Below are 71,634 nucleotides of genomic sequence, written 5' to 3' on the forward strand. Positions count from 1 at the left end.
TATCAGGATAGGTCTCCCTAGACCGACCCAATGGCTGTGAACATTCTAAACTAACACGAGTCTCATTAAGTGTCCAGTTTAAGGGTATTACACAGAAACACACCACAGGAACATGAATCAAATATGTACTTTATTCATTTACAATAAACTCATAATGTACATCATTCTGATTGAAGCTAAGGGCATACAAAAACTGTCTAACAAAGGTGGCTTGTCTCAGCCACCAGGGTGAGACTCAAGGCACATAAAGTGTAGGATTAATTGCCCTAGACCTTGGAGATTGATGGGCAAAACTAGAAAGTTAAACCTAACCCCTAGACTCAATTATGATACTACACTAGGTGTCGAACTGAGCTGTCTTTGATATGCCAATCAGTGAGATCCTTAGCGGGGGTCAAAACCTAGGTATGATGGGATAGTCTGAGAATTCATCTAAGTGGGTGATCATAGTGACAGGATCAGCCCCATTGTCGGGCAAAGGTAATGATCGAGGATGCACTCTCTCTAATGGAAACCAAGACTACTGGCAGCCAATTTCAATCGTTGATATTTGTTTTGCAAATTATATTTTATATGAGATATAAAAGTATATATATTATGGTTTCCAAATGTTTGCAAAAGGTTTTAATTCCTGGGATCCACGTGAGTAGAGAGTGCAGTACTATTCCTTGCAGCCGAGGGAGAGGTCCTCTCTTGTCGGGCAGTGTTTGATCATTATGGGCTAAGATGTTAAGTGTAAGACCTAATGGGATAATCTTGCATCTATCCACAGTCCCTGGATGTTACAAGGTGGCTTGGCCCAGGGACCACTTAGGGTAAGTGTTGGGCCTATAGAGCCCATGTGATGGGTTTCAGGGGGTGCACTGTCCATAAGAGTGTATTTGGCCATGCCTTGTAACAAAGACTGGGTTGAACCCATGTGGATGATGTGTAGATCAATGTTTGGGTCCCATGCCATACAAGGAAGCCCAACCGGGCAGCAGTTTGGAAGGCTAAGTGAGCACATAACCTTATTGGGCCTAAAGCCCATTTCGAATTGGACTGATTTGATCAGTTATATAAGGGGCAAATTCTGAGACTAGATTAGCAGATAGGATTGGGTCTTAACCCTATCCACTCAGAGAGTCCAGATCTGAATTCAGATCTGGAAACCTCCTAATAGGATTAGGAGGGGGCTGATCTAATCAGCAGATAAGATAAGGGTTTACCCTTATCACTTAAAGGGAATTCTGATCCAAATATGATTTGGATCAGCAACTCCTAATGGGATTAGGAGCTGATCCCTTTAAGCTTATAAAAGGAGGATGGGTCAGCAGCCTTTAGAAGAAATTGATATTCACATCCTCTTCAGATCTGAAAACACAGAAGAGAGAATTCAACATCACTGCGCTAAATCTCTCTTGTCGCCTCCTTCCTGTCGTCGCCATATCTGCCAGTTTGATCTCCTCTTGTTAGTAGGAGTGATCAAGATTGGATCTTGATATCAGTCCTTTGTGAAAGGGATGATTAGAAGAAGTGCTCACGTTCCATCCAGCTGATACTTGCGAAGGATCTGGTTTTTTTGAAGAACGCTGCTGATTCTACTCCATCCTGCACTGCGCCATCTTCAGTGGGAGCAGTTTTTGGTTCCTTCCTTGGGCGTGAACACCTCCATTGGGAGATACTATTTCTCTGTATCAGGTATATCCCTCTCTTACTGCTTTTGTTTAGATCTGGTTCGATTCTTGGTTCAAGATTGATCCTTGAAAAATATGATTTTTTTAAAATAGGGAATATGATTCCCAATAGGATGGAGAGAAATTTTTGAGATTCGCCCATTCTGTTCCACAAGATTCGGGCGTCCATACGATGGATATCTCATCCCTTCAGTGGTATCAGAGCCAGGTTCAAATCTTGAACCGAATTGGATCAAATCTGAACCTGCGCAAATGGGCAGAAGGCGTTCTACCCGATTTACACAGATATAAGGTTTTTCTGGAAAATTTGTTTCTAGTTGATGGGTGATTAATCTGAAATTAAATTTTATAAATCTGATTATTATTTAGAATTGTTCTTTATAATTTTCTTGATTTTGGGTTGTTCGTACACATGGGGATCGAAATCTTGATTGGCGCAGGGAACCTGCGTTTTTGCAGTTTCTTGATTATTTTATTACATTTGGTCTGTAAAATATTTTTTTCTTATTTTTAGAATAGAAATTAGGCTTTCTATTTATTTTATTTTGGATCAAAGATGGTGGAACAAGGAAGGAGATTTCGTAGATGGGAAAATCGCTATCTGCGATTTGCAGTTTATGAAACTGCAAACTGTGATCTAACCTCTGTTTTGCAAGATGGATTGTGCGAACAGCCTTATCTGACTGATTATTGATTTTCTTTTATCAGTATTTAATTTCAGATTAATTTCTTGAATTAAATCTTTAATTAAAGATCAAACCCTAGACCCATTCAAACCAGATTGGTCCAAACTGGTTGGACCGAATCTAGGGTTCGATCAAGGCTGAATGCCAGCCCTATTTCTCTCACTAATGGGCCTAAGGATTGATAATTAATTGAATGTTTAATTCGGCCCAACCTGTAAAGGCTCAGTTTTAGATTGTTAAAACTGCTAAACGCCCACTTCGCAGATAAAGCTATATGGACCAAATTGATTAACCCTAATTTCGACCCATATACCTAGATAATATTAATGGTTAATATTATGGGCTTTAAATGGGCTTTATAGACATTAATTGATTGGATCAATTCTTCCCTGCATGTGATGTATGGATATGTGATGTGCTACGTTCATGGGCCATAAGTGTTTGGCCCATGCTGATTCGATAGTGGCTCTTGCGCACACCATGGTTGAATGCACATCATTGCCACGGTGTCCCTGCTGGTCATTGGATGACCTCCCTCAGTGGTGGGCCCCACACCTCTTGAAGAGGATACATGCGAAACCCTAGCCGATTTGGGCCCACCGAAATCTGGCTCTATGAAAGTTAGTGGGAGCCACTTTGGTTTGACCTAAATCAAACTAGGGCATATTTTTTTTCGTTCCCTCCAGCAAATATGAGTGCATGTGATAGGGAGATTCATGTGATGAACTCTCTAAAGGCCTTCCATCATTAGCTTGAGGATGGGTCCTTCAGTAATGAGGAAACGCACCAAAAAATGGGCTATCCATTTGCTGTTGGGCTTGTCTAAGTGTTTTATAAGATGATAGGGGCGTCATAGACCGATGTGGGAGGAGCTTCACCAGAAAATGGGAACTCTCTCACAGTACCTTGGCGTTCATGAATATGATGGATGAGCACTCACTAGACATAAAGGTTTACCTGAAAATGGCTCTAAACCTTGTCTGACAGAGGCCAAAGGGAAAACTCATATGATGATTGGATATGATCCTTCACAGAAAGGTGGTGGGATTTTGTAGCTGAAATAGTTGTCTCCATGCACCCTATGTCATTTCCCACATTTCCAGAGACAAGTCGTTTTCTCCATCACTGAGATGGGTGGGAAATCTCAGAGATGAACAAATGGAAATGGAACATAGATTAAAAGCCATATCTGTGTAATAAACATGAATCAAATTAGGTTGTGGACTAATATTTGTTGCTTTACTATAAAATGGAAAACGGACAATTTGCAAAGCTTCTTGATGACAACAAGCTTAAGGGCCTGAACTATGCCGATTGGTACCGTAACCTCATGCTAGTCTTAACATCTAAAAAATTGGATAAGGTAGTCAAAAATCCTGCCCTGGAGCGTTTGAGTGACTGGGCTTCTGAGGCTAGAAGGAGGGAATTCCAAGATTGGGAGGATAAGAACTCCCTAGCCCGCTGCTATGTCATTGCCTCCCTAAACAATCCGATATAGAGGTAGTTCGATCAGATCCAACTACCCAAGGACATATTGGATAGTTTAAAGACAATGTACGACGAGCTTAATCGTTCTACTTGGCAGAAGGTCTTGAAACAGTTCATGACCGCTCAAATGTCCAAGGGGCAACAGGTTCACGACCGTTGTCTTTGGATGATGGGTTATATCAATGAACTTGAAGCCCTCGGATCCGGTCTAGATCTTGGCACGCAAGTGGATGCCATCTTTAACTCTTTGCCTCCTTCCTTTAATCCGTTCATAATGAATTACAATATGAACAAGCTGAATGTCAGCATCCAGGAACTCAGCAACATGTTGCAGAGGGCCGAGGATTTAATTAAGAAGGATGAGCCTATGGCTATGCTTGCTAAAGATAGAAAATCGGGCAAGAAAAAGAGGAAGGCAAAGAAGCATTAGAAGAAAGCAGACAAACCCAAGAAGCAGTAAAAAGACAAGGCATCGGATGCATGTCACTTCTGCAAACAGACCGGCCACAAGAAGAGGAATTGTCCTCAATACCTGGAATCCAAGAAAGTTAATTTCGAATCTTGTGTCATAGAAACCAATTTATTGGTGGCTTCTGCATCCTGGTGTATTGACTCTAGGGCTTCAACTCATGCGTGTAACTCACTGCATGGGTTCAAGGTAAGCAGAAGGCTAAATGAAGGTGAAGTGACGCTCTACTTGGGGACTTCTGCAAGTGTTGCAGCTACGGCGATAGGAACCGTAGAGTTATTTTTTAGAGAATGATCCATTGTACTTAAAGATTGTCTTTTTGTGCAAAGTTTAAGAAGAATTCTGATTTATGTCTCTAAACTGTGTGCGGATGGATATTCTGTCTTTTTTAATAATACGATAACTATTAAAAGAAATAATAAATTCATCGCATACGGGGAACTGGAGAACGGTCTCTATATTCTACATCCTTCTCTAGAAACTAACATAGCCAAAACTATGTTGGCTGATATCCCCAAGAAAAGAGTAGGTGATATAGTTAATCCCACGTGCATGTGGCAGTACCGACTTGGCCATATTAGTATTGACCAAATCACAAGACTGGTAAAGGATGGTCCTTTGGATTTTCTAACTGTAGAAGATCTTCCCACTTGTGAGCCTTGCCTTCAAGGTAAGATGACAAATAGGCCATTTAACGGTAAGCCTGAAAGATGTACAGGCACGCTTGACCTTATACATACTGATGTATGTGCTTCCCTGAGTGTTAGGACCCATAACCAGCACGTGTAATAACATTTACTGATGATTATTCTCGATATGGTTACGTGTACCTAATGAGACATCAGTCCAAATCCTTTGAAAAGTTCAAGGAGTTCAGGCAAGAGGTCGAGAAACAGTGAGGGAGAAAAATTAAGACCCTTCGATCGGATCGAGGTGGCGAGTATCTCTCTGACGAATTCAGGGACTACTAGAAGGTCAACGGGATGGTATCACAGTTGGCTCCTCCTGCTACACCACAACTTAATAGTGTTTCAAAGAGGAGGAATAGGACCTTATTGGATATGGTTCGGTCACTTCTCGTCCATTCAGAGTTACCCACATCCTTTTGGGGTTACGCATTGGAGACTGTGATATACGTGCTGAAACGGGTTCCAACCAAATCAGTTCCGAAGACTCCCTATGAGATTTGGACAGGAAAGAAACCAAGTGTATGACACATGAAGATTTGGGGTTGTCCGGCACATGTTAAAAGAACGAGTCTAGACAAATTGGAATCCAAGACCAGCCATTGCTTATTTGTAGGCTACCCAAAAGGCTCTGTTGGTTACCTATTCTATGACCCAAGTGAGCAGAAGGTGTTCTCCAGTTGAAATGCACAATTCTTGAAAAATGATTACATCCAGAACAATCATCATCAGGAAATTGTTCTTGATGAGGAGAGCTCGGATGTAGTGGGAGGTGTCCCACAAGTTCCAGGTAGTGACCAACCTAGAAGATCTACCCGGGTATCCAGGCCACCAGTCCATTTTGGTTATGACCAGGATAGTTACCTGGTGGAAGCCTTGACTAGTGAGGAGGATCCCGTGACTTATGCGGAAGCTATGTTGGACATAAACTCCCTTAAGTGGGTAGATGCCATGAGAGCTGAGATGGACTCAATGGAGACAAATGGAGTCTGGACTCTAGTAAATCTGCCCCCAGGGTAAAAGCAATTGGTTGCAAATGGATCTATAAGAGGAAGATGGGCCCCGATGGCAGGGTTGAGACCTACAAAGCTCGTATGGTGGCAAAAGGGTACACTCAGAAAGAGGGCATCGATTATGAGGAAACCTTTTCGCATGTGGCCATGCTTAAATCCATTAGGATCCTACTAGCTATAGCAGCATACCATGACTACGAGATTTGGCAAATGGATGTCAAAATTGTGTTCCTGAATGGAGATCTTACTGAAGATATCTATATGCAGCAGCCGCAAGGCTTCATAGTTGCGGGTCATGAACACATGGTATGTAAAGTAAATAGGTCCATATATGGACTTAAGCAAGCTTCTAGGAGTTGGAACATCCGATTTGACTCTACTATCAAAACGTTTGACTTTGAGCAGAATCTGTATGAGCCCTGTGTTTACAGGAAGACCAGTGGGGACAAAGTTACGTTCTTGGTTCTGTATGTAGACGACATTCTACTCATTGGGAATGATGTAGGAATGTTGACTACGGTGAAAGTATGCCTTTTACAGCAATTCTTCATGAAAGATCTTGGAGAAGCCTCCTATATACTAGGTCTTCAACTCTATAGAGATAGATCAAAGCAGATAATAGGATTACCCCAATCTGCTTACATTGACAAAATTGTCAAGAGATGCAGCATGGAGAACTCCAAGAAGGGAAATGTTCCTTTCAGGCATGGAGTCACTCTCTCCAAGAAGATGTCTCCCAAGACCTCAGAGGAGATTGAGGGCATGAAGGACGTTCCCTATGCCTCAGCCATAGGGAGCATCATGTATGCCATGCTGTGCACTCATCCTGACATTGCTCAGGCAGTGTGTGGTAAGCAGATTTTAGGCCAACACAGGGCAGAAGCATTGGACTGCTGCGAAAAATATACTTAAGTACCTTCGAAGGACAAAAGAGTTTTGTCTGGTATTCGATGGTAGTTCACTACAGATCCAGGGGTATACTGATGCCGATTTCTAGTCGGATCCAGATGATAGAAAGTCTACATCTGGGTTTGTTTTCATGATAGGATCGTGTGTTGTTTCTTGAATGTCAACAAACAGGGGTCCTAAGTAGCAAATTAACAGTCCACAACCCAAGCCGAACACATTGCCGTAAGTGAGGCTGCCTTATGAATGAAGGTGTTCATTCCTGAATTTGGAATTTAGCACATCTTAGACAGTTTTGTAGGATCTTGATATCAGCCTGTGGAGAAAGGCTGATATGAAGTTGTGCTCAGCCTTCAGCGAATTCTTGTGAAGGGTTTGGTTCGTAGGATGAACATTGATTCTACTCCATCCTACACTGCGCCATTGTGGGAGCAGCTTTTGGTTCATTCCTTGGGCGTGAACACCTCCATTGGGAGATATTGTTTTTTCGTATCAGGTATATCCCTCTCCTGCTTCTGATTACAAATCTGGTTTGGTTTATAGTTCAAGATTGATCATTGAAAATGCAGATTTTCTAAAACGGGGAATGTGATTCCCAGATGAGGGGAGAGGAAATTTTTGAAATTTCGCCTAACCTACCTGCAGGGTTCGGCCATCCATATGATGGATCTCTCATTCCTTCACTAAGGGCATACACTGTCTAACAATGTCACCATCCATTTCTACAACAAAGAAGGAACACATTAAAAAAAGGACAAAGTAAACAAAGAAGACGACGTAACTAGCCAACAACAGGAGTGCCCGTACCTAGGGAGGCAAGGTTGAGACCAACCCACACCAAGGCTTCCTTCGCTACAAAGGTCTCGGTGTGAATCATCCCCGTCAGTCGTATCCAAGTCATGATGGCCAACTCCTCCTCATTATTGTATGGCCTAATCCTCTTGGCTAGTGAATCCAGCGTCCCCCAGTCAGACCAGAAGGGCCATCCCTCCGGACAAGAGACAAAAAAGTACTTCTTCTTTGATTTGTGGACGGACAACAGGTTGTCCACTATCCTACCTCGTCGGCGTAAGAAGTACCACAAACCATCCCCGGCGAGACGCCTCCTTAAGGCGAACAGACCCTGGAAGATATTCAAGGTCACAAACACACCTCGGAAGGGAGCCATCACCAACACAACAACTATGGTCCAAACCGCATTTAGAGCAAGTTGACTAAGGGAGATATTATAGTAATTGAGGATTTTTGGGATGAGAAGAGGTAAATGGAAATGGAGGCCAAAGTGTAGGTAGTGCTCATGCACACACACCTCCCCTTCGGTTGGCTGCCACAGCTGGTCACCAACACTAGGGACTCTTGCCCTATAGCTCCTCGAGTATATGGTACATCTTGGAAAGAGCCCTCACTTGCTCCTTGCTGAGCTCATTGTCTAGATCGGAGCATAGGAAACACATCAGCATCATGCCTCAGCCTTCAGCCTCGGCAAGCTCCTTAGGACTAAGATCTCTAGCTTCTTTCGGTTCCACCACTTTAGGATGCATTTGGGCATTCCGGTGGCATCAGCCCTCAGCCTCGTGGAGCTAGTACTTTCATAAGGAGAATCCTTGCCCTGTTGGTTGCACTCGTCTCCTCTAGGGGTGGTCCTCTCCCTCAGTACCTAAACAACAAGCACCTAAGGGGAGATTTTGGATTCACTGTTGGTACTTCCACTGTTGGATGAGGTGGAAGAAGGACTACTAATGTCACTCAAGTCGGGGAGTTTGTAACACTCAGGTCTAGAGTCTGAGTACGACATGGTTCGAAGACAAATGTCCTTTACCTAGTGTTTGAGTAAGAGAAGAAAAGCTTAAGGAATCGGATAGTTGGTGGCCAAGGTTTCTGGAATCACAAGTGGGGTCAAGCGAATGGTGAGAACTTTCTCAACCAATGACCCTATTTAAAGGAAAATGTATGACTCAGATTGTTTTGATCCAATGGCCATGGAATCGTCGACCTTATAGCCCAAACTGACGTGTTACACGTGGCATCGACCTCAGGGAGATGAAACGACGTTGAGTGAATAAGTCGGTCTGCCCATTAACCCCATGTCAGGAGAGACCCAAACTAGGCGACCCTCCACGCCGTCTCGTGCACGGTTACAACCAGTCAACGCCGATACTCGTCCTGGATACAGATCCATGCCATATGACGACGACACCCATATGGGACACGGCTGACGAACGTAGACACTTCACATCGTGTTGGCCCCCTTTCCTGTGCTCTCGACCCATCAAGATCCTCCAAAGAGGCGAGAAGCAAACAATGAAGCAATTGCCACATAGTCGCCAAGAAGAGTCCTCAATAACCGAGGCCGACACCTCCACACAATTGCATGGTACTCTCTTCGACCGGAACCGAGGCCTCTGCCCAACGCGCCATCCGATGCCTCCACATAGCTATGAAGTACTCTCTTCGGCCGAGGCCGAGTTCTCCGCTCAGCTCATCGCCCGTCCTCGGCCACTACATCTTCAAGACTAGGGGTAAGAGATGTAGGTGAACATGATAGGCCCCGGATTGCGCCATGTGGCATCAACCAGATGGAATCCTTGTCGTCCATCTCTAACTGCCTCCAACCTCTCCATGGCAAGGTTAGCTATAAAAGGGGGTGCCCATCTCAAGGTAAATCCATCTTTTTCACATTTTCTCTCTTGCATTTAGAATCTCGAGAGACCTCTTTTGAGCTTTTAAGGACTAAGCTCTGAGCCCTCGTCTCAAGCCTGGTCTGACCCCTCTTTAGCACCTGACTAACCTGACCGCCAGAGTCTACGCCCCTGGGCTAACACCCAAGGCCTCTGACATGTTCTCTTCTCCTGCTCACAGGTTGGACCCATCAGCCTTGGATATCAGTAAAATTACTTTATTGCCCTCGACTTCATCTTTGGCAGCAACAAATACTAAAATAATTAAATTGCTACGGAAAAATACCGACATGCCCAATGCAGATTTCTGAATTCCACCACAGATTTATAACCATTCAAAATGTCAAAAAGCCCCACTCTATACACCAATGGCCACCTATGAATTGGCATCAATTCCGAGCTGGCATCCACCCGAATTGTACTTTGGGCCTAAAGATTTTGACCCTGGGTTGAACCATCATTTTCCCTAATTGCTAAATCTAGAGCCAAGTGACATATGATATAACCGAGATTGGGAGCCCCTATAAATTGCTACCTCTTCCATGTTCGAGTTTCTTGACCCATCATCAGATGGGACTTAAGTGGACTATCATGATTTTTGAATGATCATTGACCTGGACAATTTACCATTTGGCCTAGGAATTGTCCAGACAACTGGTTTCATTTTATCTCAAATCTGATTCCTAGCCAAAAATCATTGAATTAGTCAATAATCCGTTGATTTAGGCAGTCGAATTATTGACCCATTCAACCTGTTCAATAGTTTAGCCATATTTTATTTTTTATTTTCTTTTTTCAAAATGAGTTATTCATCTGAACCGGACGGTCAAACCATCGACCTGAAAACCGGTGGCAACAAGGGATCCGGTTCTGGGTTGTTTTTTAAAACATAGGTTAAAATTCTTTTGATTAAATTAATTTATGTTTTGCTTAAGACTAGACCATTGGTTGTTGATTCATCAACCATGTGCCAGGTGGCAAGTTTTAAGTTTTAACATGCATGTCTTCACATGTAGCATAGAGTTAAGAACCAAAAAGAATCCTTGAATTGAGCCGCAGACCGAGACTCATATTAGTTTGTTCTTTTGGGGTGTGTTCAGCAGTTCAGGTGGCAGCTTTAACTGAACTTGATGGCTGTGCTGGGGCCGGGGGGGACTGTCTAACCAATGATAACGCCCCACGTGAGAGATTTCATGGGGTGGGGCATATACACTTTTATGGCTGACGTGGAGTGTTATTATTGGTTATATAACTCCTGACACGGTCATAACGTCAGCTAATGGGGACTGAGATAATTGATCTTTTAATTTCTGTGAAGTATAAACTACTATTTTTTTTCTCTCATTGAATTATTTTGGCAGTTGTATCCAGGACCAAGTTGCAAAGTGAAAACGTCATGAATCATGATAAAGTATTCTATAAGCAAAAGTTGAACCCACACCCAATATTATATTCCAATTCCATCTATCCAAAACCCAATATAATATTGCAACAAGTAATAAAGCATCCAGTTGATTTTTGTATCGTTATTGGTGGGTGGCAACAACGCAAATCTATGCATACAATAAATAATAAAAAAGGGGGTGAATAGTAGCAAGTTTTGCAGAAGAAACCAGGAGCTAAATTCCAGACTCCAGAGACGGAATTATGGTACGACGTCCAGTTGCAATATTTTACTTTGGATGGCACGTGAAATCCTCTAATCAACAACAGAGGAATGAGTTATGAGAGTGGGAGATAGGGCCTGCGGGGTCCACTTATTACCCTTTTAATCAAATCAATTAATTAGTGATTTTACTCCATTACTCCAATCCAACAGTGTTCTTATTTATATGGTTAAACAGAGTCGGATGGATCAAGACCGTTCATCTTTTGAGCCCTAACTGATCAACACTACCACCTCACCTCAGTAGTTGGGCCCACGTCCACCTATAGTCAGTGGGATATGAATCACCAAGGCCTAAGCTCTGTAAGTCTGTAATCTGCCCGGGGGGCATTAGATAAAAAAGTAAAAAGGGATTATTTCTAGACGCAGGAAATTGAAGTGGGACTCAACCAAAAATCCGACATACACAACCACTTCACGTTCCTGTGTAATTAAAATAATTAATTAATAGGCACTAGATTGTAGATAGATATGGCGACCTATACCCCACTGGCCAGCCACCCACCATTGATAGAACACGTTGTACTGAATTCTGAGGTGAAAGGGTGAAACAGAACAGAAGGCCTCTCTCTCTTTCTCTCTGTTCATGACTTCATGTTCATGCACCAAAAGAATTTTTTTTTTTTTTAAGAGAAGCATTTTTTTATTCTTTGTTTCCCAGCCAAAGTGTCTGACGACGGTAGTGGAAAAAAGCGGTCTCCGTTGTTTGTCGACATCTTTGTCAGATTCCCGGTTAATCGGAGATCTGACGCAAGGAAGAGCACAGGCTAAGCTCCATGTCTACATGTGAAGCCCACAACGCTTCAGCTGTTATAAATTGGCTTATGGTAATGGAATGGGCGACCTTGTTGCTGTTGATATGCAGCACTGTAGCAGTAATAAGAGTCGGGCTGCCCACCTTGAGTCTCAGCATCTCCAGCTCCACCACTACGCTACAGACAACCCTGAGCATGCCCAGTGGGTCCCCTTAAATCCATCTTGATAAGAACGGATTGACCAACGGAATCCATAACCCAGAATCAACGAGTTCAGAAGCTCATTTACGCCTATAAACACGTTCTACAACCCTTCAAATCTTTTCAAAAATTTTATCGACACACTCGACCAAACCTCTCTCAGATGGGTTGCTCGGAAAGGATAGACGCGGTTGGTAACCGTTCTCGTCCGCTTCAATCAATGCATCGGTGATTGTTGCTTACGGTTTTGCTGAGGTATGACAGAAAAAACCAAGAAATTTCTTTGGTTTTCTAACAGTTTTCCGGTGGTCCCTTCTCCCTGCTCCCTGCTCATATCTCAGGGATACCAGAGTTGCACTCTTTGCTTGGATCGAGATTTCGCTTTTTATGAGCTTGGTATTGTTACTTAAGATGGGTTTTCTCTTTTGAAGCTGTTGAAGCTGTTTCTTTATCAGGCGGAGACGATTTTTAGCTGTGACCTGTGGGTTTCTCTGTCTGCAAGTCGAAGGTTAGAATCCTTGTTTGTTGCTATTTTTGATTGAAGAGAGTAGTGTTTCTTAGATTCTTCCTCAAGTAAATGACTTAGACAGGCTTATGGCTTGTTTTCTACTTTTTGTTGTCTTTGGTAGAGAATAATTTTGTTTCTCTTTTTCTGTGTTTTTTTTCTCTGTTTCCCTTTAAGCCTTAAGTTTCTCTATGTAAGAGTAGTTCGATTATTCTAGTTTGGCTCTATCATCTTTTTCTCTTCCGGTTTGCTTCTTCGTTATCTAAGACTATGTTTGGTTTGAAGGAAAAAGGTAGGGAAACCTTTACAAACCTTGTATAGGTTCCCTGCCTTTCCCTTCCTATCTCTACCTTTTCCTTCAAACCAAACATAACCTAAGTGTTTTTTATATTCTAAAGATTAAATTTAATAAGCGGTTTGGACCAGAGGAACTAAGGGCTCTTTATTTAGTTATTTATTTATTCATTTAGTTTATAGATACATCTTTTTAAGTTCTTGTATCAGCAGCTGCTACTGTTTTTTTGTGAGAATTTCTTCTTAAAAGTTCCTAGCGTAGATGCTGGGATAAGGTTTCTTCTCCTTTTCTGTCTAAAGATAAAAGATGCATCTCGTCCTTACAGTGGGCATATAGATTATTTGACTTTGCTTTACCATTTTCTATAAGAATTTCTTTTAGGAATTGGGATTTTAAAGTTTTTCAGTATCAGAGACTAACCATGCCTTATCTATATAGTTGGTGCAGTATTAAATTATTCGCAAGAGGCTCGAGGTCGATTATTGGTACACCGTACACGAATTAACAGAGGAAGATAAAATACAAGACAAAAGGTTCTCAGCATGATAGTGCATTCCCTAGAGGCTACAAAGGTTTTCAGTTCTTAATACAAATTATGACATCTCAGAGAATGTTAAGTTCATGTAAAGAGGGGTTGCTGCTGTTTTGATACAGAAGGCATCTTCTTCTTCTTGAACTAGAGGACCTTGGGTTTCATTTTGTTTTCATTTTCTTCTTTTCCTAGTTTGGGTGAGAATGTCTTCTTCAAGACCCAATCACTCTGCCAATAACTCTAGTAGATCAAAGCACAGTGCTAGGATTATTGCACAGACTACTGTAGATGCAAAACTTCATGCTGACTTTGAGGAATCAGGAGATTCATTTGACTATTCAACCTCAGTACGCATAACCAACTCAGGATCTGGCAATCAACAACCTAGGTCCGATAGAGTAACCACAGCATACCTCCATCACATACAGAAAGGCAAGCTGATCCAGCCATTTGGATGCTTGTTAGCATTAGATGAAAAGACTTTTAAGGTCATTGCCTACAGCGAGAATGCCCCAGAGATGCTAACCATGGTTAGTCATGCAGTTCCCAGCATGGGGGACCACCCAGTTCTTGGCATTGGCACTGATGTAAGGTCTATCTTTACTACCCCCAGTGCATCTGCATTGCAGAAGGCTCTAGGATTTGGAGACGTTTCTCTATTGAATCCCATCTTAGTCCACTGCAAAACATCAGGGAAGCCCTTCTATGCAATTGCCCATAGGGTAACTGGTAGTTTGATCATTGATTTTGAACCTGTGAAGCCTTATGAAGTACCTATGACTGCTGCCGGAGCCCTCCAATCGTACAAGCTCGCTGCCAAGGCAATTGCAAGGCTGCAGGCATTGCCCAGTGGTTGTATGGATCGGCTGTGTGATACAGTTGTCCAAGAGGTTTTTGAGCTCACAGGCTATGATAGGGTGATGGCCTATAAATTTCATGAGGATGACCATGGGGAGGTTGTTTCTGAGATCACAAAACCAGGACTTGAGCCCTACTTGGGCCTGCATTATCCAGCCACAGACATCCCCCAGGCAGCAAGGTTCTTATTCATGAAGAACAAGGTCCGTATGATTTGTGATTGCCGTGCAAAGCATGTGAAAGTTCTTCAAGATGAAAAGCTTCCATTTGATCTGACCTTATGTGGGTCAACCTTGAGAGCCCCACATAGCTGCCACTTGCAATATATGGAGAATATGGATTCAATTGCTTCTCTGGTTATGGCAGTGGTTGTCAATGAAGGGGATGAAGAAGGTGAGGCCTCTGGTTCCTCACAGCAACAAAAGCGAAAGAGGCTTTGGGGTCTTGTGGTCTGCCATAACACAACTCCAAGGTTTGTACCTTTTCCTCTACGGTATGCCTGTGAGTTTCTAATCCAAGTCTTTGCCATCCATGTTAATAAGGAGATTGAATTAGAAAACCAGATTCTTGAGAAGAACATTCTACGTACTCAAACACTTCTGTGTGATATGCTGATGCGAGATGCACCTCTAGGTATTATATCACAAAGCCCTAATGTAATGGATCTTGTAAAATGTGATGGAGCTGCCCTTTTGTACAAAAATAAGATCTGGCAGCTAGGAACAACTCCGACTGAATTCCAAATACATGATATAGCATCATGGCTCTCTGAGTATCACATGGATTCAACAGGTTTGAGTACAGACAGCCTCTATGACGCAGGATTTCCTGGGGCTCTTTCTCTTGGTGATGCAGTATGTGGGATGGCAGCTGTGAGGATAACATCAAAGGACATGCTTTTCTGGTTCCGTTCTCATACTGCTGCTGAGGTTCGTTGGGGAGGAGCAAAGCATGACCCTGATGAGAAGGATGATGGAAGGAGGATGCACCCACGATCATCATTCAAGGCATTCCTTGAAGTTGTCAAGACTAGGAGTTTGCCTTGGAAGGATTATGAGATGGATGCTATCCACTCTTTACAGCTTATCCTCAGGAATGCTTTCAAAGACTATGAAACTGCAGATCAGACCACCTCTGCAATCCACTCAAGACTCAATGACCTCAAGATAGAAGGTATGGAGGAACTTGAAGCAGTGACAAATGAGATGGTCCGTTTGATTGAGACAGCTACCGTGCCAATATTGGCAGTTGATGTTGATGGACTCGTGAACGGATGGAATACAAAAATTGCTGAGCTAACTGGTCTGCCTGTTGATCTGGCAATTGGGAAGCATTTGCTCACACTTGTGGAAGATTCTTCAGCTAATACTGTAAAACGGATGTTGCACTTAGCACTTCAGGGTAAATCCTCTAGTGACTTGTTGTTTCAAGTTGAATACACTTTCTCCAGTCCTTTATGGAACAATCCTTTCTTAATTATCTGATTTAGTCTCCATTGCACTTGTCCAACATATTGATGAGGAATGGTAGAAATTGTTCTTTCTTATTCAACTGTGGTAGGATTAGAGGAATTGTATTCTGCTATTTCTATATTTTTATTTTATGCTAATTTTCTTTTCTATACCCTGTTCTTATCTCAGGAAAAGAGGAGCAAAACATTCAATTTGAGATGAAAACTCATGGTTCTCAAAGAGATAGTGGACCAGTCAGTTTGGTTGTGAATGCATGTTCAAGCAGGGATCTCCGAGAAAATGTTGTTGGTGTGTGCTTTGTGGCTCAAGATATCACTAGCCATAAGATGGTCATGGACAAATTCACTCGGATTGAGGGAGACTATAAAGCAATTGTGCAGAACCCAAACCCACTAATCCCCCCAATATTTGGTACAGATGAATTTGGTTGGTGCTCTGAGTGGAATCCGGCGATGGCAAAGTTGTCTGGCTGGGAGCGGGAAGATGTTATTGATAAGATGTTATTAGGTGAGGTTTTTGGGACCCACAAGGCTTGCTGTCGTCTCAAGAATCAAGAGGCTTTTATAAATCTTGGGGTTCTTCTTAATAATGCAATGACAAATCAAGAAACTGAGAAGGTTTCATTTGGTTTCTTTGGGCGGAATGGAGTTTATGTGGATTGCCTGCTCTCTGTGAGCAAGAAGCTGGACGGAGAGGGTACAGTCACTGGAGTTTTTTGTTTCTTGCAGATTGCCAGTCAAGAGCTGCAGCAAGCACTTCATGTGCAGCGTCTGTCAGAGAAAACTGCATTGAATAGATTGAAGTCATTGGCATACATGAAACGACAGATCAAGAATCCTCTTTCAGGGATTATATTTTCTCGGAAGATGATGGAAGGAACTGACTTGGATGAAGAACAGAAACAGCTTCTGCATACCAGTGCACAGTGTCAACGCCAGCTGAACAAGATTCTTGATGACACAGATCTGGAGAGCATCATGGATGGGTATGAAATAATCTGAAAACTGAAACCTTTATTGCATTTGCATTTTATCAGTATGTCGAAATATAATCTAGGTGATCCAATTAATTCCATGACATTGAGACTTTGAGAGTAAATAAATAAAATAGTAAAAACTCAATTATAGTCCAGTAGATGTTCATGTGGTTGACTTTTACCTAGTTTGAAAAAGAAGTTTCTGATTCTTTGCATCTTTAGAGATACCATGGTGAAGGATGAGGTACATTCATTTTTTGGTTCAACAAGCCAGTCCACTCCAGGCAAGGTTTATGATGCAAACATTTCATATCTTTCAGCCCGAATGATTGAGAATAACAAAAGCTTTTCTATATGTATTGTTCCTTTGACCATTTTCGCTTGGGTGGAAACTAGGCTCCAAATCAACTGAAACATTAAGAGAATTTGACTTTTCCTCTGAAAAGTTTTTGACCAAGATATCCCATTTCTATTCTGTTTATAACCAAGAGAAACATAATTTAAAACCTTGCCTGTATATTGTAAGATTCCAAATCCATGTTGGTTGACTTGTTTATGCTCATCAGAGAATATTTTTTCTGAAAATCTTGTATGGTTTAGTACCTGTCGTATTTGGTTGATAGATGGATCCTCTTAGATGGATCTTGTCTCCTGGCTAGAGCAGCAACCATTTGACTGAAGTTTTGATTTTGGATTTTAGAGCTATGAATCCACAAAAAGTAAATTGGATAATTCAATTGATGTCACTTTGGGGCCCATCTGAGAGGGCAACCAATGGAGGGACTGACCCAGTAACTATGTTTTCTTCTCTTAAGCTTTCTCTGAGTTCTTCTATTCAACTTGTATACCTCTTACTACCCAATTTTGTGAACTTTTATCCCTCTCTCTCTCTTTTGATCTTTTGGAGAACTTAATCAATTTTTGGGTTTCTGTCTGGTTCAACTTAGGGTCCATTTGGTTTGCAGTCAGAATCAGAATCGGAATGGTCTATTTCTTCTGCCTAGTTAGACAAGAATTGGAATCGGCTGGAATGGATTCTCATTCTATTGGGAATGGGAATAGGATTCCGATTCCACCCAACCAAATGGTTGGACCGTACCAATTCCAGATCCTTATTCCTTCAAACCAAACGGACCCTTAATCCAGAGCAACAGTCCCCAACCTGATGGTTGTATTGGCATAAATTCCAGCCTTGATAACATGGAATGAGCTCAATACTGAATAGCTTTTGGATCTACCTGAGGTTTTATGTTGAAGAATATCAGCATATAGTTAAATTATATGTGGCAAAATATTTCAACATATGAACTTGATACTCATTTTCTGTTTTACTTGTAATATTTGGGTTTATGCAACATCCTTCCTGATACTTGTAGTATATTGCTAGGACTACTAGAGGAAAAAATAAACATGAAATTCACGGAAACTTAAAAATTAACCAGTTAACTCAACAGAAGTTACTGGGGTAAAGAGATAAAGTTGTAGGAGAAAAGAATGGTCTCCCTCCCTCTCTTCATCTGCAGTTCTGTTTCTAGTGTCCTGTTCCATAATCTCATACCATTTATTTCAATATTGGCAACTTTTTGGATCTGGAAATGATTTTGTTTCATAATCTCATACCATTTTATTTCAATGTTAACAGATGTTTGGATCTTGAAATGATTGAGTTTACTGTACGAGATGTTTTGGTTGCTTCCATTAGTCAAGTCATGATTAAGAGCAATGCAAAGAATATTCAAATTATTAATGATTCATTGGAGGATATCTTGATTGAACGACTTTATGGAGACAGTCTAAGGCTTCAACAGATACTGGCTGATTTCTTTTCGATTTCTGTTAATTTTACACCGACTGGAGGCCAGCTAATACTTGCTACCAGTTTGACTAAGGATCGATTGGGAGAATGTGTTCATCTTGTGCATCTGGAGCTCAGGTACTAATTTGCATTGTCAATCAATCAGTTATGCACACACACATACACACATGCATGAACACATATCAGTGCTCCTCTCATCAGTGTTTTTTATGGTATTGGGACTTGCAAGTAGTTTTGGGAGCTTGATTCAGAATGAACCACTATTTTTTTTTCTTAAATCATTTATTGTTTCATATTGGTTCTGATTCTGCCTCAATATTGAGATGGTTTTATAGCCTTTTGTACACAATAATTTGGTCATTGGATTTTTAACCATCAAATCCTGGTTAGTTTGTCACTGTCATTGGCTGAGAACCTTGCTTGAACCCTGGAGTTTGGTTTTTTCTTTGTCAAGGGGCTACAACCTTTTATAGGCTAATAATCTGTATTTACAACCATCTGAGATATGTTAAGTTCTGAAAATTCATAGTTCTTGTGTTTCCAATGACACCATTCTGCTGGCTTTATTTAGCATTGATTATCTCTCTCCTTCAAACCAACACATCTTAAACCCCAATATTTTGGAAAACAGCACACCACAACATGCAAAACACCACCAAGGATATGGTGAGTTTTGGAACCCATTTTTCAAATTAAGGTGTGGCCCAGTGCAGTGGTTTGAAACACACCAAACCCATTTGCGACTACAGTACAGAACACCCAAGTTGACAACTTCCCTGTTTTCTACCAAAGAGAGTTCTTAAGCACTAGTTTGGTTTGCAGTTCCATTAGGCTATGTTTGGTTTGGTAGAAAACAAGAGAGAAACAGAAATTTGAGGGAAGTTAAGTAATTTTATGAAAGTTTGTAACAACTTTCTGTTTCTCTCTTATTTTCTACCAAACCAAACCAGTGCTTACTGTTAATTACAGATGGTGATGCGCTGATTTTACATGATACAGTTATCTGGTGGGACTTAACATTATCTCTCAGTTATTCTATTCTAAATTTAAATGTGTTGCTTTACTAGTTTTTTACCAATCTTGTATGGATAATAATTTGTGAAATGACAGCCACTGAAACATCCCTATTGACTCGTCAATTGTTGCATTGGGTTGCAAGCAGACGGACATTTTTAGGAAGTTGCTGTAAACAGCCAACTAATCGAGTTGAATGTTCTCAAGAGTTACACATTTTACCAGTATTTCATGATTTTGTTTTTCTGATGCAGGATAATTCATACGGGTGGTGGAATACCAGAAGAGTTACTCAGCCAGATGTTTGAAAGCAATGGTGATGCATCATCAGAAGAGGGTGTCAGCCTTCTTTTCAGCAGGAAACTTTTGAGGCTCATGAATGGTGATGTCCGGTATCTGAGAGAAGAAGGCAAGTCAACTTTCATCATAACCGTTGAACTTGCCTCAGCCCAAAAACCGCATAGGTCAAACAGTTCTCGAGGTGAATAGTATCGTCAACTGATTTGTACAGCTAAAGAAGAGTGTTGAATGACTTGTTGTTACCTGTAGTCATCCCATCTCGTCTACGGCTTTTTGCTGTGTCAATCATTTGCCATTTATCTTTATCTTTTATTTTTCCTTGTTTCTCTACCCCGTCTATGGATGGGCAGGCGATGATGGTGATTACATTGGTTGGCGAGGCCTGAGGGGAGGTCAAACAAACACTCACAGGGCCAAATAAGCAAGCTGGCATCATCTAATTCAACTCTATTCTGGGATCAGTAGTCCTTTAAGGCTTTGATCTTGCCTTTTCCTTTTCTCCCCTTAACCACTCTTTTTTGGTTGGAGGGGGTTCTTCTAAGTTCTATCATTGTTGTATTATTAACTATTTTAGTCAGAGATGATTTTGTTTCCTTATACGCTTGTATTTCCTTCTCACATTCCCATGGAAAGAACAGGTGTTGTTGCATGACATGATGGGTCAGGTGTTGGAACTGTAATGTAATGTATATACCTGTTATACTTGCATGTCAATCAATGTCGTCATACTCAAACAGGATGGAAAACCATAATGCTCTCGAGTCCAACATTAGGTCATGGTTTTATCAGTTAACCAGTTAATTTGCTCGTTCTGATGAAAACCATCAAGTCATCAACCAAGATCACCGATTCAACCGTCTAGTTGGGTCTGAGTCTGAAACACTAATACCAATTACGCTACCAGGCCCAGGAGAAATCTGATTGATTTTTCATTCTTCAATGGAAAATTGTAAATAGGATGTGTTGTATGGGAAGACCAATACCAATTGAAAGTTGAAACACCCAAGTTTACAGCATGGGGGCTTTCCAAAAGATTTGATCATGGTTTTCAAAACCGATAACCATTCAGCCCCCCAGGTCCAGTTGCACTATAAACCGGTAAATCTTTAAAATCTGTTGAAAAAGTCAGAAAACTGCTGACCCGGACGATTGAACTGCTAAACTATTCGACTCGGGCAGCGGTTTGCGGGTTATCATTTTTATTTTCATGGATTTAAATAAAATAAAAAAACAAAAAACAAAATGACCCCCATATCCCCAATCCTATCTCTTACATTTAGGGTTAGAACAACCCCATTTTCGTTCTAACCCTTCCCTCTCAGCCGCCACACCCAACTGGTCATTTGCAGCAGTCACAACCTACGGCGTCCGATGGCGACAGCGACCGACGGCGATTCACGGCGACAGCGGTGAGCTTCATTTACAGCAGACAGCATTGATTTTGCAGCAGATCCAGCTGCAACAGTTGTGGGTTGCAGCATTAGCAGGTCCGGTGACCAACTTGCAGCGGCAATATTGCAACCTTACCTGTAGTGACGGTGATTCCTACCCACTATTCTCCCATGCTTGCGAGAGTAAGTTTATTGTTCTATCTGCAACTTTTGGGAACCACCCGACCTTCAGTCCTTCGAGCTTGAAGGTATAAAATTCAAAAAAAATGTAAAACTTTTGGGTTCCCAAATTGGTGGTTCTCAATTGACCAATTTCAAGCTTGACAGGCTGACACTCAATTGGGAACCCAAAAGTTTTGCTTTTTTTTTTTTTTTTGGAAGTTTATACATTCAGATTCGAAGGACTGAAGGTCGGGTGGTTCCCAAAATTGAAAATATATTTTTTATTTTTTAATTTATTTATGACATTATGGGCCAAACCATTCGATCCAGATGGTTGAACCACTTAACTGAAAACCAGTCCCCTGACCGATTCTGTTTCCGGTTCGTTTTTCAAAACCTTGGATTTGATACATGTGGTTGTCACTTGCCAGAACGAGAGGAGGGAAAAAGTACTGTCTGAACTCTTAACTCCATAAATATAATAATGAGTAATCACCCAAACATGCTGTGACTTTGTGTGATATAGAAATTTGTTGGATAAAATAGAACCCATGAACAACGAAAATGCCAGAGATCAAGGCTATGTTTGTTTTTAGGGAAAAGGTAGGGAAATCCATACAAGATTTGTAAAGGTTTCCCTACCCTTCAAACCAAACAAAGCCTACAGGAAAAAATATATTTTCAAGTTCAAGTTTACATGTCGCTAAGCTAACTTTTCTTCCTTTGGTAATGAAGCAAACGTTTGCCTTTTGCCAACATTTTTCACCATTTGAAGTTGGAAGGCAAAAGACACTTCCATTTTTCTTTTGAAAACAAAAAATCCCTGTAGTTGTACAAGTGAAGAACACCAATATCATATCAACCATTGGATGCATTGGATGCCAGCCCAGCAGAACAATCATCTACCAAACCTTTCAATTCTCCGACGGCGTAGTTCTTCCAATGAGAGATCACGTGCCTCATTTGAATGCCGAACAGACAACAATCCGTCACCATCCCTTCCTGTGCCACACATCTCGCACTCATTTAGCCACTCGGAATTATCAAAAGTGCAGGCTGAGCATCTCCAGACACCAGATACACTCCTTCCTGAACGACTCCCACCAACAGCCCCCCTGCCAGAAAATCGCCGATGGCGAAAATGGAATAAGCTCCGTACAATTTTCAGAGGCCAGCTTACTATGCCAGTGAGACTTCTGATGATGGTTGTCAATGGATCAGGACCTGAATATATACTCTTTAACCGGAGATAGAGAATGCCAGCAAGTATTCCACCAAGGTGGCCTAAGAATGACACACCTGGCACAAACATTTGGATGAGAATAAGCTCTGCCCATGCAGCATGACGTGCTGGTACAATTAGCCCATGGACATAAGTGTAGTTTTCTGACTGGGAATTGAGGATGACCTTCATAGCAAAGAGGACACCGGAGAAGCCCACAGCATGTTCATGGTAGTAGGCTCTCTCATAATCAAAGAACAAGAGAAGGGCTCTTGCAAGAAGTAGTGTGATGCCTTGGGACATTCCAACAAGTGCTAGAGTCATGGATGCAAATTCAACACTTCCCATTGAAGTTTCCAATTGGATACCCTTCCAGAGAAGTGACATCATGTTGTAAACAAGGTGGGATTCACCAATGTGGTAGAATGCTGACAGAAAGAAGCGTTTGAGATCCCTGTGCTGCTCAATGTCCAAAAAAAGGAAACACATCAATACTATTTAAGGACAACAATATTGAATAGTGTTTTATTGTGATTGACTGAAAGACATGGATGCAGCCTCAAACTAGGAAATTTTCTGCTCAAGACAGGAATACCTTGGAGGATGAAAAACTATTAGAGATCTCATGGTGGTCCATAAACTATGGGGACTGGGACAATGTAAGAAGGGAAGAGTGAAGGATTCACCGCTTTGTACAGATAACAAAAGCAGTTAAACCTGATTAGGTGAAAATCACTTATTTTCTCAAAATTGGAAAGTTGATTCGTGGTCTACCTGGCCATGAGCAAGCCTAGTCCAATAAAGCTAATTGAGCCGAGCTCGAGTCCAATGAAGCTCGGTTCGTGAGGCTCGCGAGCCTAGTATAATAAAAAAATAATTTTTTATTATATACATAAATACACACATACATATACATATACATACATAAATATATGTAATAAATAATTTTTATTATATATAATAATATTATATATAATATTTTTATTTTCATGTATAATAGTAAATGATTTTTATAATACTTGATTTTTTATGTAAAATAAAAAATATTTTTATATGTATAATTTTTATTTTTTAGAAAAGAAAAGAACTTGGTTTGTAGTCGAACTCGAGCCGAGCCGAGCTCAAACTTGCGAGCTTTGAAACAAGCTGAGCTCGAGCTCAAGTCTCTAGCTCGAATCAAGGAGCCAAACACAGTTTCAGCGAGCCGAGCTAAAATAGCCAAGTATTTGGCTCGGCTCGGCTCGAATCCACCCCTATGAGCAACAAATCAAGTCCAAAGAAGATTGTTAGGATGCTACAACTTGTCATTTAACCACTTAAAGTCACCTCAGCTGTCCGGGAATCATCCTCAATCTCTATATTAGGGAGAGATTAGAGGGCCTTTGTGTATTGCAACATCAATACTAGGGAGACTAGGTTCTAGGCATCCAAAGTGACCATCTTGTTCAAATGGATCCCAAGGTGAGAAAAGGATGCAGCTGACAGTGTTGCCAGAGGCAAGGGAGGAGAAAGTTTGGCCATCATCATCATATCATTCTCCAGCATGATTAGAATGACTTCTATCCTCTTTTCTTGCTTTCTCCTAATGTGCAAATTACAGGTTTGCACTAACCCTCCAAATCTAAAATCCAATAAACCCCCATTTTCTTCATGTGCACTACGATTTATGGAGGTATTACAATTTTCAAGTCTTCTCTCACTACTAAGGCCGCACTTGACATTCCTTATGTTAAGGACTCGTCTCCTTTTTGCAGTTAAAATGCCCCTATGAACACTAAGTTTTTAACAGCAAAAAAGAGACAAGTCCTTAAAATAAGGAATGCCAAATGCAGTTTAAATCTCTTCAAAGTCTTTATTTCTGCTATCTTAGAAATGCTTCAAGAATAAATAGCATTTATGTATTTAGTGGATGTTTGCTATCTTCTTTTGTCAACCTATCTACTTCATGATAATGATGTAGAGTTAAATATGTCATATTTGTCACGCCCCACTTGAACAAAGGAGCAGAGGAACCTGTGGCTAGAGGTTTATGGGCAGATCATGAACAGCTTCAGTCAGTGCAAGAGCCCGTTCGAACAGCCTTTACAGCCTTGCATTGGGAATATCTCCATACTTATGTGCTTTATTTTATGGGGATGTATTCCCAATGCAAGGTTGCAAGAGGCTGTTTGAACGGTGTGAGCACGGGCTTGCACTGACTGAAGCCGAACTCGGTTCTAGCTAAGGCCGGACCGCAGGAGCTCTCTGAACCTTTTGGAGTGTTCTCCAATGAGATGGAGTGCTCTAGGGTTCTCTAAAATCATGTGGAACATTGTAAAGGAGACCTTTCTTGTAAATATATTGTACGCACGAGTTGGTAGAATTATCTAGACTTTAGGGTTCTCTTGTCTAGAGGGTTCTATTTGAGAAGGTACTAGATTAGGTTTAGAGCCTATAAATAGGAAAAGGCCTCCCTCATTTGAGAATCTATATATTAACAACCAATCCATCCTTGTAAGCCTTGTATTTATGTATTTAGCTGTAATTCAAACCTTGTTGTTTACCCAAGCCAATGAGAGCTACTGTGTGTTTTAGTGTGTCCATTAGGGTGAGACTCTTGAACACACATATGCTGGGGAATGCACAAGGCAGTGTGTCTTCACAGCACCCAAGCAAAGGATTGGACCTGGGTAGCATTAGGCTAACTCTATCCATGGAAAAGTAGAGTGCCACATGACTTGTTAAAGGTGTAATCAGGGTAACAAGGTTATTAGAGCTTAATTTGGGACGACCTAAGTTGGGTTGTGATAATATGCTTTAACTTCTAGAAACTTAACAATACCTAAATTACTATCACCAATATATTTATTCAGCACAAAAATATCATCAGAAGGTGGATCAAAATGACTTGTCTATCCTACACAACTGACATCCTAAAATCACCTTAGATATCCATAGGCTTTCATATGAATCGCAAGAAACAAAGGCGACTATTTGACATTCACTGTTCAAAATTGATTGAAGCAATGCACGTCAAAGCAAGGTTTCTGAAACAGTTGGGTTCATCTTCTCTGAACTCCATCTGCACCACTTTCTACTCTCAATAGATTTGAGAATCCAGCTTTAGAATTTCATAAACTAGACGCCCCATGCATGAATTCTAAGTATCCAACTTTGAGTGTACGAACATTATAAGAATAGGATATCTTGATTTTTCACATATTATTTTTCATACTCTATAATAGTTTATCTATATAACCAAGAAAATTTGCCCCCTCAAATGTAGTTGTTGAATCAACTCTCTTACACATATTCATGATATTTGTAGAAGCAAGTTAGAATCAATAGATAACACCATTTTTATTGACAAGTAATCAATACATAACACTTTACCAACACAGCAACATGATCTCAGAAGCAAACCCAGTACCTAATAATCAAATTATACAAATTCTGACTGTATCCACCAGTTATACCCACAAAGGGCTTGTTTCTCTATGTAAACGTTGGGTACACATGGAATGGGTTGTGCCACATTGGCTAGTCACAAGTCAAAACTAAATAAAAGTAACAAATGACTATTTTCCATTGCAATAATACTAAAACTAAAGAACAACCAACAAGAAAAAGAAATACACCGGAATACAACAAAAGTGACGAAAGATACCTCCTACCATTTAGAAAGGGAAGCAAATATATATAATATATGGATTTTCAATATCTAATTAAACTCCTACTTTGCTGGTGTGAGCTTGTCTTATACTATCGATCCCAAGCTCAAATAAAGGAGGACGGTTGCGACAAGTTGGTAGCCAGCACTAAAACTTTTGCCAAACTCTCATGAATATGGATCTTGATTTGTCCTTTTGTTCTTATGTTAGGGCGTTCTCCAAAAACGACACACTGCACCCTAACCCGAGTGTAGTATTAAGTGGGTAATGTTTGCTAGGATGGTTCCCACAAGTGACCCGCCATGGAAATGCCTGACTTTGGTGTCAAATAGGCAACGGTCCCCACATCATTCTAGATGAGGGTAGGTAAGGAAGCTAGTCCAAGAAACACGACTTCGTTTAGTCACTTGGAATGTGGGAACATTAACAAGAAAAACTATGGAATTAGTACACATTATGAAAAGGAGAAGGATTAATATCCTACAAGAAACACAACTTCATTCCCGCACCATTCTAGACGAGGGTAGGTAAGGAAGCGAGTCCAAGAAACACGACTTCGTTTAGTCACTTGGAATGTGAGAACATTAACAAGAAAAACTATGGAATTAGTAGACACTGTGAAGAGGAGAAGGGTAAATATCCTACAAGAAACTAAATGGAAGGGTAAAAAACAAAGAAATTGATGGCTACATACTATGATATACAAGAGAGGTGAATAATAAAAATGGTTTAGCAATAATAGTAGATAAGGATTTAAAAAATGAAATTATAAATGTTAAAAGAATTGGGGATAGAATACTTTTAATTAAACTTGTTTTGGAGGAGGAAGTCATTAACATAATTAGTGCTTATACACCTCAAGTAGATTTAGAGGAATACATTAAAAGATAATTTTAAGAAAATTTAGAAAGATTAATCCAAGAAATTCCAAATAAAGAAAATATTTGAATACGAGGAGACTTAAATGGGCATGTAGGGAAAAGAAGTGTAGGATATGTATGAACATGGAGGATTTGGATTTGGGGAGAGGGGCGAATTAGGCAATATTAGATTTTTCAGTAGCTTATAGTATGGCAATTTTAAACACCTTTTTTTCCAAAAAAAAAGGATGAAGACTTGATAATATTTAAAAGTGGATCAAACATAAGCCAAATAGATTTTTTCCTTACTAGGAAAAGAAAACGAATGATGCGTAAAGATTGCAAAGTTATTCTGAGAGAAATATTAACAACACAACGTAGATTAGTGAGTACATTAGGAAATGGAAAAAAAAAGGGAAGAAAATAGGTGTCTAAGAATTAGGTTGGAAAACCTAAAAGGAGAAAATCTATCTCAATTTAGAAACAAGTTGAGAATAGAAGGGAATTGGAATTTAGATGGAAAGATTAATAATATCTGGTTTGAAATGGAAAACGACATAAAGAAAGTGACAAAGGAGGTCTTAAGAGAACTAAAAGGAAAATGGAAAAGTACTAAAGAAACTTGGTGTGGAATGAAGAAGTTCAAAATATAATTAGATTAAAACAAGCATGTTACAATGAATGGCAAAATGCTAAAAATGCAAAAAAAAATTGGGAAAAATATAAAACCATAAGAAAATAAGTTAAAATAGAACGTAAATGAAGCTAAATGTAGGGCTTATGATGAGCTTTATCATAAATTAGGCACTAAAGAGGGAGAAAAAAGAATGTATAAACTAGCAAAGCTAAGAGAAAGGAAAAGAAGAGGGTTCTAATGGATGAGAGGCTAGCAATACTAATAATGTTAAAAACAATGTGTGCATTCGTAGAGTTAGACCTAGTGAAGTAAAAGAAGCGCTAAATAAGATGAAGGGAAAAGGCATTAGGACCTAATGGGATTACAATAGAAGTGTGAAAAGGTATGGGAGAGGTAGGCTTGTTATGGCTAACCAAGCCAGTTAATAATATAGTAAAAGAAAAGAGGATGCCTAATGATTAGGGAAATAGTAGTATGGTGCCTATATTTAAGAATAAAGGTAATATACAAAGTTGTAATAACTATCAAGGGATTAAACTCATGAACCACACTATAAAATTTTGAAAGAAAAAAAAATAAACGAACAAAGATTATGACTTGAAACAAGTATATCAAAGAACCAATTTGGCTTTATGCCAGGAAGATCAACCATGGAATCTATATTTCTTTCAAGATGATCGTTAGAAAAGTTCAGAGAGAAGAAAGATCTTCATATAGTGTTATTTGATCGAGAAAAGGCTTATGATAGAGTTCCTAGGGAGATAATATGGTGGGTCTTGGAAAAGAAAGGGGTTGGGTTCAAAATACATATATAGATCTAATTAAGGATATGTATGAGGGGGCAACAACCAATGTTGGAGCACTAGTGGGAGAGACTTAAGATTTTACAGTTATAATAGGTTTTCACCAAGGTTCAACACTTAGCCCTTATCTATTTGCATTGGTCATAAATGAATTAACCAAACATCTTCTGGAAGAATTTCCATGGTGCACGTTCTTTGCGAATGCCATTGTTTTAATTGATGAAGCTAATGAAGGATTAAATGTAAAATTAAACTTATGGAAAAATGCCCTAGAAACAAAAGGTTTTAAAATAAGGACTAAAACAAATTATATGACATGTAAATTTAGTAATACTAGGATGTAAATTAGGATACACTTAGGATTGGAGACCATGAGGGAGAGATTGAGGAGGATATCACCCAGAGAATTAGAGCAGGTTGGGCAAAATGGAGGGGTGCATCTGGACTTTTGTGTGATAGGAGAATACCACTCATATTAAAAGGAAAATTTTATATATGTTATATGGAGTAAAGTGTTAGGCAGTCAAGAAACAACATGTTTAGAAAATGAGTGTGGTAGAAATGTGATTACTAAGATGGATGAGTGGAAAAACTAGAAAGGATAAGATCAAGAATGAAGTCATCCGTAGAAACCTAGGAATAGCTCCAATAAGTGATAAAATGAGAGATAGTAGGCTAAGATGGTTCACACACGTGCATATAAGACCACCAACAGTTCCAATTTGAAGAAGTGATTTGTTACAAGAGGAAGGGGCTAGAATAGCTTGGGGTAGACCAAAAAGGACATGGGTAGAAGTAGTAAGAAATGGTTTAAGCACTAACAATTTAACAGTGGTTATGGTTTTAAAATGAACTAAGTGGCAAACATATAGATGGGATAAGGTGATGTAGGGGTGTCAATTGGACTGGATTTGGTCCAATCTGATCCAATCCAATGTGAGTCCTTTACAAATGGACTAGGTCCAATCCAATCCAATGAATATTTTGGATCGATCTAATTCAATGTTTGGGCAGTCCAATTTGTTCAAATTTGTTTTAATTTAGATTAATTCTAACCCAAACCTGGTCCATTGACACCTATATTCTTACCTTCTATCAATGGACCAAATATTGGCTCAATCCAACCCAATCCAATATAAATTCAATATGGATGGACTAGGTCCAATCCAATCCAATAAATACTTAGGATCATTAAGTTTGGACTGGTCCAGTTCAATATGTCTTGTTAGACCCATCCAATCTGTACAAATTGATTTTGGTTTGGACTCGATCCAATCCAAAATCAGTCCATTGACACTTTGATGCTATACAGAAGAAGGCTAAAAAGTTCTATGCAAGTTGGGACCATTACAAGAAACGTAAGAAGCTGAGAAGACATTACTGATCCAACCAAGTAAGCAATTACCAAGTTAGCATCAGCATGGAACTTTTATCTTAGTTCGAGTTTATCAAGTTAGCATCAGCGCAGAATTTTTATCTTAGTTCAAAATTACCAAGATAGCATTAGATCGTGAATTTTTGTTCAATTAGGACTTTCTTTTTTGAAGAGATTTAGTAGGATTATAATAAAGAGTGTTTTATTAGATTAGGAAACTTCTTTGTAGGAGGCATAAGGGTGTAAGTCTAAATAAAGAGTAGCTACGACAAAGCTATGACGCTTTTATGTGGATTCTCTCTTAAGTATTAAGTGTTGTTTGTTTATTTCGGCTTTTGCTCTTTCCTTTGAAGCTTCTCTAAACGTGGTTTGATTCTGTACTGCATCACACCCCTACATGGAAGATGATGATGATTTGCAATATCTAATTAAGCCACTCAAAACTCAAACAAGAGCTAGATTTTGATAATAAAAAATGTTTCCTGTAATATATCACATAAGACACGACTTCAATAACTCAAGGATCAAGTGCCGGAAGACCAAAACCTACCTCGTTGAAAGAAAAAAAAAATTAAAAAACATCCAAAACGAATTAATGTCATCGAATGCATAAATTAGAGACAAACAACCATCATTCAGAAAATGAAATGTCCGTCTTCACAATTCAACGACTTTACAATCTTCACCGAGAGCCAAGCTGACCAAAGAACAAATGGGTTTCCCACAACAACAGAAAACCACACAACACCAACCATCATTCACCAAATACAATCATGATCTTCACACAACTTGAGCCTTGAGATACACCTATACAGAAAGAGAGGTTGAATTGTTGACATACCTTGAGGATGAGGTGGGGGTTGAACCAGACCTCATCGAGGGAAGGCAATACTTGGTCTAGGACACCAGGTCTCAAATAGATAAGTGTGTTAGCCACGAGAAGACCGGCTGTCACAGGAGGCTTTCTCTCCAGTCTGTAGTACTCGTTCACAGCGTGTAGGGCCAGAAGTGGCAGCATCCCCCTCGATACCCGCCTTCCTCCTCTCTCCATATTCAAATCCTCTCCTTCGTCCAAACGCTTTTGCTATATTGGGAATGAATCAGTTGCAGAGAGAGAGATGGTGATGCTGTAGGAAAAGGCAATGAAGAAAGAATCCAGTAGTTTCTGCTGCGTTTGGGGTTTTCTACTTTCGGATTCAAAACTTAAAGAAAAATGCAAGGTTTCTATAATTTGACTAAAATACCCCTTATGGCCCACTTCTCTACATTCTCATTTCTCAGTGGCCCCACTTCAATTAAAATTGAAGGGTCCCGATTGATGATTCCCTTCTCATTTTTTAGACTGTTGGGAGCAGATTTTGTCATTACAGAGTTGATAGCGGGAGATTTGTGTCATTTCAGTTCCAACTTCCGAATCCAGGCACGGTATGCGTTTCTTTGCCACCAAGAAAGGTCTAGTCTAAAGTGAAGGTGTTCAATGGTAAATTCCACAGCTGTTTAGTGAGACCGGATCTGCTCCTCACAAAAGGCGCCTCACTCGTACATCCTACCATGCATGGAACATCTCCCGTACTTGTAAATTACTTTTTAGGGGAGATGTTCCCAATGCACAGTGGATGTGCATGTGAGGCGCCCAAGTGTGAGGAGCAGATTTCGCTCCTTGTTTACTGCATAGACCTGGGATCGTATCTGGGAATCCGAGTTATCTGTGTTTAATCCGAGACCAAATCTGCTCCTCACACCTGGCGCCTCACATGCACATCCTACCATGCATTGGGAACATCTCTTGTACTTATTAGTTATTATTCACGGGAGATGTTCCCAATGCATGGTGGATGTGCTTGTGAGGCGCCCATTTATGAGGAGTAGATCCTGCTTCGTTTAATTCAGATCACCTACCAATAAGTTACGTTCCAAAACATTACCCGAACCGTGGCCCTTTTTTTGAATCGAATCAGTAGTACTGATTTTTGGAAACCGGTAACTGAAACTGAACCGAAACTAGTCGGTTAACCAGTTGACCGATTCGGTTCGTCGGTTTTTTGATTTTTTAGTTTCTATAATATATTATAAATATATAATAAAAAAGTATAAATATATATAAAATATTATATTTTAAATAATAAATAATATATTATAAATATATATTTATAGAATGCATATTTATTAATTTATAATATATAAAGTATATAAAAAATATATAATATACATAAATATATAGAAAAACATGTATACTGGTCGGTTCCTGATGTGGCACGATCCGGGCACTCCTAACTAGCTGCTGACTGGCTCCTTGCTGGCAACGGACGGCACCGGAGAAGACGAAGGTGAAGGATTCTCGGGGGATTTGCCCGGCAGGAATACTCCGAAGCTAAAGTTAGAACGCTGGGGAGGAAGAAAAGAGTGTAAAAGGCTAAGAGTGTAGGTTGCGCTAGATCACTGTGTCTCAAGATTAGCTCGTGAGCTAGTAAGATAATTCAAGTTCAAATGATAATCCGAGAGTCCTCTCCCCTTCGCTAAAAGGGCTTTTATATGGGTGTTCCTGTCAAATCGGGCGTAACCGCCACTGGGCTCCTGTCGCAGTCGTTACCTGCCAAGGCTGTGCAGGTGATCGTTACAACGTACTACCCGCTTGGATTAGTAACACGCCCCGAAGGGACAGGCATGCCACCATCTATCGAGAGACGTGGGTGCAGACAGTTAAATGGGCAGGAACTACGCCGTCAGTCGAGAGACGTGGTGCAGTCTGACGGGTACGGTCTTGTCAGATAGAAGCTTCCTGAGAGCATCGCATTGCCCACTCGCAAACTACTTGATAGCGAGCTACCCTGTCACATAGCGAGTTATCTTTGCCGCGAGCTACTTTGCCGTGAGCTCCTAGGGATACTTCGAGGTGGCCCTCATCGAGATTGTCTTTGGGGCAGTTCTTCTACCTATGTGTTGGAGTGAGCTGGTTACCCTAGCTCGCGCTGAAATAGTCTTGGAGTATTCCCTTCTCAGTGACTCAGGGGACCTAGAGCTCGCGTTGTAGCGAGCTCCCCCTAGAGTGAGCTATGACGTAGCGAATTGTTCTATAGGCTCGTTACTTAGTTGCAATCAGGTTGTGGTGCTGAGCTGTTGCTCGTGCTGAGTCAGGTCCACGTGTCATCATTTCAATGGGTCGGGTCAAATCATCCTCCATCAATTGCCCCCCACTCCTTGGGCTAAGAGTGCTACCTTAGCGTGAGGAGTTCATGAAGTGTGATGGGTTGATTTGACCGAAGTTCAAACTTGGTTGATTGCTCATATTAAATGTGTGTGCGGGAATCAGGGGATTTCTGACTTTTTGAATACCGAAAAAACACGCTGAAGCGGCTCTTAACTCCGGATGTCGTGCAGCCGCCATTACCTCAATCATGGAAGACGTGCTGCTAGTGACATTTCGGTTTCAAAAGGCGTGCGGTCAGCTTGACTACGAACCGTCAGATCTACCTCAATCTGGGCCGTTGGTTCGGAGGCACAGTGACTATAAATAGAAGGGCCCCCTAGGCCTCATTTTCTTTCATGCTATCTTGCTGTCTTTGGATTCTGAGGTCGTGCATCCGTCTAGTCTGCCCGAGCTCTTCTGTTCACACTGTTTCATTTTTTCTCGATGAGTCTTAATCATTTTGTCAATCATGTATTCGTACCATGTTTTTTCCTGGGACGGTAACCAGGACGACGACGCTCCCGCGAGCTCAGTGGGAGCTTGGGAGCAGGTTCCGGAGGCTCGGGAGACCTTCGGTGATGTGGCCTCTACTTCTCGGGGGAGGGAGCCTGACACCTTCGGCCCCTCCTCCATGACGGTGGAAGACTCAGGTCTCTAATCCGTTACTTTCACCTTCCCGGGGACCTCCTCTACAGTATCCCCACTGGTAACTTTCCCGGGGACCTCCTCTATATGGTCCCAACGATATAGTGATTTTCCAGGAACAACTTAAGGCTGACCTACGTCTTCCCCTGCACCCCCTAATAGTGGAGGTGCTAAACCACTTCAACGTCACCATCGACCAGCTCCATCCCAATGCCATCCGGAACATGGCTGGGACCATTTCTTTGTGCTATGAGTACTGTCTTCCCCTTGACCTTGATATTTTTGCTTCTATTCTCTGCATCAAGAATGCCGCCCTCGGAGCTCCTCCGGAAAGGCATTTTTACTACCTCTCTCCCCGTCATGGCTATAAGCTCCTGTACGAGCTACCGAACAAGATTCCTGCCTGGAAGCGGGACTATTTTGTGGTCCGTAACCCCGAGGGGTGGCCCTTCCCAACTTCCTGGAGGGGCGTCATCCAGGACCCTAGGGCCGAGTTGGACCCTGAAATTCGGAAAACGATGTTGTCCTAGGCATCGGTAGGCTTCCTCTGTTTGGACTACTTGACCGAGAAGAAGCTCGCGCAGGCTGGCCTGAGTCCGGGTAGATTGCCTTTTTAGGTCGCGTAGTGCCTTGTAAAAATATCATGTGTATACATATGCTTTGTTGTTTTTTTTTACTGGACTAATACCTTGTGGTTTTTTGTCAGCCATCATGTCCAGTGTTGACGCGCGCCGCCTTCTCTCGAGCAACCAAAAGCGCACGGTGAAGAGGTCGCGTCCTGACCGGACTCCCACCTTTGGGGGGCACTGAGTTCGGGTCTGCTGAGCCAGACTTTACTTCTCCACCGCCTGAAGTTCCGCCGGTCCCATCCGAAGGAGGCGCCGGAGAAGGTGGCCTCGAGGAGGGTGAGCTCCCGAGGCAAGGAGCAATTCCTCCTGGTCCCTTCCACCCATTTCCCTACCCTCAGTTCCCTGTCGAGAACTGGGAGGGTGTTAACGACTACCTCATGGCTGGGCGGAAGAGCCGAAGGGCAATCTGCCATGAGGAGGTCGCCAAATGGGGGAAGATGGAGCCCAAGGCGCTCGCCACGTTTGCTGCCTCCCACTGTATGGTGGTAAGTAGTCTTTCTCTTTTTCTTCTTGTTTTTTTTGCTTCCTTTTGCTGTCTTCTGACCTTAGTCTCTTGTTGGCAGGTGAACTCCACCATCCACTCCATGGCCCTCCAGACGAACATTCACTCCGACGATGCTCAAAATCAGAGGGTCATCGTTCAGAAGCTCCAAGATGAGCTCGACCGGACCCGGGGCGAGCTCCTTCACACTCGCAAGGGGAGCGAGGCCCAGGAGCTGCTCGTCCTTCGCCAACAGGTTCGGGACTTGGAGTCCACACTTCTGGACCGAACTCAGAACTTCAACACCATGGTGGAGGCCAAGCGGGAGAAGGCAGTCTGGGACTTCAAGGACTCCTAGGAGTATCATGACCTCCAAGTGGAGTATGGCTCGAGCTCGTACCGCTCCAGATTCAAGCTCTGCCGCTGGTTGATCCGAAAGAAGTTCTCTGGGCTCAACCTTGACGGTATCACAATGAGGGGCTTGGCTCTCGAGACGGCGGACCAGGCGGAGGAGGATGAGCTTGACTCCCCGGAGGACGAGGACGAGGGCGAGGTGGAGGAGGTGGACCCCTAAGGCTGGCGGCTTTGCTTTTTTGTTCTTCTGATTACTGGTGGCTCTCGGGTGCCAGAACCCGGTATTGAAAAGATCTTCTTGGGCAGTTGTGCCCTTTTTTATCTCTTGTTGAACTTCCTCGAGCTGTTTAGCTTAGTTTTTTTTTTTTTTTTGGAATGTTAGTGAAACCTCTTTTTCTTCTAAGTATGGTGTGCTCTTTTATTCTTTGCCAAAGCGATCTCATCACTCGAGCTATTAGAGTTGCATACCCAAAGTAGGATTTTTCAATGATCGTTATCCCGAGCTATCCCTTAGTGTTTGGGGGGCGCCTTTATAGCATACCGTGAAGCGATTACTATGTATGCCCGAACTGTATGTTTGTAGATTGTTCCTTACTTGGTCCAACCGATGTACTGAGACAAGCTATGCTTCGTAGGGTTCAAACCCGAGCTGCCTACGCCTCTGATACTTCATATTTTGCCTTCACCACTGAAGTGGCTAAGTCTCTCTTGATGTCGAGGTCTTAGTTAGCTCGGTGTTTTAAACTTTAGGCTAAGGGGGTGACTTATAGTCTGCCCTTGAAGTTTGCCCATGCCATGGAGGCGACTAGGTCTTATTGCACCGAGGTCGTGTTAGCTCAGCATTTTGGCCCTTAGGCTCTGGGAGTGACTCATGGTCTACTCAGTAGTTTGCCCACGCCATAGAGGCGACTGGGTCTTGTTGCGCCGAGGTCGTGTTAGCTCGGCATTTTGGCCCTTAGGCTCTGGGAGTGACTCGTGGTCTACTCAATAGTTACAGGTAATACTGCCTTAGGTTGACAATATTCCATGCCCGAGGTACTTGTTTCCCTTCAAGGGTTTCAAGCTCGTATGTTTCTTCCCCAAGTACTCGTTTCACTCGGTAGGGTCCTTCCCAATTCGGTCCGAGCTTGCCAACGTTGGGCTCAGGTACCATAACGTTTCGAAGGACCAGGTCACCGATGCGGAGGTTCCGCTTCTTGACCCTGGCATTATAGTACCGAGCTACTCTTTGCTAGTAAGCTGTGGTCCTAATATATGCGAGGTCCCTTACCTCGTCGAGTAGGTCGAGGTTGGTACATAGCTTGTCTTCATTTGCCTTGTCGTCATATGTTTCCAGTCGTAGCGAGGGAACCTCGACTTCAGCTGGGATAACTGCCTCGGTGCCGTAGGTGAGGTTAAAGAGAGCCTCTCCTGTGGGGGTCTTCTCTGTGGTTCGGTAAGTCCATAGAACACTGGGTAGCTCGCCTGCTCACAGTCCTTTAACTCGGTCTAGGCGTGCCTTTAGTCCGCGAAGAATAACTCTATTCTTGACCTCTGCCTAACCGTTTGCTTGAGGGTGTGCGACTGAAGTGAAGTTTTGTCGGATCCCCATGTCTTGGCACCAGTTCTGGAATTTTATGTCCTCGAACTACTTGTCGTTGTCAGAAATTAGTACCCGAGGTAACCCAAAGCGACACACTATGTTCTTCCAAAAGAAGTTCTGAATGTTTCGGGCTGTGATCGTTACAAGAGGTTCGACTTCTACCCACTTGGTGAAATAATCCACTACTACCACTAGAAACTTCCTCTGGCCTGTTGCTGGTGGGAACGGTCCAAGTATATCGATGCCCCATTGCGTGAAAGGCCACGGGCTGGTGAGATACTTGAGATCGGCAGCGGGCTGATGGTGGATATTGACATGCTTCTAGCACTTGTCACACTTTCTGACGAGCTCAATAGCGTCTGCTTTCATTGTGGGACAGTAGTATCCCTGTCGTAGTGCTTTTTGGGCGAGGGCCCTACCCCCCAAGTGTCCGCCGCACAGGCCCTCATGAGTGTCACGGAGTACGAGCTCGGCTTCAAAAGGTCGCAAGCAGTGTAGTTAGGGAAGCATGTAGGATCTTCGGTATAGCCGTTCGTCTATCAAGACGTATTTGGCCGCCTGACGCTCTACCCTTCTGGTGGCATTGCGATCTGTAGGGAGGGTCGCATGTAGCAGGAAGCTCGCGAGCGGGTCAATCCAGCTCGGCTCTGCTTGAACGACAGGAGTGACCTCCTCTGCCCCCCCGAGAATGCTAGGTCGAGGTAGGTTCTCTATGTACACGGTTCTCATGGAGTTATCACTGGTGCTGGCTAACCGAGACAGGGCGTCAGCCTCAGCACTCTCAAACCTCGGGACTTGCCTGACAAAGTGTGACTGGAAGTTGGGCAGAGCCTCTCTTACTTTGGCTAAGTAGGCAATCATAGTCGATTCGCGAGCTTCGTATTCTCCTGTGACCTAATTGACCACGAGCTGGGAATCGCTACAACGCTTCGTATTCTGCCTCATTGTTGGATGCCGCGAACTCGAATCTTAGTGCATACTCCAGTTTCGTGACGCTTGGGCTGTGCAGAACTATTCCGGCTCCGCTGACCTGCTGGTTCGAGGAGCCATCTACTTGAAGGATCCAGGGATCCTCATCCCAGTTCGCGCTTGGCCTAACTAGGAGAGGTGCCACACTGGCTACTACCTCACGGTGTTCAGACTCAACTGGCCTGGGAGCTCCGGGCTCGCCCGAGCTAGGGGCCTCGTGCTCAACCGGCCTAGGGACTTCGGAGCTGAAAGTGCACTCGACAACGAAATCTGGTAAGGTTTGGGCCTTAATAGCAGTTCGCAGCTTATATTGGAGGTCGTACTCGCTGAGATCAATGGCCCACTTTGTTAGTCGACCAGAGACCTCGGGCTTGAATAGAACTTGCCTCAGGGGTTTGTTGGTGAGGACGATAACAATATGAGCTTGAAAGTATGGACAGAGCTTTCGGGCTGCAATAACTAGTGCATACTCCAACTTTTCTATCTCTAGATATCTCGTTTATGCTCCCTACAACACTTTACTAACATAGTAGATAGGTCATTGGACCCGATCTACTTCTTTTATTAGTACCGAGCTGACCACTTCGTCACTTGTCGAGAGGTACAGCTCTAAAACATCGCCCTCTTTAGGCCGGGTTAAGACCGGTATGCCAGTAAGGTACTTTTTGAGCTCGTCAAACGCGAGCTAACAATCTTGGGTCCATTCAAACCCTCTGCTTTTGATTGCTTTAAAGAAAGGTAGTCAACAACCTGCTGACTTGGACATGAAGCAGCTCAGGGCGGCTATCCGGCCATTCAGCCTCTGAACCTCCTTCATTTTTCGAGGTGGTCTCATATCTAAGATGGCCTTTATTTTGTCCGGGTTGACTTCAATGCCGCGCCGGTTTACGATGTATCCCAGAAATTTACCCGAGGTGACACCAAAGACACTTATTCGGGTTTAGCTTCATATTGAATCTATGCAGGATTTCAAAAACTAAATTCAAGTCTTGTATTAAATCACATGAGAGTTGGGTTTTGACGACCATGTCGTCTACATAACATTCTACTTTTTGGCCAATTAATGGCTCAAACAGTTTGTTTACAAGTCTTTGAAAGGTCGCCCCAACATTTTTTTAGCCCAAAGGGCATGACCTTGTAGCAGTACAGGCCAAGCTCGGTTATGAAGGCAGTCTTTTCTTCATCTGTCGGGTCCATCCTGATCTGGTTGTAGCCCGAATAGGCATCTAGAAAGCTCAGCAACTCATGCCCCGAGGTCACGTCCACCAGACGGTCGATTATGGGGAGTGGGAAGCAGTCCTTTGGGCAAGCTCGATTCAAGTCGGTGTTGTCGACGCACATGCGCCATTTACCGTTAGCCTTTTTCACCAGAATGGGGTTGGCCACCCAGCTCGGGTAGTGGACTTCCCTGATAAAATCAGCTTCAAGGAGCTTCCTGACCTCCTCGTCGACTGCCCTCCATCGCTCTGGGGCTAGGTTGCGTTTCTTCTGTCTAATGGGCCAAACTACATAATCAGTATTAAGTTTATGAGTTATGATGCTGGGGTCTATGCCGGACATTTCTGCCGCATACCATGCAAAAACATCTAAATTTTCAAGTAAAAAGCGTACCAGTTTAGATCGTAGAGGCTCCTCAATGGAAGCGCCGATCTAAAGAGTTTGGGATGGGTCCTCCGCCGAGGCTGAGATGGAGACGGTCTCTTCTGTGGGCGCAACTCGTTCCTCGCTCTGCTCTGTAGGTCACTCCAACTCGAGGTCATCGACCACCTTGGCTTTTCCCTTGAGGACGGCGACGTAGCATTTGCGAGACTCAAGCTGGTCACCTCGCACTACCTCGATGCCGAAGTCCGTTGGGAACTTTATGGCCAAGTAGTAGGTAGACACTACAGCCTGTAAGGCATGGGTAATCGGCTGACCTACTATGGCGTTGTATGGGAAGGGGGTTGCGACCACTAAGAAATCGTGGTTGAGCCTCACTATGCTAGGCCAGGTGCCGACTTCCACAGGTACTGTTACCCTTCCTAGGGGCCGAACTTCCTCTCCGTTGAAGCCTACCAAGGGAGTGTTCGCGGGCTTTAGGTCGCACTCCTAAAGCTGGAGTTGGTCGAAGGCCACTTTGAAGAAGATGTATGCTGAGCTGCCTGGATCGATAAGGACACGCCTGACTTCGAAGTCGTTGATCTTCACCTTTATGACGAGTGCGTCATCATGGGGGTAGTGGACCCCGTGCGCGTCATCTTCTGTGAAGAAGATGGGGTCTTCCAACCTTGGCCACTTTGGGGGTTCTGCTCTTCCCTGGCAGCTTCGCGAGCTGCAGCTGAGGTACAGCCCGCCACAATCGAGCCTCCAACTATGACATGGATGGTCCCTTGAATTGGTCTCTCTTCGGGGGGCTGCTTCTGTGGCTGTTTCGCTTGTCTGCTGGACTCGGGAGCATCTCTACTCTGCTCCCCTTGCCGACCTGCTTTATTATTATTATTATTACTTTGTACAAAATTTCTCAAATATCCGCGACGGATGAGTTCTTCTATCTCATCGTGGAGGTTTTTACAACTTTTGGTACTATGACCGTGATCTTTATGAAAGATACAATACAAATTTTTATTCCTGGCGTTAGGGTTGGCCTTCAGCCGAGGTGGCCACTTCACGTACGGAGCGTCCTTGATCGCCATGAGGATCTCGGCCCGCTTCGCGTTGAGGGGTGTATAGTCCCTTTCTGCTACTGGAGCTCGGAAAGGCTGATTTGGCTTTGCCCCCGAGTTTGGTCCTTCTTCTTCCTGCTGTCTCCCTGAGACGGGGGTTCTGGTTCCCTCTTTCTTTTTTCTGGGGCCTGCTCACCCTTCTAGTTGATTTCCTCCTCTGTTCCAATGAACCGATCCGCGAGCTTGAGGAACTCGGTCACGGTTTTGGGTTGATTGACAACTACGTGCCACTTGAACTCTTTGTGGGTGATACCTCGCTTGGATGCGGTGCGGCGAACTACGGGATCCAGGTCGGGTATCTGCAAGCAAGCATCGCTGAACCACTTGATGTAGCTCCGAATAGACTCCCCTTCCTTTTGGACTATGCCGAGGAGGCTTTCCTAAGTTCGTGGGCACCTTTTGCTGGTGACGAAGTGGGAGGTGAAAACTTGCACGAATTGCGCCCAGCTTCTTACCGAACCGGGCGCGAGGTTTCGGTACTAGGTGTGGGCTACTCCTTTGAAAGTGGTAGAAAAGGCCACGCACATGCAAGACTCGCTAGCTCTTGCCAGGTGCATCTGGGACTGGAAGGCGTCCACGTGGTCATTTGGATCGAAGGATTTGTCATACTTGTCTAGTGGAGGGAGCTTGAAGTCCCTTGGCATGGGGACAGCGAGGAGTTCTGGAGATAATGGGGAAGAAACTGAGAGGAGAGGGGTAGCTTTCACTTCACTTGAGCATACCTCCTCTTTTCCTTTGAGCTCGGGAGAGACTTGGGTAGCAATTCGGCGAGCTCGCCGACATCTTCGCTGCTGTTTTGCTAGCTCGGCATTGGTGCTTGATGCTTCAGTGTCGCCGAGTTCGACGGGCTCAAACTGCTGGTGGTGGCTCTGAACCGAAGGGCCCTGCCTATAGTCTGCGATTAGGACCTCGAACGGGTTCTCCAAGAGCAGGAGCTCGAACCGCGAAGGCTGGGGCGATACGGGCTTGGTTGGCTGGGAGGCCCCCGACCTACCTACAGGCTGTGAGGCAGGGGTGGCTGGCCTCTCCTTCCAGCTATGGGAAGAGTCTTGACTCTTGGCGGGATCCTGGGCCTGGGAAGCCTCTCCCCAGCGAGTTCGTTCGCTCCGGCGGGAGGGATTGGTCTGCTTCATGGCCGGATGCCGAGGGGGAAGCGACGGCTGGGCCTGAGGCAAAGAAGGAAACTGCTGCTGATATTGGTACTGGGAGACTTGGTGCAACACTTGTTGTTGATAGAGTTGGAATTGTTGCATTTGATCTTGCATGGCTCGCATGCACTACATTAAGTCCTCCAACTGGTTCGGGTTGGTCGCTGGGGGCACAACCGAGGGTTCAACAAAGGTTGCTGCAATTGTGAAAGGGAGTGCAGCGACCGCGGGTGCCACAGTGAGGGGCACGTTCAAACTGGGGACTCCGTCCACGGAGAGGGGGACAGTGAACTACCCAATACAGACAGTAGGAAGTTGGGGCTGCTCTCCAGAGGCGTTCTGGCTGGCACCACGTCCGACGTTGCTGGAGGAAGCCATGAATGCTGAGTTTTCAGAAAAAGAAACTGTAAAAGCTTAAAGTAAGGCTTTTAGAAATGTATTCCCACAGACGGCGCCAAATGATGCGGCACGATCTGGGCACTCCCAGCTAGCTGCTAACTGGCTCCTTGCTGGCAACGAATGGCACCTAAGAAGACGAAGGTGAAGGATTCCTAGAGGATTTGCCCGGTGGGAATGCTCCGAAGCTTAAGTTAGAACGCTGGGGAGGAAGAAAAGAGTGTAAAAGGCTAAGAGTGTAGGTCGCGCTAGATCACTGTGTCTCAAGATTAGCTCGTGAGCCAGTAAGATAATTCAAGTTCAGATGATAATCCAAAAGTCCTCTCCCCTTCGCTAAAAGGGCTTTTATAGGGGTGTTCCTGTCAAATTGGGCGTAACCGCCACTGGGCTCCTGTCGCAGCCGTTACCTGCCAGGGCTGTGCAGGTGATCGTTACAACGTACTACCCGCTTGGATGAGTAACACGTCCCGAAGGGACAGGCATGCCACCATCTGTCGAGAGACGTGGGTGCAGACTGTCAAATGGGCAGGGACTACGCCGTTAGTCGAGAGACGTGGTGCAGTCTGACGGGTACGGTCTTGTCAGATAGAAGCTTCCTAAGAGCGTCGCGTTGCCCACTCACGAACTACTTGATAGCGAGCTACCCTGTCGCATAGCGAGCTATCTTTGCCGCGAGCTACTTTGCCCCGAGCTCCTAGGGATACTTCAAGGTGGCCCTCATTGAGATCGTCTTTGGGGCAGTTCTTCTGCCTAAGTGTTGGAGCGAGCTGGTTACCCTAGCTCACGAGCTGAAATAGTCTTGGAGTATTCCCTTCTCAGTGGCTCGGGGGACCTGGAGCTCGCGTTGTAGCGAGCTCCCCCTACAATGAGCTATAACGTAGCGAGCTATTCTGCAGGCTCGTTACTTAGTTGCAGTCAGGCTGTGGTGCTGAGCTATTGCTCGTGCTGAGTCAGGTCCACGTGTCATCGTTTCAATGGGTCGGGTCAAATCATCCTCCCTCAGTTCCATTAACCATTAGTTTTTTATATTGGTTAACCGAAACCAAAACGATACCTTTAGTTTTTTTAAAACACTGAATCGAAACTGAACCAATTGATTCGGTTAATCAATTTTTCGGTTTTTTTTTTCTCACCTCTAACCATTGTAGAAGGCAGGTCATCATGGGCTCTCACCAGCTCTGATGTTGAAATTAGAGCCTTGTTAAGAGGATTGCATGTGGCCCTTTCAAATGGCATAGCACGTTTAGACGTTTAATAGACTCTTTTGATTATTATATATTTTGTACATATTTTAAGGCAGTCAATCAGAAACTCATCTTTTTGCTTATATATGTGTAAGGGTAAGCTTAAGTTACACTATAACTCCAAATATTCCCCGCATGTAACCTTTTTTATCTGAATTTAATTTCCCCTTTTTGCTAAAAAATAGTAGTTGGCTTTGGGCTTTATTAATGGGCTTTGTTAATCTGCAAGTTAGTGGTCTCTCTTCTTGGAAGGATAGGTGTTCAAATGTAGGTGAGCCACATGTCTGATTATAGGAGGTTTTGGCTTGAAATCCTTCCTTTAAAAATCGTCAAATCCAAGATTTGATCCTATTTGGTCTAATTCGAATCACCCTTATCTGGTTCGATATATTATATATTTATTTATATAAATATAAATATAAATAATATTATTTATTTAAAAATATATTATTTATATTTTATTTTTGTAAAGTTGTTGTATTATTTATTTATTTTATAAAAAATATATATAATAAAAATAATTACAAAACTATTTATATTTTTTGTTTTTTATTTAAATTAGTATATTTTATTTTTTGAATAATTTATTAATTTAAAAAAATAAGTTGGATCGGATCACATCCGAAGATCTGACTTTCGGATCGGATCCGCCATGAACATTACGAATCGCATTCGGATATATCTTAGTTCGAATCCGACTTGATTCATTTGAATCCGAGTGTCTTATATATGATAACATAACATGAGTCCCCACTTTTATAACAGAAAAGTACTGTTAGGCTCAATGCAGATTTCTGATTTCCAGTGCAGCAATGGGCACTTTCATAATGAGATGATGTTGTAACTTGTTATTGGCAGGATTTCCCAATTCAGATGTCCTTGCTTTTGCTTACCTGTTTCATCCATTTTAACAAGAATGTTTCACATAATGCCACGTGTAATTTAAGATCAGCTTAGATGACGAGTCAACAAAACAAAACCACGTCTGTGGCTGAGAAAAACGAAGCTCTGTCTGTTCCCTCCCTGCCTAAACTCCTAATTGCTAACCATGACGTCCTTCACCCTGCCGAGCCTTCAAAGCCCACTCTTCCAGAAATCTAAATTTCTTGGTGATCCCCATTTCCCCAGTTCTATCAAACCATCCTTCAGAGTCTCAAAAGCCTTCTATTTAAAACCCATATCCAAGTTCAACCTCTCTGAAATTATGGGAGGCAGAGGCCTCTGCAATGGTGAGAAAGGCGTGCAAAAGGAGCTCCTAAGAACAATCGAACAAGTCCCACCCGGAACTTCTTCGAACCCAGAACCTTCTTCCTCTTCTGATGCACTATCCACGTTCAAAATTCCTGAAAACGCTTTCGAAAAGGAGTTGCTAGGCCTCACTGGGGGGTTCCCTGGTGGTGAGAAAGGTTTGAAGAGCTTCATCGAGAAGAATCCACCTCCCAAGAAACCAGATTCTGCTTCAGCTGAGGAATTGGCAATTGGGTTCCCAAGATCGAAGCCGAAACCACCTGAATTGCCTCTTTTGATGCCGGGTATGATGGCTATAGTGAAGAACCCTACAAACCCATTTTATATGTACTGTGGGATCGTTCAGAGAGTTACTGACGGCAAGGCCGGTGTTCTTTTCGAGGGAGGAAACTGGGATAAGCTTATCACTTTCAGGCTTGATGAACTTGAACGGAGGGAGAAGGGTCCTCCCATGGTGAATCCCAAGTCTGTTGTTCTCGAGTCTGTTGTTCTTCAGAAGGAATCATGATTAGTTTGAGGTATTTGGCAACTTTTTTCTATTTAGTTGTAGTTTGTGTGTGTGTACGCGACTTCCGAAATGAGGTAATTGTCTGCTCTGGACCTCTGGTTCTCCTAATTTGTATATTTCATGGTTGCTGAATTGTAAATTAACCTGTATGCTACATTCCTTTCTATTAAATAATACTGAATAGCAACTATTTTAATTTACTGGATTAAATTTCCTTTCAATGAATGGATGCTCGTTTGAGGAATGGATCAGTAATGGTACTTGCCAATTGGATGTAGGTAGAAATGGCCCCTATCAAATCACTCTGCAATAGTGAATCACTTCTAGTCACATAGAAAATCTTATCTTCTTTGTTTTTTTTTTTTTTTTTCGTTGTAAAGAACAGGGATTTTATTAATCATTCAATCAATAATACAATCTCTGATAACAAGATCAAGAATGCTTAGATTATTTGATGGAGATTAAGGCATTCCAATAACAATTGTTAAAACAAAGTTTCTTTGTCTATGTACAAAAACATTCTAGTAATGTAGAAATCTTTTAGGCTTGCTGAGGATACCTTGGTATATCAGAAATGGAATCTTGGCTTTCAGTCACCATTTCCGGATATTTATTTACCTCCTAGGGATCCAATTACACCATCAGAAATTTACATTCAATCGCCACAGCTTCGGCAATCCCATTCTGATGGCAAGGGCCTCAGCTACTTTAATTGACAAGTAGCTCACCTTCCAGTCTCTAGCCGAGATCATCCCACATAGATTCCCCTTAAAATAAAGCCAATAATAGCTTCTTTAATCTCTTCCTTGCAGGCCGCATCAAAGTTTTCAGCCAACCTTCAGGAGGTAGTCACCATCTTACTTCTCATACCAGAATCCTTTTCAGGCTCAAAGCTTCCCACTTCAGTCTAATCCCTCCACTCCTTCACTATCTTGTTCACTAATTTGCCTGGTTCTATTATCATCACTGTTATAGCAGAACTTATTCCTTGCCTTCCAAAGGTTCCAACAAACAAAGCATCTAAGAGCATTTATGTTTTTTTCCTCATCCCTTTTATACGTAAAAATCCAATCCATCAATTTGACACCTACTATCAATTCTTTTCTAAAGGAAAGAACAGTCCAAAACCAAACAGCTCTTGCATGAGGTCACAAAAACAGCAAGTGTTCAGTCAATTCATCTTATTATTAACACCGTATACAGTCTGTCTCCACACTAATGCCCCTTTTTGCCAACAAACAAATGACAGAAACAGCATTTTACATGTACCTCCAAATGATTTATTTTTTTAAACAATTTTCAACAGATCATCCAAACCACTATTTAGTTCTGTTCTGTTGTTCCTTCATCTACTTGAAAATCTAGGTGATATCCTGACCTAACTGAGTAGCTCCCAGACTTCCTTGCTCCCCAAACCAAATGGTCAGGCCACCATTCCAGCTCATTGGAATGCTGAGAATAGCTTTCTGCTCCTCTTCTCTAAACAGAGCTTGAACTCTGTACATTGCAACTTCTGCTAGAACAGTAGAACTGCTAATCAAGTTTTCTTATCATCTATCTAAAATGTGAATTTTTTCTTCTGATACTAAAGAGCTCATTAGGTCTCAAATCTGATCCTCTATTCCCCTACCATTGGAACTCCTTGTTTTACACACTCATCCAATATCTGTTGTCACTAAAATATTTCAGATACCAAGCCGTCAAATCACGCTAACTGAAATGTATGATCTAGTAATGCAAGAACTTCAATTGAAGAAAAACCATGAAACTGGTTGTAAAGTTAAGTCTTTTTGAAATTTACTTTTCATAATGAAAATTGAAATAACTTGTTATAGTAACTTTTGGACTTACTATTCATAGTCACAATTTACATGAGGCAGAACTTTGCTAGTTACTATTGTCTTACACAATTTACATTATTATCTTTTGTCTTACACCTAGGCCTTGTTTTTTTATCAGTTGGACACCATAATTTCAACTCAAGGTTATGGTTGCCCAAGTACTACACTGTGGATAATCAGTGTATACCACCTCCAATCATCTGGCCAAATAAAGACAATTTTACCTTTATTTTTATTCTAGAAAGCTTGATTCAGATTTCTTGTGCATAATTGTTTTCAAGGAAAAGCATTATGAGCTGAGAAAAAGTTGCAGCAGATAAAATTAAATGAAATAAAAGTTCAGGAAATTGAATTTCCTATTCCCAAGTGAATTTACAAGAAGTCGAACGGAAAGATGGGGCTTCCTGTTCCCGCCTTTAATGGGAAGATGATGGGGTGAAAATTTACTTGGGTGGGTAGGTTGGGTTTAGAGTCCCACGTTTAAGGGTGAACACAAGAGCTGACTCAACTGGAGGTAAATTCCTCAAAAAATTGCAAACTCTTCAGCTTGGATTGAAAGAGGCTAGGCTGGGATGAGTTATTGTCTAACATTTTCTCAGTGCAATAACAGCTTTCAAAATCATTATTAGACCTAAATATTATCTGTTTTAATTTCTAGCTATAGAAGCTAGATGGTGTTTCAATGTTTCAACTAGATACTATGTAAAAAGCTGCATTATGTGTGGCACACCAATCCATGCGTAGTTTGAAAGAATGCTATAGGGTTTAATTGGAAACTACTTGGAGGTGGAAAACAAAGCAAATTGATCATATAGTAATCTAATATAGGTCTATTTAACCATTGGCCCATCCTTGCCGTCAGAATAATTGGTCCATGAATGCTTTCTGTCTTTTGCCTGCTTAAACAATAAACTTTTGTGTTGGTACATGTTATCTTTGTCGATGTTAATTTAACTGTCAATAAAATGTAATGCCATGTGATTGATGATTTAACAACAAGCCCGAAATAAGTGTTTATTTTAAAAATAAGGACTTATTTTTTAAGTTTTTTTTAAGTGCTCATACAATAAGCACTCATCAATTTTTTTCTTCCAAAATTATCCCTAGTTGAGTTTTAAAATACCACTTATAATATTATCCCTAGTTGAATTTTATAAAAACAATTTTACGAAAGCACTTTTATAAAAGTATTTTTTATGAAAGCACTTTTATAAAAGTACTTTTACGAAAGCACTTTTATAAAAGTACTTTTACGAAAGCACTTTTAAGAAAGTACTTTTATGAAAACACTTATGAAAGTATTTTTATGAAAGCACTTTTATGAAAGCAATTTTATGAAAGCATTTTTATGAAAGTACTTTTACAAAAGCACTTTTATGAAAGTACTTCTATGAAAGCACTTTTACGAAAGTACTTTTACGAAAGCACTTTTATGAAAGCAGTATTTTCACAAAGTACTTTTATAAAAGTGCTTTCATAAAAGTACATTCACAAAAGTGCTTTTGTAAGGGTACTTTTATAAAAGTGTTTATATAAAAGTGCTTTCATAAAAGTACTTTTATAAAAGTGCTTTCGCAAAAGTACTTTCATAAAACTGTTTTTATAAAAGTACTTTCATAAAAGTGTTTTTATAAAAATAATTTAATAAAAGTGCTTTCAAGAGGTATATTTTAAAATTTGAAAGAAAATGAAAGACAAAATAGTCACAAATGCTTATTTAAGTGCTTTCTAGAAAAAAGACTATCAGACACTAAAATAAGTGTTTATTTTAAAAAATAAGCACTTGAAAAAGTCGAGTGACGAGCAGCAGCATTAACCACTCGTTCGGTTAGGTTGGGTCAATAATAGAGTCAAATCAGGAACCAACTGGAAACCCATATTAACATTTAAAACCATCCGTACTCGGAAAAAAAATATCCATACTCCATGCTCCATAGAAGAATATAAATTAACTTTTAAGTAAGCCCCAGGACCAGGAGGAGACAGGAGGGTTGCACAACATCACACCCCACCTCACCCTTATCCCTCTTAATAGGACCAATAATCACTTCGGAATTTGCTTTGGAATTTGGAGATCAGTGATTTCGAGTAGTTGACCCACTCAACCCATGACAGCACGGCAGGGTTGATTTTGTCATGGACTACAAAGTCTACAACCAATTAAGCCAGGTCGGCCCCCCTGCAGCAGCAGCCAATAATAATAATCAACAATCAGGGGGATTTTCCAAGCTTGTGTCGTTACTTATGGTGTTGTTTGGTAAGTTTTCTCGACAATCTGACAGTCAAAAGACGTAATGAATTTTTATATAACAATCTTAGCAGTCCAAAAATCGTTTGATTTGAGGCATAAAAACGAGATTTGAGCAAATGAAAAGAGGCCAAGAACTTCATATCTAACTTCTTGAAATAAGCTCGAGTTGAACTTCTCATGTTTTTCCGAGGAATGGCCTTTCAGTGGAAAGTTTTTTTCCCAACCAAATAGAAAAAGATGAAAATATGAACTATCAGACTTCTAAATAACTGACAACCCGTGCAAAAAGATACACTAAATAGGGCCTATTTTTCTACACAATTCTATCTTGGGACCAGCATTTGGTAATTGGGTATAATGGGTGATGCTCTTTTTATTTATATTCTTTTTATTTTCCTTGGGAGTTGGGAGTCCAGACTTCGATCCAGATGGAACCAACTGTATCATGTCCATGTGTATCAAGGGAACGGCATCTAATAGGCATAACATAGCACGTTTAATGAACACTTAATAAATATTCTGACAAGTGTCAAAAGTTGTTTAATTATTCGAATAAACACTTATTTAACTCATAAAAGGGTTTGTTGAATTCACACTCAAACAATAAAACAGGTAATAATTAATTAATGATGATGATGATGATGGAGCGCTTAGTGTCTGACACTTTTTAACTCATAAAATTATATTATTAGCAAGACTACAAAGTCGGAATTAATTAAAGACCAGGTCCAAAAGCATTAGCAATTAAACAAATCCAACAAATCCAGAGTCCTGACCAACAACAACAACATCCCCCCAATTCATCTGAAAGACTGATGAGCTGAGGCAGCCGGACTCGTAGCTAATTACCCTTTCCTTTTATTTCTTGGGTGCAAGCCTGGATTTGATCTTCTCAACCTCTTTGGTACCCACTTGGAAAGCTTTAGTCAACACATTGTCAGCCACGGTGGGCGATGCGGCAAACAAGGTTGCAGCAATGGATTGAGTGCCAGGCAGTTGGCTATTGAAGGCAGCGATGACAGCAGCAGGTACGTCGCCGTTGTTCTTCTGGAAGTGGACTAAACCCCTTGGAAACACAAAGATGTCACCCTTGCTGATGGTCTTGGATATGAGGACGTTAGCGGTGGTAATGAAGCCAACGTCCAATTGGCCTTCCAGGACGAATACGACCTCGGTGGCACGGGGGTGGGTGTGAGGTGGGTTTAGGCCACCCGGTGCGTAGTCGATGCGGGAGAGCGAGACGCCTAGCGTGTTGAGTCCTGGGATCTTTTGGACGTTGGCCGCGGTCACCAGAGACCCCATTGTGTTGTTGGTCTGTCCTGCCTTGCCCAGCCCGTCGAAGAAGAAATCCGCCGCGCTTACGTTGCTCGCTTCTTTACAAGCGAATCCATTCATCTTTACTCCTGTTTATCATCAATATATATTAAACACCACCACTCAAAAGCCGAAAACCATCAAGGAACAACAAAGGGTTAAGAAGTCCACAAGATTAGTTTTTTCTTTTAATAAAAAGTATATACCCAGAAGAGAAATTAAAACAGGAAAACAAAAAAAACAGAGTAAAGTTGTGCTGGGGCAATTAGGCCCAGTCAACCCCAGAGTCAAGAAATGAGATTTGCTTCTCTTTTTTGAGCTGCTTTTCCTTCTCTGAGGAAAAATGATAGTCTGTGATAAAAGAAAGAATTACCAGAATTCAGATCGGCTACACAGATGTCTTGAAGCAAGTCCGGATCTGAGGCAACTGCGCTGGAGACAAGAGCAAAGAAGACCAGAAGTGGGACGACAGCCGCCATGTTTGAGACTATAGAGAGATAGAGAGAGAGAGGGTCTTGACTTGATTGAGGAAGAAATTAAAGTGGGTGAGGCATATTTATAATAGTTCGTTTTGGAAGCTTGTGCAAGAAAGGAAGAAAAGGAGAAGGCTCGGTGGTTGACTGGTGATTTGGAAACAAAGCATGCATGAGAGAGACCTGCCTTCTTCCATACAAAGCAAAGCTAAGCTTGAGTCTCTAAAGGCACGAAATATGCTGTTTTATCCGTGTCAAATAAAAAACACTTTAAAAAATTGCTTTTTTTCTATTTATTTATTCCGTTGAGTGTAATGCAATTATCAAGAAAATATATACATTCTGTTGACTCCCCTTTTATGGGGCATAACATATTCCTTGCTGATCCCGCTTCCTATTCTCTGGGCCAGAAAAGGATCAGGTCGATGCGATCATTCATCTGTTTTGGATCACTTTGTTGGTAGAATATATTTAGAAACAATCAAAATTTGTTCTGTTCAGTTCAACTCAATATTGGAACCTTTACCTTCTCCCATGTTAATATCACATTTAATACAAGTTTAATTGGGAAGCCAACCAGAAACAGAACCTCAAACCAGTTTAATATATCAAACCATATATCTATCTATCTATATATATATATATATATAAAATTAAACCACCCATTACCAGTTAAAAGACTAGCCCGTATCAAAGCAATGATCGGACCTTCTTTTCCTTCCATATTTTCTTGGTATTCTCCTATTTTCCTATATTTTATATTTTATTTGTTTTTTTTTCTTTTTTTTGCTAATTTTACTATATTGCCAGTATCGCGTTATGATGTAACCTCAAGAAGGGAGTCTAATGAAGCTGTTCATTTACTAGCCAAATTTTCTTTAACCTATAACAGAACAATCACATGGTCTTCAATTTCCTCTTTTCTATTCAATTAATTTCTCACGAGATGGACTCGTTGATTGATGAATGAATTTGCTTTCCGACTTTCAAAATATAAAATAAAATTTCCACTTAATTCCGCTAATTTTTGCCTTAGCCCCTAGGAGCCCAGATTTCCTACTCACTTTTCTTGCCCATTCTCTACCCTTCCTCAATTGCAGACACACATACCTCAATTCTGTGGCTCCAATTCACTGCAGGTAGAAAGTGGGTAGGAAATCCAGAGTGCCCTACAAGCAAATAAATCCATAGAAATAGGGGTGTTTTTATATTACCTCTGCTAAACCACATCGAATCAAATCAAAATTAGTGGCTTGGTCTGATCTGACCTTAAAAACAGTTTAATTTAGTCTGAAAATTTAAGGTAACTTATTGATTTGGTTGAAACTAAAGTGTAATTTCATAAAATTGGTTTGATTTTTCAAACCAAATAAAATTAACACCCCTTCATAAAATTGGTTGAGTTGAATAGTTGATTGAAACTAAAGTGTAATTTCATTATAACTTCTAGTTTATTTCTTTTTGAATTATTTACTAGAATCCAAGTCATATATGAATGGTATGTTGATGTGAATACCTAGCAATAAAGAGCTTTTACCTTCTTAGCTTTCTTTAGGCTGCATTTGGGATCGGTGTAAATCAAAAACAGTGTAAAAGTTCACACTGGTTTGATTTTGTCTGCGTTTGGAAGGAGAGTGTAATCATGATTGACGTAAAACTCCACTCCGGTTCAGTTTTGTGTAGGGATGGAGTAGAGTTTTACGTCGATAAATGATGTAAAACTATCAAAAGTAAAATTTTACATCGATTATCGATATAAATACTACATCGATTTTATCAATGTAAAATTTTACACTCTTCACCTTTCACGTTTTTCAAAAATTTTACACTGATTCCTAACACAGATTATAATCTTCAATGATAGTTTGTTAGTGCTTATGTCTCATTTCTATCAAATATGAAATAACTGAAGTGGTTGAGAAATCCTCATCAGTTTGCTCTCTATACAAGGTTCAAAAGTTGGTGGGTTTTTTTGTTTTCTTATTTAATGGTTTGGCATGTAGGATCACAAATCATAATCATTGGATTGGATTATATTTTGAGTTCAGATTAGCTACATTTCATGGCTGTGTTAGGGGCAGTTTAAACAATAATAACGCCTTACATCAACATACACCATGGCGTGGGTTGTTATTTTTTGTTAAACAGCCCCTGATAATTTAAAATGCTTTTTTTTTATTATTTTCTGGGATATTTTATCTAAAATTCACGATGACTTTTTTACATTTCTTTTAAATTGGCTATGATTTTTCAAAACCTCCAAGAAGTCCCCTATTAGTGAGTTTTTATAGTCCAAAATTCACCTTCCGTCGTATCAACGTTAGTGATCATTAAGAGAAGTTGTTCACATAATCATTTAAACAATCTAAATGACCAAAATATCCTTGAGCAGACATTCAGTCTTATTTAGATGCCTTATTTACTTGTTCCCAGGTAATGGCCATGGTATTGTTTAGAGTAGGCTTCTACTGCATTATCTTTCAGTTACTTAGATTCATCTTGCAATTAGATTTATTCATGGGCTGGGTTCGGGCTTGGATTTTCTCAAAATTTGAATGGGCCCGGTCCAAGGCTTGAGCCCAACACAATGGAAAATCAGGTCCAAAGCCCGGGCCATTAACAGGTCTACTTGCAAACAAGGTTCAAAGTATTGGAAACACCAAGTGTATTAGAAAGACAATTTTAAGAGACGTATCGGGATATGTCTTGAATACGCATGCGTATCGGAGAAAAATTAAGATACGCATGAAAACACTATAAATACATAAATAAATCATAAAAATACATCAATAACACTAAATATAAGACCCCAATGATGTATATATACATTAAATTAATATATTTTAATGGTTTTATGAAGAAATACATTGTAGTTAATTATAATTTCATTGAAAAAACCTATGCTTATCTATAATTTATAAATTAAAATTCTTAAGTTTTATGTGATGGGAAAAACCCAACTCCCCTATCCAACCATAAAGCATGCATTGACACAACTTCCAAGTGAAAATATAATTAATAATTATTTATTTTCAAAAAATATAAAAAATAAAAAATAAATAAACATTATACAATATATTCAAAAAAATAGTTATTAAAGAAGAAATTTCAATTGCTTTGTGGATATGATAGATCATCCATAGAATTATAATATATTCAGTCAAAATGATAAAATATAATTAATTATTATTATTTTTAATTCTAAAAAATATAAAAATAAAAAAATAATTATAAAAGAAAAAAATTCAATTACTCTGTGGATATGATAGATCGTCCATAGAATTATATTATATTCAATCATTGTGATCAAATGATAAGATATAATTAATTATTATTTATTTTTAACTAAAAATATAAAAAATAAAAAAAAATATTAAAGAAGAAATTTCAATTGTTCTATGGATATGATAGATAAATCCATATATCTAAAACAAATTAAGTCTTTATTGGCAGAGAAAAATTACATTTTCAAATATTTTGTTAATTTATATTTCCCCAAATATCTTCACGAAACTTCCATAGATATACTCATAACACAAAAAAAAATTGTAAATTTGAATGTAGAAATGTAGATCAACATAGATTTAAACATTCAAGAAAAAAAAAGAAATCACAAGATATTATAAAAATTTGAAAAAAGTTACATATTTTTGCCATATTTTTTCAAAATTTGAAAAATCTTAAAAAAATGATGTTTCATGCTTGTTTCTTGCAAATTTTTGCATATCTAGCACTCTAGGAATGAGGTTTGGAGTTTTAGAGTCATTTGGGGATGAAAGAAGCTTTCTTTCCCCCTTTATTTTTTCTTAGTTTTTTGCCATATCTTTTTCGTAGCGTATCAGTTGATACACCCCCGATATGCCTCAATACACCACAATACAATGGAAAAAAGACAATACCACCGATTTTTCATCGTATCTCGTATCAGACTTTTAAAGATACAATACGATACACCTGATATAGGGTGTATCATATCAAAATTTGAAACCTTGCTTACAACAAACTAATAAGTGAAATGACACCTACATTAGCCAGAGATGGGTGATTAGGCCTGTAAACGGATCGAATTTGAATCGAATCAAGATAGATTTGAATTTGAAATCAATTATGAACAATAATATTCCAATTCGATTCGATATCTGATAGATATCAAATATTTTAGTTCGAATTCAATTTCGATTATCAAATCGAATATTCGATTCAATACGAATTCGACTACTGCAAATGCAGTGGCAATGTTGGCCAGTGATGCTGGATTGTTGGCACAATGGCACTCTCATAGTATTAGCTTGGGTTGAGGGCCTTGAGGCGTTGAGCAGCAGCGAAGGAGACAGAAGTGGCCGGTAACCGGTGCTTGACTGCTATCATTGATGTTGTCGTTGGTAATGGTGGTTGCTTGGGCGACGACAATGTTGAGTCTCAATCTCGAAATATGAGAGATAGAGGAGAAGATGAGAGACAATCGAGGACTGAGGAGAGGCGGAGGATGAGGGGCGGTGGCCAGTGACTGGTACTCGACTGTCGACTGTCGATTGCCAAATTGTTGATGCGGCCGGTGATGGTGTTTGCTTGGGCAGTGGCGATGCTGAGTCTCTATCTCGAAATATGAGAGATAGAGGAGAATAAGAGAGACGAGAGAGGACTAAAGAGAGGCAAAGGATGAGGGGCAGTGGCCGGTGATCGAAACTCGACTATCGACTGTCGACTAACAAATCGCTGATGTGGCCGGTGATGTTGGTTGCTCAGGCGGCAACGGGGAAGGGAGGGTTAGGGTTAGGGTTTGAAAGGAGATGGAGACCAGAGGAGAGGTTTGAATTGTCATCAGTTTCTATTCGTTTGATTCAATAAGATTTGATAATCAAGAATCTCAAATTGTTTATTTACTTTTTTAACCTTCTTTATATATATAATCGGTTCAGATATTTATTGGATCGGATCAATGCATATCCAAATTCGATCCAATAATTTAATCAGTAAAAAATTGGTATTCAAATTTGACCAATTATCCGAATTCGATTCGATTATGCTGAATCTCGAATTCGAATTCAGATTTTCTAATACTGTTTACAGGCCTATGGGCGATCTCCCTCATTATAACTCAATTAAGCAATAGCCTTGAACACTTTCTCCTTTGAATCAATATTTTCATTTCACAGAAGTTGAACCAGGAATTGCCCCAAATACCATCTCCTAGTAAGTAGTAACTGATGATGCGTGATTTGATCACTCCCTGCTGGAAGTCAGCTCGGATGTCGGTCTCCTGCGTGGCCGGGTTGAACTGCAAGAGAATAGTATCAAAGGTCCCGAGGACTTTACCTGGTGTGGGCACTCCGATGCTTAAGTTAGCAAAGAGTACTTTGCAGTGAGCTAGAGTGTTGTATATGCTAGTAGAGAGCTAAATCGCGCGTACCTTGTGAGGTTGGAGGTGATGCCCTTATATAGGCGAACTGCTGTAGGCCTCATGAAACATGTCCGAGATCACCAGCCCGCGTAACTTGGAGTCCATTCTGCACCCAAAGATGGACTAAGCCTTATCCAAGTCCTTCCAATTCGGGTGGGATAAGGATAAGGTCCGTTGTCGTGCGGCGTGATCTCGAAGAGACCGGAGACAGCTGGCTAGCTTCTAGAAGAGGGCTATGTGGCACCTCAGCAGGTAGGGACACGACAAGCTGCTCAGACCTCGGTCTTAGTCGAGGTACTCGAGATGCTTGAGCTGACCTGGACTGCTGAGGCGTTCGACAATGCTGAGATGTCATCTGATCAACACGTCGCTCCACGTGTCCACATGCTAATGAGTTTGGCCAAATTACCCCTCATTAATGTCCTCCCACTCCCAAGCCTAAGGTGATCAACTCGGGGCGAGAGTTCAAGATGAGTTTGGGTGAATTTGGCCCAGTTACTGACTTGGCGGAGGTCCAACCTATAGGTTTGACTTGAATGACCTAGCTGGCTCAACCTTAGGGCAAGGTTATGTCTCGGGTATGCATGGACATCACGTGGGCTATAAGTTCTGCGGACGTCAAAAATGTGCTTAACCGAATTCGACCTCGAAATCTGAGCAATCGCCCCCTAGGAGCCGTTAGATTTGAACCTTCTGTGATCAGCTATACCAGATATAAATAGGACCCTTGGGAACCCATTTTTCTTCGTCACATTTTGAGTTCTCATGCAATCGGAGGTCACAGAGTGTGCATCATCGGTGTAGTCAACTTGGTCATTTCTCCTTTTCTTTGGTGAGTCATCTTCCCTTGCTCGCTTTTTTGTTCCTTTCCTTTCGTTATGTTGGGTAGTAGTGAGTCTAGTGAGGAGAAGTTTGAGTCTGGCCAGGCTGAGGAGGGCACCTCGGTTAAAGATCGGCGAGGTTCCCACAAAAGGGCTTCCTCTTCTTGCAGGCCAGATCGGCCTAGAGAGCTGGACCACTTCAGTCCCATCCGGTTGTCTATCGAGGCGATCCGTACCCTAGCTATTGTGTATAGATTTCCTGATAGCCTTAGCTATTCTCTTCTAGTCGGGGGATTCCTTGGGAGAACAAGGAAAATTAGGTCACCGTCTTTGAAGAAGTCCTAAAAGGTGGTCTCCGTATCCCGCTTCACCCCTTTATCCCCGAGGCCTTGAATTTTTACAATATTACCCTTAGCCAGTTGCACCCGAACTCCATCCGTGCCTTGGTTGGTACAATTTCCCTTTTTCACTAGCTCGGCCTCTCTTTGGACATCAAAACTTTTACTGCCCTTGTTCAAATCAAGCAAAACCCAACTAGTAGCTTGGGGAAATTCAATTATTACTTGTCCTACCATCCTGGGTACAAGATTCCTCATGGGTTCCCATCTAAGGTCCCGGCTTGGAAGAGCAAGTACTTCTTTGTCACCCTAGGTACTGGGTGGCCTTTTCCGACACACTGGAGGAAAGGGATCAAAGATGTTGGGGAAGAGTTGGATGAATGTATGGAGGCCAGGATGCAGGACCTAGTGGAACGTGATCTATAGTTGGAGGAATTCTTATTCGAGGAGAAGCTTATTCAAGCCAGGCTGAGTCCTCCGAGTAGGTCGCCACCTCGGGTGTGGGTACTCAACTTTTATTGCTTTGCTTCAAATTGATTTAGCTGACTTCTGACCTTCTTCTTCAGGCAACATGTTGGATCTTTCAACTATGGGGTGCTTTCGGATATGAAGAAGAAGAAGAAGAGGAAGAGGAAGTCGTCCCATGGAGATTCATCTCGGGTTCCAATTGTTGAGCTCATTACCCCCATTCACAACCGAGGTGGTTCCCATCATCAACCTGGTTAAGGAACACCAAGAGAAGAGGCCATCACACTAGGTCGAGGTGGTCTGGTCATCCGAGGTGCACTCTCAATGTCCCGGGGACAGTTTTGCGGGGAAGTCCTCAAGGAGAGGTAGAGCATCGTGGATATTGGGACCTGCCTCTACAAGAGCAAGGAGGCCATCTTTCTCGAGGAGGTCTTCAAGATGATTGAGATGCGTCCGACGAGTTGGGTGCCAAAGTGATGCGTTGCACCATGGTTGTAAGTCCTCAAACCCAATATTGTATTGTTACCAAAATGTTTTCTTGTACTTAGCAAATTTCTCTTCTTTCATAGATAAACTCCATGGTGTGTTAAACAGTGTATGCCCTTAACTCCAATAAGATTGATGTACATAAACATTTATTGTAAATGAATAAAAGTACATAATTGATTCATGCTATATTTGGTGTGTTTCTGTGTAATTACCCTTAAGCTGGACACTTACGAAACTTGTGTTAGTTTAGAATGTTCTCAGCCTTGGATAGACTTGGGGAAGTTTATCCTACCAAGGCTGACACTAATGTGCTGCCAAGTCGGTTGGGGTAGTTTGTCTCAGCTTCTAGGGTTAGACCCGAAGCACATGTAGTGTGTGTTTGTTTGAAACATTGAACCTGTACCATTTTTTAGTTATGCTCTAGACCTTGGAGATTGGTGGGCAAAATTGGAAAGTTACACCTAAGCCCTAGACTCAATTATGGTACTGCATTGGGTGTCAGATTGGGCTATCTTTGATATGCCAATTAGTGAGATCCTTCAGGGGTCAAAACTTGGGTATGTTGGGGCAGTCTGAGAATTCACTCGAGTGGGTGATCATAGTGATAGGATCAGCCACTTTGTCGGACAAAGTGAATGATCGGGGACTGCGCTGCCTGTGTTGGAAACCAAAACTATCGGTAGTCGATTTCAAACTTGTTTGAGATTTGTTTTGCAAAATATATTTATATGAATATTATATATATATATATATATTATGTTTTAAGAGAGGTTTTAATTCCCGAGATCCATCCAAGCAGAGAGTGCAACCCTGTACCCTGCAGCCAAGGGAGAGGTCCTCTCTTATCAGGCAGTGTTTGATCATTAAGGGTTGAGAGGTTAAGTGTAAGACCATTTAGGGATTTTATACCTGATGGGCTATATCTCACTTAAGTCCATTGTCCTTGGGCCCTTATAGGATGACTTGACTCAATGACCATTTAGTGTAAATGTTGGGCCCATTAAGAGGCCATAGTGATGGACACAAGGGTTTATTGTGTCAACAATGAATTCGGCCATGCTTAGTTATAGAAGCTAGGATGAACCCATATGGACTTTTGTGAGGTCATTGTTAGGGTCCCACACCATACAAAGAGAGCCAAGTTAGCCAGCAATTAATAAGGGACGTGAGCCACCTCTTTAATGGTCCTAAAACCCAAAGATTAATTGGATTAATCAGGATGTCACATGATAGCTTAAACAGTCATGTGACATGGGCGAATTTGGGTATGGATATGGGTTTGGATCAGTAGATTGGATAAGAGGATAAGCCTTATCCGCTTGAAGAGTCTAGATCCAAATAAAGATTTGGATTAGGACACTTCTAATTGGATTAGGAGAGCTACTCTTTAAGGTCTATAAATAGGAGAGGGTGAATAGCTCCAGTTTACACACATCACTGCTCTCAGTTCTCCCTTTTTCCTTCTGCTCTTGCCACCATACATACCCAATTCGTTCTCCACCTCTAGGACTGATAGAGATCAGTGACTACCTCTGATTTTGCAAGAAAATCAGATCAGATTCCGTGCTCATACTCCCTTGCTCGATCCAAGCTGTTGGATTGCAGTTCTTGCTGAAGGACTGCATTGCTGAACTTCTTCATCCTAAGCTGCGCCATCTTCAGTGGAAGCGGGTTTTGGTACCCTCTTTGGGCATGAACACCTACTTTGGGAAATACACGTGTGGATTCCGTATCAGGTATTCCTCTCCCTTTCTATTGGTTTTGGATTTGGTCTGGTTTGGTTCAAGAATGATCATTGAAAAATGCAATTTTTTTGAAACTGGGAATACGATTCTCGGAAGGGAGAAAAGAAAATTTTGAAATTTTGCCCAACAATCTAGCATGGTTTGGCCATCCATATGATGGATTTCCCCTTCTTTCATGGTACACACCTTCTTTGTAAAGCAGTCTGAGCGGCACCTCACAAGGGCTGTTGAGGCTAAGGCAGTGGTGGGAAAGTACAAGTCCAGAGTGGAGCAGGTTGTTGATCTCATCGGAAAATTAAAGGATGAGTTGGCATCATAGCAGAAGCACATCGAAGAGTTGGAGCTCAGCAACAAAAACTTAGGAAAGATCTCGAAGAAAGAGAAGTCTCATTTGCCGAACGTGAGGTCATTCTTGTGGACGTGATCAAGGAGGCCAAGAGTCATGCCATCAAGGAGTACAAGGTCTTGTCGGGCTTTCTTGAGGAGGGGTAGGACTTTGACACCTTGGTTTTTCATAAGGGTTTCAAGCTCTATCAGATGCTTGTGAGGTCAGTGTACCCTAAGCTCGACCTCAGACCCATCACTTCCTCTACTTGCACCAAGGACATGACCGACAAGGTTGACGAGGACCCGGACTCTGGGGATGAGGATGACAGCGAGGTCAATGAGGGTGCCGGGGAGGAAACCGTTTTGGATGTTGCCGATGAGGATTCCATGGAGGAAGAAGCTGCCAAGGAGGGTGTTTCCACTACCACTGAAGACGGGGATGAGATGCCTGATGAACATACAATTTATCTATAATTTATGAGGTCTTTACATGAATTCTTATGCCGGTTTTATTTAATTTTGCCCTAATTTAGCTTAATGCCAAGAAATATTTCAGGGGTAATCAATTCAAGAAAAAGAAGGCAAAAGGTATGAAAAGAAGGCCAAAAATTACCAATTTCAGCCCAGCTCAGCCATGGAAACAAGAGAGCATAATTCGGCCCAAGTAGTGCAAGTTAATTCCTTGGGAAAACCTAAGGAAAGAAGCCGAGCAAGGAGAAAATTTAGGCCTAGCAAGAGGAGGCCCATTCTCAGCCCAAAGAATAGCCTAGAGTGTAGCTAACATGTGCTAAGAAGGAGCTTAATTGCAGTCCAAATAGCAGCCCAAAGGAGCTAGGGGCGGCAACCCTTAGAAGGTTCTTGAGAGAGAGCACTCTAGAAGGTTCAAAGGGGGTGTAATACACCCCATTCTAGAGGCTTCAAGAAGGGGCAAGAGCTCCCTTGAAAATCTATATAAGGAGGCCTCTAGAGGGGGGAGAGGTGTTCATTTGCTTGAGTTCAAGGCTCTCCCATCCCTTGGGGTTCGAACACCTTGAAGAGAAGAAGAGAGAAGAAGAGAGAAGAAGAACTAGGCGCAAGAAGGAGAAGGAGAAGGGCTGAAGGAGTTCAAGCTAGCAAGAAGAGAAGAAGGTGAGTTTGAATTTGGGGAATTTTGATTCAGAGATCTTATGTAATAATTCCTTTTATTTTTCATCTTTCTTTGTTTCGAATTCAGCTTCTTTTGATGTAAATTTTTCTCTCTCCCTCTTCCATTCTTTATTGTTGAATTTAATGCTGTAAGATTTCAGATTAAGTAATCAATTTCTTTCTCATTCGAATGAATCTGATTTGTTTTTGATGTTTCTTGAATAGAGGGTGATTCTATATCAAATTAGCCAATTTATCTTTCAAAACTTAGATCCGAGATTTGTGAGATCTGAATTGCTTGAAAGAGAATTTAGATCTTAAATTTTCAGGTTGGCCAATTTGATCTAATGCTTGGAATCCTTAGAGTGCTTGAGAAAGACTCTAGGAATTCAGATCTACTATTCAAGAACTGAATTGGATGTAAGGTTAGAGATAAGTTGCATAATTCAGTTGGTGATCAATTTAGATTTGAATTGATGCCTTAGATGTGTTTGAAGAAATGCATGCATGAATGATTATATTCTTTCTAGAGATAGAAGAACCGTCACTCATGCATAGGATGAACATGCACTTGAGAGAGGCTGTTCATGACCTTGGGGTTTTACCAAACTAAGGCTTAATCATGGCCTATTCGAATGACTCAAGTTGATTGATTGCTGAATCTTGAAATTGGGTTTTATTGCTTACTCTTCTAACTTGAATTGAAGGCATTTGAGCCAATGTTTTAGATAGATTTTAGCTTAGGATTTTAGTTTTTGAATAAAGTTATACTGTGTTGCTAATCATATAAGAATTGACCAAATTAGTATTAGTATTGTTTCCTAAATCCTCGTGGGAATGATACTCTGTTCACTACTTTACTACTTGAATGGCTAGTACACTTGCTAGTGTCACAATGAGCCACATCAAGTTTTTGGCGCCGTTGCCGGGGATTTGTGGAAGCAATATTTGGAAACATTGGACATTCTTAATCTGGTTTCATTCAACATTGCATTCATAGATGGTTTTCAATGCTTCATTTTACATTTCAGCCTTGGATGCAACAGCTTATTAATTTAGCTATGGTTCTTCTTTCTTTATTAGATTAATTCATTCCTTTATTTCAGCTTTATTTTTATAGAAGTAGATCTGATTTCCTTTCAATTTTGGAGCTGTTATCTTCAAAAAGAAAAAAAAATTATAAAACATGAGTGTTGTAGATCTGAGTTGCATTCAGCACTCAGATCTGCAGACCTCAGACCTGCAGCATTCAGCCGAAAAGACTTAGTTACTTTGTGTTTCAGCCTTTTATTTTTCCATTACAAAAAGAAAAAAAAATAGAAAATGAAAAGAAAAAAAAGGAGATCATATGAACAAAAGAGGGGCAATTGAGAATTTGGATCAGAACTCAGATCTAAGTTCAGATTTGAATTCTGCTATTGCAGACCCGCAATAGTTCAGATCTGTGTTCTAAATTGATGCAAATTTGAGGTGAATTGGGTGTCATAACTACCCCAATTCACCCTAGGACACTTCTGCTATTCCTCAAAAGCAATTTGGTAGCAATGACTGAAGCAATTCAGATATGAAATGATACAAATCTAAACTGCAGTTGAGAACAGAACTGATGTAGGGTATACTTTGTGATTTTTGATAAACTGGTTCTCTACTCTATCCACTAGTAACCGAGCTAATTTAGCTGAAGGAATGTATGTTTGGATTGAGAATTTTGATGCTTCAGAAATCTAATGAAAATCAATACTTCCAAAAGTTTTTCTATTAAATTTCAGATCTGTAGCAGGGCTGCTATAGTACAACAGTTAGCAGACCTGATTTTAGGTCAGGTTTGTGCTTTCAATCACCTGCACACACTCTTGGATATTCCTTAATTTCAATTTTTTTTTTGGTGGCCAGCTCTGATGTCTATTGAGAATGGATATGAGGTCTGATCTGAACTTGAACTCAGATCTGCTCTGCAACCTGCTAAATTGCAGCAGTAGCAATGCCAATAATGCAGACCTGATTTCAGGTTTCTACAAAAATGTGTGGACCGAATAGCTTGATATACATAAACTAGAAAGCTATGGGTTGATATGGTTGATATGAACTGATATGCACTTGTATGGACTTGTAAGAAATCTGAAGCAAAACATGGGCTGTATTAACTGTGGACTGAACTACTGCCATTAAATCTGAATTGTAGCAGCATATACAGGTTGAATGTATTGCAGACCTGTTTTCAGGTCTTAGAAATTCTTTGAGATTATGAGTCATACAATTGCATAACTTAAAATCCTGAAACCAAGCCTTACTCAGGTATGGTTACAACTCATTTTAGGTCCTCTGAATATACCTTAAGAATTCAGCTCTAATAGTAGCCTACAATTTAGCAGATCTGAATAGGTGTATGCAGCCGTGTATACTACATTCCAATAAGTGTATATACAACTCAAACCTCAATTATTATTTGTTAATTTTCTCTGGACCAACAATACCAAAGAGTTGCAGGTCTGAACTCAACTGAATTGGATCCGAATTCAGATGCTGCAATTGAGGGATGTAGATAAAGGACAATTAAATAAGATGTTGGTTCAGATCTGCTTTTACTATTTAAAAAAAAATGATATGAGAGCTTTCAGATTTGAATTCAGATCTGAGCTCAGCCGGTTGCAGGTCTGAATACATTTGGGTTGAACTCAGACCTGAACCCACTCTATTCTGATGTGAATTCGGGTAGTAACAACACCCAAATTCACAATTTGATGCATTAGACTTGCCTCATTGATGGAAGTGTGGGCCATGAATGGTAAAATCAGATCTGAAGTACATGAGAATCTGAGGCAGTATAAGATCTGAAATCTCGGTGGACTGATGTTTTGTTTTAGATCACTTGCACCCAATCTGAAATTTCTGAAGACTGATACTTTGATTGGTTGGGACTGATGTTTTTGAGGCCTGAAAGATCCAAAAAGAGCTTCATATTTTGGATTGTAAAGTTGCAGACCTGATTTCAGGTTTCTGCAATCACTTAATATGAGTCACACAGGCTTGGTTGTCCATTACTAAATTTAAAGTTTTTGATGGCCAGCTCTATTTTCTAATTTGGATTGATATGAGATCCGATCTGAATTATATTTGGACTGAGTTTTGATCTGTAAAACTGCTAACATCATATCTGAATTGCAGCAGTTAACAATACTAAACACTGCAGACCTGATTTCAGGTCTTAGCAATTGTTTGATATGCATGAGCTATACAGGTTTGGACTTCAATTGCAGAGCTTGAAACCCTTAAACCAAGTCTAACTCAGGTCTGGTTACAGTTTATTTTAAGTCCTCTTCATATATTTTAAGATTTCAGCTCAGATCTGATATCAGCCCTATAGTATAACAAATTTGATCACAGCCCTAATTGATGTATCATTGAGTGCAACATATTTTTTTTTTCAGATCTACTGTCCTAGCATCTGGTAGTTGTTGTATATGATTGAATAAATAGCTGTGTATTTGATTTTAGCTGCTACAAAAATTCACAATGACCACTGGTTTCAGTATCAGTGGCTACTGTAATTTCAGATCTAAACTCAGATCCAAAGGTGGCTGTTCTCAGTAGGTAAGTTTGCAGATCTGATTTCAGGTCTCCGCAATCAATTGAGGCATACAAGACATATAAGTTGAGACTTGAAAGAGAAGTCTTAAACTCTTGAGTTTAGACTTATTTCAGACCTAATTGCATCAGATTTCAGACCCACTTATTGATAATAGGTTTTTTTTTTTGTAAGTAACTGCTCTCAAAACTCAGATCTGAGCTCAGATATAAGATTTGTAAGATCTGAATTGCTTGAAAGAGAATTCAGATCTTAAGTTTTCAGGTTGGCCAGTTGAGACTTGAAAGAGAAGTCTTAAACTCTTGAGTTCAGACTTATTTTAGACCTAATTGCATCATATTTCAGACCCACTTATTGATATTAGGTTTTTTTTTTTGTAAGTAACTGCTCTCAAAACTCAGATCTAAGCTCAGATATGAGATTTGTAAGATCTGAATTGCTTGAAAGAGAATTAAGATCTTAAATTTTTAGGTTGGCCAATTTGATCTAATGCTTGGAATCCTTAGAGTGCTTGAGAAAGACTCTAGGAATTCAGATCTACTATTCAAGAACTGAATTGGATGCAAGGTTAGAGATAAGTTGCACAATTCAGTTGGTGATCAATTCAGATTTGAATTGATGCCTTAGGTGTGTTTGAAGAAATGCATGTATGAATGATTATATTCTTGCTAGATATAGAAGAACCGTCACTCATGCATAGGATGAACATGCGCTTGAGAGAGGCTGTCCATGACCTTGGGGTTTTACCAAACCAAGGCTTAATCATGGCCTATTCGAATGACTCAAGTTGATTGATTGCTGAATCTTGAAATTGGGTTTTATTGCTTACTCTTCTAACTTGAAATGAAGGCATTTGAGCCAATGTTTTAGATAGATTTTAGCTTAGGATTTTAGTTTTTGAATAATGTTATACTGTGTTGTTAATCAGATAGGAATTGACCAAATTAGTATTAGTAATTGTTTCCGAAATCCTCGTGGGAACGATACTCTATTCACTACTTTACTACTTGAATGGCTAGTGAACTTGTTAGTGTTACAATGAGCCAAGTTGAAATCTTGAACCGAATTAAACCAGATCTGGATCTATGCAAATGGGCAGAAGGCGTTCTACTCGATTTGCGTAGTTAGCTATTTTTGGGAAATCGATTCCCAGTTTTGGGCAAATGATCTGAAATTAAATTCTTTATTAATCTGATTTATATTTAGAATTGTTCTATTTATATTTTTTGGATTTTGGGAAGTTCGTATAGTGGAGATCGAATTCTTTTATTGGCGCAAGAAATCTGCGAACTTGCTGATTTATCCTATTCATTCTTGGTCTGTAATTAATTTTATTATTTTTAATTTTAGAAAAATGTATAGGAATTCGAATATGATGTAATATTAATAGAAAATTTAGGTTTTCTATTTTATTTCATTTGAAGACGAAGCTGAAAGCGCAAAGGAGAAAATTTCGCAGATTCGGGTTCAACGATCTGTGATTTGCAATTTTGGAAACTGCACACTATGAGCTGATCTTTGTTTTGCAGGGTAGTAGCCTTACGAGCAGCCCTCTTACTGATTCTTGATTGTCATGTATCGGTTTTTTATTTTTAGACCATGTTTTTTGAATTGGATCTTGAATTAAACATCAAACCCTAGACCCATTCGAACAAGACTGGACCAAACTGGTTGGACCAAATCTAGGGTTCGATGGGGGCTGTTCTTGGCCCTGAAATTTCTTATATGGGTCAAGGAGTTGATGGTTAATTGGAAGATGCAATTCGGCCCACATCTATAAAACCCAATTTTAATCTGTTAAAACTGCTTCAACCCAATTTAGCATAAATGCTATATGGGCCGAACTGCTCTTTGTAGTTCAGCCCATATACCTAGATAATATTAATTAGTAATATTATGGAATTAAATGGGCTTTATTTATGGGTTTTACAGTTATTTAATTGATTGGATCAATTATGGATTTCAGGCATGTGATGTATGGATGTGTGATGTGCTACGAACATGGGCCATAAGCACTTGGCCCATGCTGATTCGATAGTGGCTCTTTCGAACACCATGGCTGAATGCACATCATTGCCATGGTGCCCTTAAGATCATTGGATGATCTTCTTTTCTCAATGGGGCCCACTTCAGTTTCTCCCCAAGAGGAACATCCTAGAACCCTAGCCGTTTTGGGCCCACTTTGAATCTGGCTTTATGAAAGCTAGTGGGAGCCACTTTAGTTTAACCTAAATCAGTTCTAGGGGGTTTCGTTCCCTCCATTAAATATAAGTGCATGTGATAGAGAATTTCATATGATGAATTCTCTAAACGCCTTCCATCATTAGTATGAAGGTTGACTGTATTGGTGGGTGGAGATGCACCATAAAATTGGGCTATCTATCTGCTAATGCAGTTGGCTAGATTGCTTTTTGAGATGATAGGGGCGTCATAAACCGATGTGGAAGGGGCCTATCATAAAATGGAAAACTCTCTCACGGTACCTTGGTGTTCATGAACATGATGGGTGAGCACTTACTGGACAGAAAGGTTTAACCTAAAATGGCTATGAACCTTGTCTGACAGAGGCCAAAGGGAAAGCTCATATGATGAGTGGATGAGATCTTTCATAGAAGGTGGTGGGGCTTTGCAGCTAAAACAGTTGGCTCCATGCACCCCATGTGATTTCCCACATTTCGAGAGACACAACTGTCTCCATTACTGAGATAGGAGGGAAATCTCAGAGGTGCCCAAAATTGAAATGGAACATAGATTAAAAGCCATATCTATGAGGTACACATGAATCAATTTAGGTTCTCTCTTGTCGGGCAGTGTTTGATTATTATGGGTTGAGAGGTTAAGTGTATGACTACTGAGGGTAATACCTGATGGGCTAATCTTGCATCTACCCACAGTCCTTGGGTTTTCATAAGGTGTCTGGACCCAAGGACCATTTAGTGTAAATGTTGGGCCCATTAAGAGCCCATAGTGATGGGCTCAGGGGTCCACTGTCTCCTATAGTGAATTCGGCCAGGCCTTGTAACAGAGACTGGGCTGAACTCATGTGGCTGTTGTGTAGATCAATGTTTGGATCCCACGCCATAAACTTAATGGGCCTAAGCCCAATTTGAACTAGGCTTAAGTCAGATAATTAAAAGGAGGTAAGATAGGACTTATAATCTTATTAGAATTAGCTGAAGGGTAAGATAAGTCTTATCCATTCAAGAGTCCAAATCCAAATATCCGATTTGGATTAAGGAACTCTCTCCTAATTGGATTAGGAGGCTGATCCTGAGAAGGCTATAAATAAAGGGGGCGAATTCCTCAGTCATACAACACAACAATCTGCAGAGTTCTTCCCTGTTCTTGTCGCCCCTACCTAGTTCGATCTCCACTTGTGGGAGTGATCAAGAATTGTTCTTGATATTGCTTCTTGGTAGAAAAAAACAATCTAAAGTCGTGCTCACCAGCCCTCTACTCCATTCTTGCTAAAGAATTCGGTTCTTGCTGAAGAGCCATCCTACTGATCATACTTCACCACACACTGTGTCATTTTCAGTGGAAGCGGGTTTTGGTTTTCTCCTTGGGCATGAAAACCTTCATTGGGAGTTACTGCTACTTCGTATTAGGTATATCCCTCTCCTCCATTTTTTGGTTTCAAATTTGGTCTAGTTTGGTTCAAGATTAATCCTTGAAAATGTAGTTTTCTAAAATACGGAATGCGATTCCTAAATGGGAGAGGGAGAAATTTTTGAAATTTCGCCCTACCTTCCTCCAGGGTTCGACCATCCATGTGATGGATCTCTCATCCCTTCATAAACTGCCCATATGGCAAAGCGACTAGGCTTTATTAGACCACTAAGGTCACTGTTAGGTCGGAACTAGGGACCTTTAGGAACAAAGCAACTTGGCATCCCCTTTGAATTCTCTTTGAAATATGATCTGTCGATGTGCTTTACTAGGTCGCTAATAACTCTGCATTTTGATGCCTTAAGGGCATCATTTCAGGGGTATTTTCGGCCTTAGAATAGTCAAAGTATACCCTTTTGCCAATTAAATGCAATGTTGTGGCCTCTGAGGGTCTCTGTGCAAATTCTAGGGAAAACTGGGAGGGTAACTCCTACCTGCTAAACCAAGTTTGGTGCCCTTCCTACTGTATTAGCATGCTCCCCACGCCTTAGCAAATTTAGGGCACCATTTAACCCATTCTTTTCACTCTTAACAAACCCTAACAACCCCTAACTGCTAAATCCTCACCTTCCACCCCTTCTAATCTCCACCACCCATTTTAGGACACTTTCTTTTTAGCATTCTAACCCTAGGAGCCACCTAACTTCTAATCTTCACCATTCAACCTTTAGCCATTAAATCTCATCCTTACATAATATTGGGTGCCTTCTCCTTTTCTTCTCAGCCTTAGGATCACCCTAGAACCATCCTAACCCTTCATTCTAAACCCTAGGGCACCAATATTTTTGCTAAAACTTAGCTACTACCCCCCCTCTTTCTCTCTAATTCTAGTTACACCCACCCTTCTCTATAAAAAGGACCGCAGGGGCCCTGGAGAAGGGGTTGGTCAAAACACCCAGTTAACAAGGCTAAGGTTTCTTGAGGAGTTCAAGGGTTGTAGAAGGGGAGGACGCCCGGATCTTATCAGGAGGGGTTCCTACAAGCTGTTCAACCACTCTGCAACTACCGCCACTGGATCTAATCAACCATTCTTTTCTTTTCTTTTCTTTATTTTCTTTTTTGTTATTTTTATTTTTGCAATCATTTAGATTTTATTTATTTTTTTCGTTTCTCTGTTTTGTAGATCTGAATTCATTCGGTTCTAGGCTAAGGCGTCTCAAGGGGTTCGAGCATTTTAGAAAGGACAGACACCCAGTTCTTGTTAGGAGGGGTTTTTGCAAGCTGTCTAGCCGATCTGCAACTACCACCACTGGATCCGGATTTTGGATCATTTTTATTTATTTATTTATTTTATTTCCTTTGTTAATTCCCATACTTTATTAAATTATGATTCTTTATTTATTGTCTTGTTTAAATTCAAAACATTTAATTTCAGCAATAATAAATTTTATTTTCGTATTTTCTGCCATTCCCGATTGCATCCTCTTGTCTGGATCTAAGTATATATTAATTTTTCACTTGCTTCTTTATGGATATGACCCGTTCTCAGCCCTTTTACTGCGTTTGTAATTGTTTGAGAATCGGAAAAATTTTATAAATATTAAATTGGTGTTCCGAAGTGCTTAACAACACGCTTTCGGACACATAAGTCGCCAAAGCGGATAGTCCTTCATACTTGATGAAATTTTCTATTATCTGGTTGAAGTCACAGATGCTTAACTCCCAAGCTCATAGATAGTACTTTCTGAGGTTGTTAATGTTCTAGGCATGGGGCACCCGCCTCCCTTCCAAGGTCTCAAGCTTATACGCTCCTTCTCCAAACACCCATCGTACTCTGTAAGGAGCTTCCTAGTTCAATCCCAACTTACCTACATTGGGCTCAGGTGCCATAACTTTCTAGAGTACAAGGTTGCTAACTCGGAAGTAGCATCGCTTGACTCAGGCTTTATAATACCAAGCTACTCACTATTGGTAAGTCACGGTTCGGGTATAGGCCAGTTCGTGCACTTCTTCGATCTGGTCTAGGTTTGTCCGCAACTCATCGTCATTGGCCTCCTCATCATACACTTCTAACCACAAGGTTGGTACTTCGATCTTGGCAGGGATGTCAGCCTCCATACCATAGGTCAAGTTGAATGGGGTCTCTCCGGTTGTTGTTTTGATTGTAGTTTTGTAGGCCCAAAGGAGATTGGGCAGCTCGTCTACCCATAAACCCTTAGCTCAGGAGAGCTGAGTTTTGAGTCCACGGAGGATTGCCCTATTCGTCACCTCAGCCTATTCATTTTCTTGTGGATGCGCTACCAAAATGAAATTCTATTGGATCCCCATCTCGATACACCAATTCTAGAACTTTATGTCCATTGCTTCCTGTTGTCGGATATCAGCACCTTCGGGAGTCTGAATCTGTACACTATGTTCTTCTAGAAAAAGTTTTGTACATTTTGGGCTATGATTGTCACCAATGGCTCAACCTCCACCCACTTCATAAAGTAATCAACCATCATGACAAAGAACATTCTCTGCTCAGTCGCTGGTGGGAACAAATTGAAGATGTATATTCCCCATTAGGCAAAAGGCCACGGGCTGGTCAAGTACTTGAGGTTAGCAATGGCCCGACGAGTTGGTGAAGTATGTTGGCATGCCTTTAGTAGTTATCACACT

The 71,634-nt window shown here is 41.1% G+C and overlaps 4 protein-coding genes and 1 long non-coding RNA gene across 5 annotated transcripts; 3 read left to right on the forward strand and 2 right to left on the reverse strand.

Annotated features, from left to right (window-relative positions):
• Nucleotides 1-11,760: 11,760 nt before the first annotated feature.
• PHYA (phytochrome A) lies at nucleotides 11,761-20,706 on the forward strand. The gene is made up of 6 exons (XM_010249564.3): nucleotides 11,761-12,479; nucleotides 12,656-12,732; nucleotides 13,463-15,815; nucleotides 16,055-16,871; nucleotides 18,505-18,795; nucleotides 19,947-20,706. Exons 3-6 carry the CDS (start codon nucleotides 13,760-13,762, stop codon nucleotides 20,179-20,181), a joined length of 3,399 nt encoding a protein of 1,132 aa, XP_010247866.1. The 5' UTR covers nucleotides 11,761-12,479; nucleotides 12,656-12,732; nucleotides 13,463-13,759; the 3' UTR covers nucleotides 20,182-20,706.
• Nucleotides 20,707-22,110: 1,404 nt separating this feature from the next.
• Nucleotides 22,111-31,278, reverse strand: RBL14 (RHOMBOID-like protein 14). Its single transcript, XM_010249565.2, has 2 exons — nucleotides 30,934-31,278; nucleotides 22,111-23,226 (listed from the first exon to the last, which is right to left on the reverse strand). The coding sequence occupies exons 1-2, from the start codon at nucleotides 31,141-31,143 to the stop codon at nucleotides 22,444-22,446; spliced, it is 993 nt and encodes a 330-aa protein (XP_010247867.1). The 5' UTR covers nucleotides 31,144-31,278; the 3' UTR covers nucleotides 22,111-22,443.
• A 13,138-nt stretch (nucleotides 31,279-44,416) lies between these two features.
• NDHS (NAD(P)H-quinone oxidoreductase subunit S) lies at nucleotides 44,417-45,385 on the forward strand. Its single transcript, XM_010249566.3, has one exon. It carries the CDS (start codon nucleotides 44,478-44,480, stop codon nucleotides 45,183-45,185), a length of 708 nt encoding a protein of 235 aa, XP_010247868.1. The 5' UTR covers nucleotides 44,417-44,477; the 3' UTR covers nucleotides 45,186-45,385.
• A 4,556-nt stretch (nucleotides 45,386-49,941) lies between these two features.
• On the reverse strand, nucleotides 49,942-51,132 carry LOC104590814 (germin-like protein 5-1). Its single transcript, XM_010249567.3, has 2 exons — nucleotides 50,965-51,132; nucleotides 49,942-50,680 (listed from the first exon to the last, which is right to left on the reverse strand). Exons 1-2 carry the CDS (start codon nucleotides 51,068-51,070, stop codon nucleotides 50,136-50,138), a joined length of 651 nt encoding a protein of 216 aa, XP_010247869.1. The 5' UTR covers nucleotides 51,071-51,132; the 3' UTR covers nucleotides 49,942-50,135.
• A 10,523-nt stretch (nucleotides 51,133-61,655) lies between these two features.
• On the forward strand, nucleotides 61,656-64,010 carry LOC148800658 (uncharacterized). The gene is made up of 2 exons (XR_016085359.1): nucleotides 61,656-61,781; nucleotides 63,672-64,010. It is a non-coding gene; the product is annotated as an uncharacterized LOC148800658 (long non-coding RNA).
• The last annotated feature ends 7,624 nt before the right edge of the window (nucleotides 64,011-71,634 follow it).

The sequence above is a fragment of the Nelumbo nucifera genome, chromosome 4 (assembly GCF_055504915.1).
Source record: "Nelumbo nucifera cultivar China Antique chromosome 4, China Antique-T2T, whole genome shotgun sequence".
Classification (NCBI taxonomy): Eukaryota; Viridiplantae; Streptophyta; class Magnoliopsida; order Proteales; family Nelumbonaceae; genus Nelumbo; species Nelumbo nucifera.

What these genes read in the sequence shown, in the direction of transcription:
- PHYA (XM_010249564.3), top strand. Translation starts at nt 13,760, where the DNA reads ATGTCTTCTTCAAGACCCAATCACTCTGCCAATAACTCTAGTAGATCA. An exon ending in GTTGCACTTAGCACTTCAGG is followed by an intron (nt 15,816 to 16,054) that starts GTAAATCCTCTA and finishes TTCTTATCTCAG; the next exon opens with GAAAAGAGGAGCAAAACATT. An exon ending in CTTGTGCATCTGGAGCTCAG is followed by an intron (nt 18,796 to 19,946) that starts GTACTAATTTGC and finishes TTTCTGATGCAG; the next exon opens with GATAATTCATACGGGTGGTG.
- RBL14 (XM_010249565.2), bottom strand. Translation starts at nt 31,143, where the DNA reads ATGGAGAGAGGAGGAAGGCGGGTATCGAGGGGGATGCTGCCACTTCTG. An exon ending in ACCCCCACCTCATCCTCAAG is followed by an intron (nt 23,227 to 30,933) that starts GTATGTCAACAA and finishes GACATTGAGCAG; the next exon opens with CACAGGGATCTCAAACGCTT.
- NDHS (XM_010249566.3), top strand. Translation starts at nt 44,478, where the DNA reads ATGACGTCCTTCACCCTGCCGAGCCTTCAAAGCCCACTCTTCCAGAAA.
- LOC104590814 (XM_010249567.3), bottom strand. Translation starts at nt 51,070, where the DNA reads ATGGCGGCTGTCGTCCCACTTCTGGTCTTCTTTGCTCTTGTCTCCAGC. An exon ending in TGTAGCCGATCTGAATTCTG is followed by an intron (nt 50,681 to 50,964) that starts GTAATTCTTTCT and finishes GATGATAAACAG; the next exon opens with GAGTAAAGATGAATGGATTC.